At 41.4% G+C, this 72,089-nt stretch overlaps 4 protein-coding genes and 1 pseudogene across 7 annotated transcripts in view; 4 read left to right on the top strand and 1 right to left on the bottom strand.

Annotated features, from left to right (window-relative positions):
• The window catches only part of LOC145551191 (E3 ubiquitin-protein ligase TRIM21-like), a 39,461-nt gene extending 29,740 nt beyond the window's left edge, over positions 1–9,721 (top strand). The window contains exons 1-3 of one of the 3 annotated variants that reach the window (XM_081605573.1): positions 4,497–4,605; positions 7,030–8,208; positions 8,282–8,513. In XM_081605573.1, the coding sequence (XP_081461699.1) occupies positions 7,039–8,208; positions 8,282–8,398 (1,287 nt within the window). In that variant the 5' untranslated portion in view covers positions 4,497–4,605; positions 7,030–7,038 and the 3' untranslated portion in view covers positions 8,399–8,513. Of the gene's footprint in view, positions 1–4,496; positions 4,606–7,029 lie in introns of those variants that run through there. The other 2 variants (XM_081605571.1, XM_081605572.1) reach the window with 2 other exon arrangements.
• LOC103462994 (para-nitrobenzyl esterase) overlaps positions 1–29,875 on the bottom strand; it is a 35,329-nt gene extending 5,454 nt beyond the window's left edge. Inside the window, exons 1-7 of the mRNA XM_008406086.2 lie at positions 29,759–29,875; positions 27,342–27,615; positions 25,670–26,090; positions 24,299–24,406; positions 22,887–23,083; positions 473–672; positions 352–410 (exon numbers count right to left, since the gene is read on the bottom strand). Coding sequence (XP_008404308.1) covers positions 352–410; positions 473–672; positions 22,887–23,083; positions 24,299–24,406; positions 25,670–26,090; positions 27,342–27,608 — 1,252 coding nt within the window. The 5' untranslated portion in view covers positions 27,609–27,615; positions 29,759–29,875. The remainder of the gene's footprint in view (positions 1–351; positions 411–472; positions 673–22,886; positions 23,084–24,298; positions 24,407–25,669; positions 26,091–27,341; positions 27,616–29,758) is intronic.
• LOC145551190 (E3 ubiquitin-protein ligase TRIM21-like) lies at positions 14,693–18,183 on the top strand (annotated as a pseudogene). The gene is made up of 2 exons (XR_014087035.1): positions 14,693–14,868; positions 16,144–18,183. The product of XR_014087035.1 is annotated as an E3 ubiquitin-protein ligase TRIM21-like (transcript).
• LOC145551013 (E3 ubiquitin-protein ligase TRIM21-like) lies at positions 18,508–20,962 on the top strand. The gene has a single exon (XM_081604864.1). The coding sequence runs from the start codon at positions 20,027–20,029 to the stop codon at positions 20,960–20,962; it is 936 nt and encodes a 311-aa protein (XP_081460990.1). The 5' UTR covers positions 18,508–20,026.
• Positions 29,876–47,708: 17,833 nt separating the features above from the next.
• Positions 47,709–58,392, top strand: LOC103463036 (E3 ubiquitin-protein ligase TRIM21-like). The gene is made up of 2 exons (XM_081605574.1): positions 47,709–47,821; positions 53,690–58,392. The coding sequence occupies exon 2, from the start codon at positions 53,699–53,701 to the stop codon at positions 55,322–55,324; it is 1,626 nt and encodes a 541-aa protein (XP_081461700.1). The 5' UTR covers positions 47,709–47,821; positions 53,690–53,698; the 3' UTR covers positions 55,325–58,392.
• Positions 58,393–72,089: the final 13,697 nt, after the last annotated feature.

Raw genomic sequence — 72,089 nt, 5'->3', positions numbered from 1 at the left:
TATGACAGGTTTATGACAGGTTTATGACAGGTTTATGACAGGTGTTATGACAGGTGTTATGACAGGTGTTATGACAGGTGTTATGACAGGTGTTATGACAGGTGTTATGACCCCTTCAAATAGTGTTACCATTTTATCTTATTTCAAGTGTACTGATATATTTATATACTAGACCAAAATATTTTGTAATATTTGTGTTTCTGCAGTAAATCTTATGTATCACACACCTGAAGCTACACCTGCAGTAACATTAGAAACGTTTTAATCTGCAGCTTCATTCAGAGCTCAGAGATACTTCCTGTGCAGAAACAGGAAGTCACCCGTCAGCAGGCGGGAACTTTCTGACGTTACCTGTTACAAACCAGCGGTAGTCCCCCCAGGTCCACTCAGAGATGTTCACAGCTGGAGGGCTGTGGAGGAAAACACTGGAGTCAGATACCAGAACCAGAACCAGAACCAGGGAAGTTCCCACCTGAAGTCTGCCTCCTGCTCCGTCGTCCCGACGACAAACGGCACGTCACTGAAGTTTAGCTTTTTCTCCCAAACCTCAAAAGGAGGAGATTCCAGGACGAATCCGTCCACCACGGCGACCGGCCCGATGAAGCGCCCCCTGGTGGGCAGGTCGGTCAGATCACTTCCGGCCCAGGATGGGTAATCGTCCCATGGGATGGCCTGAGGAGAAGAACCAGAGGATGGGAAGAAAACATCTCTCTGCACTCCAGGCATGTCTTGGTTAAAGAAATGTTATTATTATTATTATTATTATTATTATTATTATTATTATTATTACGGAGAGTTCTTAAATTTTTCTCAATAGCATTTTTATTGCATTTAATTTTTTAAGAATTTTTTTTTCCTGATTTTTGTAATCTGGAACGTAGTTTGAAAAACTATTTTACAATTAGTTTTTATTGATTTTAATACAATTTAAATGCAATAAATAGAATTGTATTTTTATTATTGTTATAACATTTTTAATATTTATTCAAATAAATTTAATGTCTTAAATTTATAGTTAAATCAATTTAAAATAAAATTTTTAATATAATTTATTAAACTTTTTCAATATTATTTTTCTTCTTTATTAAGATGTTTTAATTCAGCTTAGAGCTACTTTTAATACCATTTTTAAATAAAACTTTAATATTTTTTCCAATAAGTTTTTATTTTATTTTTAGTAAAAAATAATTTAAAAAAACTTTAAACACTTTAATACTATTTTTGTCTATTTATAAAATGTTATATTTTTCTTATTAAATTGTTTTTTAATCCTATTTTTTAGAGGTTGGGTGGCTAAATCAATTTCTTTAATACCATTTTTAAAATACACTTTGTTTTTTATTCATTATTTTAATATAATCTTTTAGTTACTGCTGCCAATCTCTGAATAACATGGTGTGCCTCATTTTAATGTGTGTAATAAATTATTTAAAAACCAATTAAATATACCTGGGAGATTCAGAATGTCAATAAAAATAATTTAACTGCAATGAATTAAATAAAAATTAACACATGAAACCTGTCAGTGTTTCATTAAATGTTTACAGTGACATTTTAAAAGCCCGGTAAGAGGAGGACGCAGCAGAACTCCCCGTAATGAAACAAAATGATGAGATGAACTCTGGGGTCGTCCTGAGGTCGCAGTGAAACGCGGTGAGCCGAAGCTCTCCGGTAACGTCGGCGTCTCCTCGGCACTTTTTCCATTTAGGAAACTTAATGGAGTTTCAGAGTGGAGGAAAATGTGTGTTTAAGCGCGGCTGTAAATTTCACTTTCCATTTATTAAGCGACACTCGGGTCCACGGCGACCCGGATCTGACATTTATAATCCATAAAGATGAAAAAGTGGTTTTTACAGTTTTGCAAATGTCTTCAGTGAAAAGTAAAAAAGGAGCCTGAATATTAGAAAGGAAATTAAAGAGAATTATTATTACAGTATTTTAATTAGCAGCATATCTTCTCTGACACCAAATAAATCGTTTCCTCAGAGTTTCTTTACTCTGCTGGTCACAAACCTTTAAACCAGCGGTTCTCAACGTGGGCGGTACCGCCCCCCAGGGGGCGTTCAGAGGACGGTAGGGGGCGCTGGCGGACATTTTTACAAAAGGGGGGCGCTGGGATGCCTTTGGGGGGCGTTTGGTCGAAGGTAAACTTTACACCTTAAATGCACAACAATGCCAGTTTAGACTTTGAGCAACTTGGTAAAACTGTATTGTGTAACATTAAATCATGCCTGGCTGCAGCTGTATCGATGGCAGCTCTTCTTCTATTCAGTGTTTGTAGCTTCATGGCGCAGCTCCGCTTCGCATCAGTTCAGTTACACCGGCTGATGACGCTGCTGTGATTCACTTTGTCTGGTATTTATGTAGCTACATATGTTTTGGCAGTTCTGTGATCATGTCAAAGCAGCAATTTATATAAAAAAGTGATTTATTTCCGTTTGAAAGCTCCCCGCTTCCATGGAAGGACAACAGAAAATCGCTCTTATAAACATGTAATTGCTAAAATCACGATACCCTCACTTTGTATCCCTCTGAAAAATGAACCCATTTAAATAAAGAAATCCCTCCATGGGTGATACCACGATAGAGAGCGTTCATTTTATAGCGTTAACACGGTGCTGTAAGTGGTCCGACATGAAACGGGGGTGATAGAACAACACAGCACTTTTAAATTTCAATAATCAGAATACCGAAATTGTTTCCGTTGTTTTCAAAGGTTTATGTCAGTCTGCCTTTTCCCCATTGATATGTTTCCCGACCGCCCTGCACCTAGGAGCTTTAAAAAAAAAAAAAAAACCGCCGAGCACATTGCGCAACACCCTGAAACAGGAGAAGCGGGCAAAACGGAGCGACGAACTAGATGTGAATTATGGCATAAAAACAGAGAATCCGACGCTGAACAGTGAAAAATCAACACATGATGTGAAACACATGACGATTAGGCGGCGCAGCAGGTGATGAGTGAAGATTACTGAGCGTCAATAAACGATAAAATAAATGTAGCAACAGGAAAGAAACTAAAGTGAACATAGCAATAAACCGAGAGAGGATAATACTAATCAAATAAACTAAATGGAAATGAATGAAGGACAAAATGCAAGAATAAACTAAGAAACTAAAGTAAATACGGAGGAATAAACTTGTATGGCAAGACCATTCGAGCAATAATTAATACAGAGACTGTATGGCAAGAATAAACAGACACTATTTCCAGATAAAAGGTAAAATAATATTGTTGAAGTGCCATGGGAGGGGCACAACTACACATTTTTCAAGTGGATGCGAAAACATAAATCGGTGCCCCCCCATGAAGGAGCGTAGAAACATACGCCCCCCCACCCCCCGCATGCCCCCCCAGCCTCCCTACTCCAGTCGCCGATACGTTTAGGGCAAAACTCGCTACATTTACCCCGTTATGTGCGCGAGGTGAAGCAGCGTAAGGCGCTGAAGTGTACGGGAAAACATAATCGGTGCGCCGATTCAAAACATCTACAATAATGATAGTAACATTAATAATAAAATAATTGTCAGTGCAAAGTACCCTACAAAATTCTTTGGTGGGGGGCGGTGAGGGACCTGGATTAGGGCTAGGGGGGCGCTGGCCCGAAAAAGGTTGAGAAACACTGATTTAGAGCCTGGTAGCTTCACGGTTACAGATCAAGACAAAGGGCTGCTTGTTTCAGAAAACCTTTATATCTATAATATATTTACATATATATGATTACATCCGGGCTGCACAGTGGTGCAGTTGGTAGAGCTGTTGCCTTGCAGCAAGAAGGTTCTGGGTTCGATTCCCGGTCTTTCTGCATGGAGTCTCCATGTTCTCCCTGTGCATGGTGGGTTTTCTCCAGGTACTCCGGTTTCCTCCCACAGTCCAAAAACATGACTGTCAGGTTAATTGGCCTCTCCAAATTGTCCCTAGGTGTGAGTGTGTGTGTGCATGGTTGTGTGTCTCTGTGTTGCCCTGCGACAGACTGGTGACCTGTCCAGGTGACCCCGCCTCTCACCCGGAACGTCATCCTGACCCCACTGAGGGACAAGGTGTTAGAAAATGGATGGATGATTATATCCTGCCTGATCATATTAATGTTAAGGAATATTCACAACAGTTATCAGTAATGATTCACCATGGCAGATGTGGTTAAATGTTATATGATCAGAAGTTCTTAGTTCTCTGCTGTGTGCTGAACGAACTGCGAATACCTTAAAGTTTTCCTTTAAGTAAAAGGAAAATAATCGTTTTTAGATTTTTTTTTTGTCTAAAAAACAATTTTAGTGGGGGGCACGGGGGGGTCACTAAGTCCTAAATGTTATTGGTCAGTTTAGTTCTGTTTATTTGGCGGCTTGGTGCTTTTCTCCGCTCTTAGAACTACAGCAGATCTCAAACTCCTCTCATTCATTTTCAGCTTACAGAACAGCATAAATAGGCTCCACCTGTAAAGTGACTCACGTTAAAGGTGGAGCAACATGAGTCATGAGATTAAAACGTTGTTCTCCAGAAATTAAAGTGAAAGTTGTCCAAAGCCTGAGCTGCTGCGGAGAAAAACCTTCGTGTTTCCTTCAAACTAAGTTCATAATTTTCTTCTCTTCAACAGACCAATACTGGTGAGTTCAGCAGAAAACTGATTTACTGGGTTTCTACTAACAGAAAAAATAAAACTGAAGACTTTTCTTGTGGACTCAGATTATCTGAAGTGAAACAGATGATAATTCATAGTTTTTGTATCATTAGTTCTTCCTGGTAGATCTATTATTATAAATTATTCTGATATTCTCAGATCTATTATTATAAATTATTCTGATATTCTCATTCCTGAACAGTTTCTGTTTTAGTTTATTCTAGTTTAACTCTTTTTATTTTCTGTCAGTTTCTTTCACTCCTTCCTCATCAGGTTTTGTCAGTTCATGTCGAGTTTCATAGTTTATTCTTCAGCCCAGATTATTAGTTATTTTCCTTTGAATTATTCCTGCCATGTTCTTGTATCAGTGTATTAGTTTCCATTTTTATCCTAATTAGTTTCATTTGTGCCATTTATGTTTGCTGTTCATTTCAAGTGTTGCTGTTTTATTTACTGCTACGTTTCTCATTTACATCTATTTACTTTCTTAGATTGTCAGACTTGTTTCTACTGTTGGTTCTACTTCCTCAGTTCAGCTACTTTGTCCCAGTAATCAAACCCGTTTAACCAAACTGGGTTATTCCACCAACCAGTTTCACCAGTTATTCCAGTTCCCAGGTTTGTTTCCTTCTGTTCTGCTTTGCTCAGTTTAGGCCTGATTAAGTTTATGATTTATTTAGAAAATAAATCAACCTAATGCCAGCCTGTCTGTGATTGGCTCTCTGAGACCCACCATGACAGCAGCAGCCGTTCAGCTGTGGAAAACACCTCGATGGCCTTAGCCCCGCCTCCCAGACACAGCTCCTCTTCAGAGATGAAGAGTCCAAACTCCTGGTTCAGAGCAGAACAACCCTACGACTCCCCCACTCGGCTCCTTCAGACTAGCCAGCAGTAATTAGCAAACATCTGGTGGAACTGCTGAGCTCGTTATGCAAACTTCTTGTTTTTATATATATACAGTGGGGCAAAAAAGTATTTAGTCAGCCACCAATTGTGCAAGTTCTCCCACTTAAAAAGATGAGAGAGGCCTGTAATTTTCATCATAGATGTACCTCAACTATGAGATAAAAGTAGAAAAGAAAATCCAGAAAATCACATTTTCTGATTTTTAAAGAATTTATTGGCAATATATGGTGGAAAATAAGTATTTGGTCAGCTACAAACAAGCAAGATTTCAGGCTCTCACAGCCGTGTAACTTCTTCTGTAAGAGGCTCCTCTGTCCTCCACTTGTTACCTGTATTAATGGCACCTTTTTGAACTCGTTATCAGTATAAAACACACCTGTCCACAACCTCAAACAGTCACACTCTAAACTCCACCATGGCCAAAACTACAGAGCTGTCAAAGGACACCCGAAACAAAATTATAAACCTGCACTTAGCTGGGAATACTGAATCTGCAATAGGTAAACAGCTTGGTGTAAAGAAATCAACTGTGGGATCAATTATTAGAAAATGGAACACATACAAGACCACTGATAATCTCCCTCGATCTGGGGCTCCACGCAAGATCACACCCCGTGGGGTCAAAATGATCACAAGAACGGTGAGCAAAAATCCAGAACCACACGGGGGAACCTAGTGAATGACCTGCAGAGAGCTGGGACCAAAGTAACAAAGGCTACCATCAGTAACACACTACGCCGCCAGGGACTCAAACCTGCAGTGCCAGACGTGTCCCCCTGCTTAAGCCAGTACATGTCAAGACCCGTCTCAAGTTTGCTAGAGAGCATTTGGATGATCCAGAAGAGTATTGGGAGAATATCATATGGTCAGATGAAACCAAAGTAGAACATTTTGGTCAAAACTCTACTCGTCGTGTTTGGAGGAGAATGAATGCAGAGTTGCATCCAAAGAACACCATGCCTACTGTGAAGCATGGGGGTGGAAACATCATGCTTTAGGGCTGTTTTTCTGCTAAGGGACCAGGACGACTGATGCGTGTAAAGGAAAGAATGAATGGGGCCATGTATCGTCACATTTTGAGTGAAAACAACCGGACGATGATCCCAAACACACCACCCGGGTAATGAAGGAGTGGCTTCGTAAGAAGCATTTCAAGGTCCTGGAGTGGCCTAGCTAGTCTCCAGATGTCAACCCCATAGAAAATCTGTGGAGGGAGTTGAAAGTCCGTGTTGTCCAGCTACAGCCCCAGAACATCACAGCTGTAGAGAAGATCTGGTAAAGACTGGTACAGGACCAGAATGCGTCTTTTTTATTTTATTTTACAAGAGCAGGAGAGGCAGCAGGAAACAATAAACTCCTTCATGTTCACATTATGTCAGTTTTATGCACAAACCTCCAAATAAAGTGTTACTGTGCTATAAAATGGCCCTTCATGACTCTGAAACACTCAAACTGCCCCTTAATCAACTTGTTTTAACTGAAGTTTTCTCTGATCTGTCCTCAGAGTTCAGAAATGTCTTCTGGTAGAAACCTGCAGTCTAAAGATCAGATTCTCTGCTCCATCTGTCAGGATGTCTTCACTGATCCAGTCTCCACACCATGTGGACACAACTTCTGCAAATCCTGCATCACTCAGCACTGGGATGCAAATGTTCCCTGCAAGTGTCCTCTGTGCAACGAGCATTTCGCCTCCAGGCTTCAGCTGAGAGTCAATGCTTTGTTCTCTGAGATGGTTGATCAGTTCAGAGGTGAAGCTCAGCAGGAAGCCAGCAGCAGCTCAGAGCAACAAGCTGCCAAACCAGGAGAAGTTCCCTGTGACGTCTGCACTGGACCCAAACTGAAGGCCCTGAAGTCCTGCATGGTGTGTCTGGCCTCCTACTGCCAGACTCACCTGGGGCCTCACCTGACCGCTCCACGTCTGAAGAAACATCAGCTGATGGAGCCGGTGGAGAACCTGGAGGACAGGCTGTGTCTGCAGCACGACAGACCTCTGGAGCTGTTCTGTAGGACCGACCAGACATGCGTCTGCTTGGCTTGCTCCGTTTTAAATCACAAGAACCACAAGTTTGTTTCTCTGACAGAAGAATCTGAAGGAAAGAAGGCAGAGCTGAGGAAAACGGAGGCTGAAGTTCAGGAGATGATCCAGAAGAGACGACTGAAGATCCAGGAGATCAGAGAGTTGGTGAAGATCAGTAGAGATGCTGCAGACAGAGAGAAAGCTGGAGGTGTTCAGGTCTTCACGGCTCTGATGGAGTCTGCTGAGAGAGGCCTGAAGGAGCTCATCAAGGAGATCCAAGACAAACAGGAAGCTACAGAGAAACAGGCTGAAGGCTTCATCAGAGATCTGGAGCAGGAGATCTCTGGGCTGAAGAAGAGGAGCTCTGAGCTGAAGAAGAGGAGCTCTGAGGTGAAGCAGCTCTCACAGGATGAAGATCCCCTCCACCTCCTCCAAATCTTCTCCTCCCTGAAAGATGCTCCACCCACCAAGACCTGGACAGAGGTCAGAGTTCATCCACCAGCATATGAGGGGACTGTGGAGAGAGCTCTGGCTCAGCTGGAGGAGAACAGGGTGATGATCAAGAAGTTGATGGCGATGAAGAGGATCCAGCAGTTTGCTGTTGATGTGACTCTGGATCCTGATACGGCTCAACCTACACTCATCCTGTCTGAGGATGGGAAACAGGTGAGACATGGAGATGAGAAGAAGAAACTTCCAGACAATCCAGAGAGATTTAATCAGTGTGTTTGTGTTTTAGGAGAGCAGAGTTTCTCTTCAGGCAGATTTTACTTTGAGGTTCAGGTTAAAGGAAAGACTGACTGGGATTTCGGAGTGGCCACAGAATCCATCAACAGGAAGGGAAAAATCAAACTGAATCCTCAGAACGGTTTCTGGACTATTTGGTTAAGAAATGGAAATGATTATTCAGCTCTTGTTGGCCCTGCAATCCGTCTCCATCTCCATCCTCCTCAGAAGGTCGGGGTGTTTGTGGATTATGAGGAGGGTCTGGTCTCCTTCTATGATGTAGATGCTGCAGCTCTGATCTACTCCTTTACTGGCTGCTGCTTCAAGGAGAAACTCTACCCGTACTTCAGTCCCTGTTTTAATGCTGGAGGTAAAAACTCTGCTCCTCTGATCATCTGTCCTGTTAACCAGGCTGATCATTGATCTGATGAAGATGAATCTGAGTGACTCTGCAGGTGACGTCCAGCTGCTGGAGAGCAGAGCTTGGAAACGACCTCAGCAGGAAGTCGGTTATTTTCTGCTTCAGCTTCTGATTAGTTAGAAAGTCAAATCAAATTGTTTTTCCTCAGAGTTTATTTCACTTCTCTACTGATTGTTTCTTTTTTCTTGTTTTATTGATTATCAGTTTTAAACCTGAATTAAATGTTTCAACCCATTCATCAAATTAAAACTGATATCTAATAAGCTTGTTTCCCTCATTAGTTCTGCTTCATGGTGGTTTTATATGAACTTTAATCAGAAGTGGAAATGTAACGTGTGATTGGTTGAAGAATAAAATTGTAAAACTGTGGAATCGACTATTTTCCTTTTTATTTTTGAGGTTATATTAATCTTTAAACCTGTATGTGTAACAAGTTTAGAAAATGTGCTTTTATTTTTTATTTGTATAATGTTTGAAATTTTACCAAATCCTGATCAACACTGAAGAATCCTATTTATATATAGCCTATATTAAGAATTGTATTTATTTTGGTAAATACTACTACCTGTACTGTCACTTTAAGAGTGTTTTATGACATCATCACTGTACTACTCTCAGTTGGCGCTAGGCTGCCTGAGAAGAGGTAGGAAATTTTCTTTGCTCTTGGTTAAGTTCATGTATTTTGATATTTATAAAATAATTGAAAGCACATGCAGCTGTGAATGTTTATGTTTTAATACATACATTTCTTTTGACAAGTTTATAAAATATTTTTGTAAATATTAGAGCAGATATTAGTTAGTCACAGGATTTCTCCATGTGCTTATCTGCTGGGGGAATCCCGACTCCTGTGAATGGAAGAGCTGCATGTTAAAGGGCTTTCTTATTTCCATTTGTGCAGGTATGTATACTTGGTTCTTTTGTTCTACAATGTTTAAGCTGGTTGTATTAAGTACATAAAACATCTGGGTTATGCAATTATCTCAGAGTTTCCTTAATTTTTATTAATATTATTTGAATCATTGTGAATTTATTTCTGGGAACAATACTACGGTCTTTAAACCGTAGTATTGGTTTAATACTACGGTTAAACCAATACTACAGAGTTTTAAGTTTGATTCCCTTTTAGATTTCTGCTGTGTGACTCTAGATGTGACAGAGTTTGTGAAGCCCATGTGAGCTATGCCAACCGAAAACTGTGTGGCAGAGCCCTTAAAAAACAGAGGGAAAGATACATCACAGATCAATGTTTAATCATTATGTACAGTAGAGATGACGGATTTGACATAGAAGTGAAAGTGGGAAAACAGTGGAGTGAAGACGGTGAATTCAAACATGACATGATAATGACAAACTTTGACACACATACTTCAGTAACAAGTAAAGGTGATTTAAGACGAGTACTAGACACAAAGAAAGAGGGAACTGTTGAAATTATTAATGACAGAGTTAAAATACTTATTTCAACTGATGATGTTGGTGACTGCATGTTAGGAAGGGAACTAATACTCTCAAGGATAGTGTTCAAAAGCGATCATCATGAGATGTGCAGATGGTTCATGGATTTGGGAATAATGTATTAATAAAGGACCAAGAAGACACAAAATGTAACTTAAGAGTCACAAAAACGACTTGCAGTTGGACAATTGACGCAAGTGTTTTAGCTTTTCGAGTGGCTAAATCATACAAAATAAAAATTACCAATGGTGTAATAGAAGAGACTAGAGTAATTTGGAAGTTACCAAAAGTAGAGGCAGCGATAAGCTATTGTTTAACGCTCATTAGCTACACCAACAAACCAGAAACAACTGTCAAATTCATTACAACAGCTACACCAATTACAACTGTTAAGCCAATTACAACTGTTAAAACAATCTAACATGTTACCAGTGTAGCTCATACAACCATGAAACCTAATGAAGGGATTGAAGATGATGTGGAAATTCCACTAGTAGCACTCAAAGTCGTTACACCTGTATCTCTTATTACAACAGCAACAAAAGTTCAGTTTATTTTAACAACAAAAGCCTTGGCCACCCGAAGACCTTCGAAACCCAACCCAATTGGAAAATTAGTCACTAAACCAACAACCTTAAGTGATATGACGAAACCCTTAAAGGTTCTTAAAACACCAGGAGATTCAGACAAAAACACATTTACCAAAAACGAGCAAATTGTGACGCCTAAGACACTGAAATACACCATGGTAACAACAAAAGTTAATAAAGAAATCGAAACACATGAATTAATAGATAGTGAAGATTTTGATTTTATTCAAACTACACCGGCACAAAACCAGTTGGCTAATATGTCAATTTCAAATAAATATGGATGTTCTGAAAAAGAAGGTTGTGATAAATACCATGGCGGTCTAGATACATTCTACAATAAAAGACAGGACACTAAAGTAGCTCCAAGAGCTATGCATAAATTAAAGGACATTAAATGGACCTCTTTACGGCCAAGAGGAGATCCACTTTGGCAAAGAGCAATTCAGAACACCTGGTACACTTGGTCTTGGTATACTGCAAAGGAATTAACAAAACATGACTGCATAGTTTGTACTGTTGCTCCTGGAGCAACATCAATTGTTATTCCAGAAAAATACACCTCTACAGAATGTGCACTAAGACAACAACAAATATGCAAGAAAGGTAAATTTGTTCCGGAAACTGATGTAGTTTCATTCTTTAAACTACCAATGTGTGGTATGAACTGCAGATTATTATACGGTTCACATAATTCACACCATTATTTAGATAAATGGGCAGGTTATAAGTTTGAATCCGTTTGTGCAGAATTGAATATTACCACTACACAGTCTGGTCCTCAAGGGAAATTATGAAGTAGATTATGACGCTGAATATGAATGTTTTGCAAATGGTGGATTTGAAAATAATGGAGGAACACAAGTAGGTAATACAGCAGTTCAATGTAAGGTGGTGAGGTGATCAAACATATCCGGTAGCAGATAGTTACTGGATGTGTGGTGATGACGTTTTAATCAACACATTGCCCTTAAAATGGGTAGGCCTTTACACCCTTGTTCGAATGAAAGTACCAGTAACCCTAGTGTATGAAGGAGTTAAAGACTTAGTAGGAATGCACCATAATAAAACAAGGCTGTAGAAGCCTGGGGGATTACGGGTTGAATGAAGGAGTATATTTGAATGTTATAGGTCAACCAAGAGGAATTCCAGATGAATTCAAGGCGCAACATGAACTTCGCGCATGTTTTGAATCCATCTTGCCTTGCATCACAATTAACAAAAAATGTTGAATGGATTAACTATGTTTATTACAACCAACAGAGGATGATCAACTTTACCGTTGAAGGATTTATGGCCCTCGGAGAACAACTGCATAAAACAAGTAGAATGGCAAAACAAAACAGACAAGCATTAGATTGGATCTTAGCCAATATGGGAGGAGTTTGCCATATGTTTGCTAATGAGTGCTGCACTTGTATACCTATGAATACCTCGCCAAAAGCTACATTTAGAGCAGTAATGACTACGCTGAGGAAACTGAAATCGGAATTCAAAGAAAATGCAGGGAAGAACACCTGGTCATGGAAAAGTCTGGAGGAAATTTTAGGTGAATGGGGAGCCTTAGCAGCCAAAATAGGAATAACTCTGGTAGCAATACTAAAGCTGTATACAGATGGATGACCAAGGCCCAAGGCCGCTCGGACCAGTGAACCCATGACCAATTCCAAGGACAGCTGAGCTCATGGACATTTGATGCCTGAACAAAAGGTGCTTACGGGATGTTAAAGATCTAAAAGGTTCAAGGGACATGAAACCGAATTGGGTTGGAATAAAACGGACTCATGGGGATGACACCGTTGCATACACCATTACACATACTTATTACACAATTTAAATACAATACAACACGGGTGGCCCATACATAGTTAACACACTAGGAACATGTGTGAATGAGCATGAATGTGTGAGACATTATGAACGAGAATGTGAGTATGAATGACAATGTGAGTGTAAGAGTGCATGGATGAGCACAAGCATTAAGCGACCAATACTTTGATTATTATGATTAGTATTTCAATCAAACAATCACTCTGATATATGTGTGTTATGGATATTTCTTCATAAATTGTCATCAAGATTATGTATCAATGTTGAAGTAGTAGCCGTTATCATGAATATCTATGATTTGGGTCACTGTGGATCCATGATTGTATTACATTTGTGCCAGATTGTGGAATACTGGCGGCCGCCCATGATGAGAGGGGGCCATAAGGTAGTTTTTTCCCTGGAAATAACACAAATCAACAAAAAGGCCAACAGGGTTTTTCGATCTTATACAAATGGAAGAACAATCATGAAAACAATGTTTACCCCCCACTATTCATTTTATTTCACTTAAGTGACTTTTATATAAAGGTTTATATACAGAGTTATGTTCATAGGAAGCCATGTAAACTTAGTATAGCAATTAACAAAAACTACTGCTAAGGTTAATTAGGATTACACTTGAAAGCGGAATGGGGGGATTATGTAAGAGCGGAAATACTATTTAAGGAGTTGTTTTTGCGAAAGGATTTTGGCACCTCTCTTGGTCAACCTGACCTAACTCCTTTTCTTCCATTTGCGTGCAAAGTGCAAATGGAACCAAAAAATGACTTGGAAAGAATGCTGTTTGGACAGTTAAGATCAACAATCTGAGATAAATTGGTCTATTCGGCAATTCTGAGAAGGAGTAGATGTTGAGTTCATGAGGTCCCAAATATTTTAAAGGTCATCCAATACACACTCAGTATAAGGCGCGCTAGAATCTTTACACAAATCAAGAGTAGCAACGCCATTGGTTGAAACTTTCCAACTCACACCAGTGAAGATGAGAGTATATAAAAAAGGGTGATGTTAAGAATACGGGGAGATTTTTTGTTGAGATTTTGGAAGATTTTTGAGTATTGAACTGATGAAACTGTAATGAGGAATCCGTGGTATTGTAATAAATCTCCGGCTCGTCTATGGCCTGTGTTAAGAAAAATAAATTTAAATATGCTAGTTTTAAAACTTAACATGACTTGATTGAAAAAGCCGAATTACAGTTTTAAAGTTTATAACTTATTCTGGCCTATTGAACTTTATTTTACCTGCAGTTAAAGCAGATTGTTTGCCAAGATCTTTGATCTGCCCTTAGCAACCAGTGGAAGTTCCAGCTTTTCACACTGATTTGTGAAAGCCATGGAACAGCAGGAGTTCAGGAGAGTCTGCTTCCACCTTATTTAGATAATGGTGACAACTGGTGTTTGATCTTGTGAACAAATTGCAGGGAGTTTCTAACTTTAAAAAAGGGTCAGAGACAGGTCCGGGTTGGATGAGCAAAGATATGCCTTATTTATAAAACTTTCTACATAGAAGTAACAAATCAGATTTGCTGTTGCAATTCTCCAAAGACGTCTGTGCTTTTTGTTTGTCGTTTCCATCTTTTGTCTTTTTTCCTTTTCTCAGGTAAATTCATGTGTTGTTTGTGCTCTGAGGTTTCTGGTATTATGTGATGTGCTTTTCTGGTGATAGTATGCATCTGTCTTGAATAAATGATAATTATTGTGACACTGTCATCTCTGTGTGATTTCAGTCCTTGCACACAGCATTTTTCTGAACCCGGGTATAGAGAGGATATAACGAGTCAAAAGGTTTTTAAAGTTCTAGAATTTTTCCTCTCTTAATAACTGGCAGCAAGAACTACGTCTCCGTGCATTATTTCTATTACTTATATATTTAAGAGTATAGCCGCCTTTCAATTCCCCAATATCTTTGTGTGTCAAACATCTTGCACAAAGATGTTGGACACAGACATCTGTGCGAGTCTGTGGTGGGGGGGGGAAGGGGGGGGTCACGCCAAACCATAAATGTTATTGGTCAGTTTAGTTCTGTTTATTTGGCGGCTTGGTGCTTTTCTCCGCTCTTAGAACTACAGCAGAGCTCAAACTCCTCTCATTCATTTTCAGCTTACAGAACAGCATAAATATGCTCCACCTGTAAAGTGACTCACATTAAAGGTGGAGCAACATGAGTCATGAGGTTAAAACTCTGTTCTCCAGAAATTTAAATGAAAGTTGGCCAAAGCCTGAGCTGCTGCAGAGAAAAATCTTCGTGTTTCTTTCAAACTAAGTTCATAATTTTCTTCTCTTCAACAGACCAATACTGGTGAGTTCAGCAGAAAACTGATTTACTGGGTTTCTACTAACAGAAAAAATAAAACTGAAGACTTTTCTTGTGGACTCAGATTATCTGAAGTGAAACAGATGATAATTCATAGTTTTTGTATCATTAGTTCTTCCTGGTAGATCTATTATTATAAATTATTCTGATATTCTCATTCCTGAACAGTTTCTGTTTTAGTTTATTCTAGTTTAACTCTTTTTATTTTCTGTCAGTTTCTTTCACTCCTTCCTCATCAGGTTTTGTCAGTTCATGTCGAGTTTCATAGTTTATTCTTGAACCCTGATTATTAGTTATTTTCCTTTGGATTATTCCTGCCATGTTCTTATATCAGTGTTTTAGTTTCCATTTTCATTCTTATTAGTTTCATTTGTGCCGTTTATGTTTGCTGTTCATTTCAAGTGTTGCTGTGTTGATGTTTATTTAGTGCTACGTTTCTCATTTACATCTGTTTACTTTCTTAGATTGTCAGACTTGTTCCTACTGTTGTTCCACTTCCTCAGTTCAGCTACTTTGTCCCAGTAATCAAACCCATTTAACCAAACTGGGTTATTCCACCAACCAGTTTCACCAGTTATTCCAGTTCCCAGGTTTCTTTAGAAAATAAATCAACCTAATGCCAGCCTGTCTGTGATTGGCTCTCTGAGACCCACCATGACAGCAGCAGCCATTCAGCTGTGGAAAACACCTTGATGGCCTTAGCCCCGCCTCCCAGACGCAGCTCCTCTTCAGAGATGAAGAGTCCAAACTCCTGGTTCACAGAGCAGCACAACCCTATGACTCCCCCACTCGGCTCCTTCAGACTAGCCAGCAGTAATTAGCAAACACCTGGTGAAATTGCTGAGCTAGTTAAAAGTCATAATTGACTAATAACATTCTTATAACAACTTAAAGTAACAGTTATTGGATTGGGTAACACTATTTGAAGGGGTGAGGACAGACGTGACGCTGTCATAAACATGGAGTCTTTATGAATGTTGTCATTCTGTAAATAATGACATTTTTAAGGCAAAGTTACATTAAAACTTGCATTAAAAGTCCAATAAAGTGTCATCTTTAATTAAAAGTATCATTTAATGAATGTCACTTCATGAAGATGATCAAACATTCATGAAAACTCGTTCATGTTCATGTCAGTTTTATGCACAAACCTCCAAATAAAGTTACTGTGCTATAAAATGGCCCTACATGACTCTAAAACACTCAAACTGCCCCTTAATCAACTTGTTTTAACTGAAGTTTTCTCTGCTCTGTCCTCAGAGCTCAGAAATGTCTTCTGGCAGAAACCTGCAGTCTAAAGATCAGATTCTTTGCTCCATCTGTCTGGATGTGTTCACTGATCCAGTCTCCACACCATGTGGACACAACTTCTGCAAAACCTGCATCACTCAGCTCTGGGATACAAATGTTCCCTACAAGTGTCCTCTGTGCAACGAGCTTTTCGCCGCCAGGCCTCAGCTGAGAGTCAACACTTTATTAAAAGAGATGGTTGATTAGTTCAGAGGTGAAGCTCAGCAGGAAGCCAGCAGCAGCTCAGAGCAACAAGCTGCCAAACCAGGAGAAGTTCCCTGTGACGTCTGCACTGGACCCAAACTGAAGGCCCTGAAGTCCTGCATGGCGTGTCTGCTCTCCTACTGCCAGACTCACCTGGAGCCTCACCTGACCGCTCCACGTCTGAAGAAACATCAGCTGATGGAGCCGGTGGAGAACCCGGAGGGCAGGATGTGTCTGCAGCACGATAAACCTCTGGAGCTGTTCTGTAGGACCGACCAGACATGCATCTGCTCACTCTGTCCTGTTTTAGACCACAAGAACCACGAGTTTGTTCCTCTGAGAGAAGAATCTGAAGGAAAGAAGGCAGAGCTGAGGAAGACGGAGGCTGAAGTTCAGGAAATGATCCAGGAGAGACGACTGAAGATCCAGGAGATCAGAGAGTCGGTGAAGATCAGTAGAGATGCTGCAGACAGAGAGAAAGCTGGAGGTGTACAGGTCTTCACGGCTCTGAAGGAGTCTGCTGAGAGAGGCCTGAAGGAGCTCATCAAGGAGATCCAAGACAAACAGGAAGCTACAGAGAAACAGGCTGAAGGCTTCATCAGAGATCTGGAGCAGGAGATCTCTGGGCTGAAGAAGAGGAGCTCTGAGGTGAAGCAGCTCTCACAGGATGAAGATCCCCTCCACCTCCTCCAAAGCTTCTCCTCCCTGAAAGATGCTCCACCCACCAAGACCTGGACAGAGGTCAGAGTTCATCCACCATACTATGGGGGGACTGTGGAAAGAGCTGTGGCTGAGCTGCAGGAGGAGATGAAGTGGATTATGGCGAAGTTGATGGAGGCTGAGATGAAGAGGGTCCAGCAGTTTGCTGTTGATGTGACTCTGGATCCTGATACGGCTCATCCTAACCTCATCCTGTCTGATGATGGCAAACATGTGAAACATGGAGATGAGAAGAAGAATCTTCCAGACAATCCAGATAGATTTTCTTACTGTGCTAATGTTTTAGGACAGCAGAGTTTCTCTTCAGGCAGATTTTACTTTGAGGTTCAGGTTAAAGGAAAGACTGACTGGGATTTAGGAGTGGCCACAGAATCCATCAACAGGAAGGGAAAAATTGCATTGAGTCCTCGGAACGGTTACTGTACTATTTGGTTGAGAAATGGATTTGAGTATAAAGCTCTTGCTGGCCCTGCAATCCGCCTCCATTTCCCTTGTGGTCCTCAGAAGGTCGGGGTGTTTGTGGATTATGAGGAGGGTCTGGTCTCCTTTTATGATGTAGATGCTGCAGCTCTGATCTTCTCCTTTACTGGCTTCTGGTTCAAGGAGAAACTCTACCCTTTCTTCAGTCCTGGACTTTATGCTGGAGGTAAAAACTCTGCTCCTCTGATCATCTGTCCAGTTGATTGTTGCTCTGATGAAGATGATGAAGATGAATCTGAGTGATTCTGTAGGTGAAGTCCAGCTGCTGGAGAGGAGAGCTTGGACATGACCTGTTCATCAAATTAAAACTGATATCTAATAACATTTGAAGCTCGTTTCCCTCATTAGTTCTGCCTCATGGTGGTTTTATGTGAATTTTTAATCAGAAGTGGAAATGTAACATTTGATTGGTAAATAAAAATGTTAAATTGTAGAATCGACTGTTTTCCTTTTTATTTTTGAGGTTATATTAATTGTAAACCTACATGACCGGAATTGTATTGATGGTGACTCTTCTACTCTTCATTGTTTCTGTTCACTTCTTGGTGCAGCTTCGTGTTTCTGCCCCATCTATTCTGACATTAAGAGGAATGTGGTTGACAATGTAAATACCTATCGATTTAATCGGGACATCGATGATACTCCGATGTCCCGTCCTCCTGAAGGCAGCACAAGACGTTCATAGAAAAACTGATGAGAAGAGTTATGATTGAAAAGAAAGAAAATGATTTCTTTGTTTCAATTGGAAACTTCTCATCAGAGAGGTCAAAGGTCACATGTGGGGTACCCCAAGGTTCAATCCTAGGACCCCTTCTTTTCAATATTTATATGCTCCCACTGGCTCAGGTTATAACAGGAAATAAGATCAGCTACCATAACTACGCGGATGACGCACAGCTCTACATCACGATGTCACCAGGTGACCTTTGACCCATCCAATCACTGAACAGATGCGGAGAACAGATCAATGTGTGGATGTGGATTTTTGGCCAAGGTAAGGCGGGGTCCTGGGAACCAAACCCCGGGTACGGAACCTCTGTGAGCAGTCCCGGTTCTGGAGAACTGGGCCCGGACAAAAGGAAGCATAGGCAGGTGCTTCCAAATGGCTGCCTTTCCAGGGGCACCAGACATAGCCCCTGGAGACGTCCAGGGGCTCTGCCAAATGGCTGGGCCCCTGCCCGGGTCCTGGTGCCCCGATCCCGGGTACAGAAGCTCCATAACTCCCCCCTCCTGGGCCCCGGTTCTGGAGAACCAGATAGGGGGATTTTTGACAACTTGTTGCGGAGCTGTGGGTATCCAAATCCTGGGAAGGGTCCAGCCATAAGCCGGAACGGTCAGCCATTTGGGGGAACGGGACTTGTGCCATTTCAACAGGGGCTCCGCCAAATGGCCGAGCCCCTGCCTGGGTCCTGGTAACCAGATCCCGAGTTGTGGGGCTGCGTGGTCACCCCCCAACCCTCTGATTCTATAAACCCTGCCTTACCAGGGGCACCAGCCATAAGGAGACGTCCAGAGCTCCGCCAAATGGCCGGACTCCTGCTCTGGCCCGGTGCCCCGATCCCGGGCATGGGTTCCAACCATAAGCCGGAGCGGTTCGCAGTAACCTGGAACGGGACTTGTGCCATTTCCGACAAAGTCCCCAGCCATATAGATGTGCAGGGCTCCGCCAAATGGCCGGGCTTCTGCTGGGGTCCTGGTTCCCCGATCCCGAGTTATGGGGCTCCATGGTAGCCCCCCAACCCTCTGGTTCTATAAACCCTGCCTTACCAGGGGCACAAGACATAAGGAGACGTCCAGGGCTCTGCTAAATCGCATCCATAAGCCGGAATGGTCAACCATTTGGCGGAACGGGACTTGGGCCATTCAACAATGTCCCCAGACATAAGGAGACGTCCAAGAGTTCCGCCTAATGGCGAAGCTCCATAACTCCCCTCCGCCCCCGGTTCTCTAGAACCGGGACCGGTCCAGTGGAGGTCCAGGGACCAGTCCCCGTTCTGGAGAACCAGACAGGGGGATTTTTGACAACTTGTTGCGGGACCCTCCCCTGTCCAAATCCAGGGGAGGGTCCAGCCATTTGCTGGAACAGTCAGCCATTTGGCGGAATGGGACTTAGGCCATTCAACAAAGTCCCCAGATATAAGGAGACGTCCAGAGCTCCGCCAAATGGCCGGACTCCTGCCCGGGTCCGGTGCCCCGATCCCGGGCATGGGTTCCAGCCATAAGGCGGAGCGGTTCGCCATAACCTGGAACGGGACTTGTGCCATTTCCGACAAAGTCCCCAGCCATAAGGAGATGTCCCGGGCTCCGCCAAATGGCCGGGGGGTCCGTACCCTGTACCTCCGCAAGACCCCCTGGCTCTGGAGACCAAGCTGGCTTCGAGATGAAGTCATATTTTCTTTACCCTAGGCTTATGGGATAGGGTTAGAGTGTGGGTAGAGTGTGGGTTTTAATGTCTTCGTTGTTTTTAATGTTCTTATCTTTACTTTTCATCTGTTTATTACTCTTTCTCACTGTTTACGTTTTAATGATGTACAGCCCCCAGGAAAACGTCCCAGTTAAACGACGCTTAACTAAAGTCCTATGGGGCTTAGAGTCCCAGCTCTCACAGGATGAAGAACCCCTCCACCTCCTCCAAATCTTCTCCTCCCTGAAAGATGCTCCACCCACCAAGACCTGGACAGAGGTCAGAGTTCATCCACCAGCATATGAGGGGACTGTGGTGAGATCTGTGGCTCAGATTGAGCAGAACATCAGGGAGATGATGATGAAGAGGATGATGGAGGCTGAGATGAAGAGGGTCCAGCAGTTTGCTGTTGATGTGACTCTGGATCCTGATACGGCTCATCCTGACCTCATCCTGTCTGATGATGGAAAACAGGTGAAACATGGAGATGAGAGGAAAAATCTTCCAGACAATCCAGAGAGATTTGATCAGTGTCCATGTGTTTTAGGTCAGCAGAGTTTCTCTTCAGGCAGATTTTACTTTGAGGTTCAGGTTAAAGGAAAGACTAAATGGGATTTAGGAGTGGCCAGAGAATCCATCAACAGGAAGGGAAAAATTGCAGCAAGTCCTGAGAATGGTTTCTGGACTGTTGTGTTGAGAAAAAGATATGAGTATAAAGCTAGTGCTGACTTTCCAGTCCGTCTCCATCTCCATCCTCCTCAGAAGGTCGGGGTGTTTGTGGATTATGAGGAGGGTCTGGTCTCCTTTTATGATGTAGATGCTGCAGCTCTGATCTTCTCCTTTACTGGCTGCTGCTTCAAGGAGAAACTCTACCCATTCTTTGGTCCATGTTCTAATGATGGAGGTAAAAACTCTGCTCCTCTGATCATCTGTCCTGTTAACCAGGATGATTGTTGCTCTGATGAAGATGAATCTGAATAACTACGCGGATGATACACAGCTCTACATCACGATGTCACCAGGTGACCTTTGACCCCAGATCAATGTGTGGATGAGCCAAAACTTTCTCCAGCTGAACAGAAACAAAACTGAAGTTATTATCTTTGGACCTAAAGAGGAGCGAACCAGAATCAATGCACAGCTTCAGTTATTACAACTAAAAACCAGTGATCAGCCCGAAACCTGGGAGTAGTGATGACCTCTGACCTGAACCTTCAGAGCCACATTAAGACAGTCACAAAGTCGGCCTTCTATCACCTGAAGAACATCTCCAGGATTAGAGGGCTGATGACTAAGCGAGATCTAGAGAAACTCATCCTGCGTTTATCTTTAGCCGCATTGATGCAACAGCGTCTCACAGGTCTGACTAATAAACCAATCAAACAGCTGCAGCTGATCCAGAAGCTGCTGCTGCTGTTCTGACTAAAACCAGGAAGATAGAGACATAACACCAGGTTTAAAGTCCCTACACTGGCTCCCTGTAGCTCAGAGAATAGACTTTAAAATACTGATGTTAGTTTATAAATCACTGAACGGTTTAGCACCACAGTACATTAAAGATCTGTTATTACTGTATCAACCGTCTAGACCCCTCAGATCTTCTGGTTCTGGATCTGCTCTGCATTCCCAGAACCAGAACCAGACGAGGAGAAGCAGCATTCAGTTTCTATGCACCACAGATTTGGAAGAAACTTCCAGAAAACTGTATAACAGCTGAAACCCAGAGTTCCTTCAAATTTAGACTAAAAACTCACCTGGTTAGAGTTTATCTGAAATGTGATCAATTAATAATTTAATGACACTCTTCACTTAATGTAATGTTTTGATTGTTGATTCAATGTTGCATGACTTTGTGTTTTTATCATGTAAAGCACTTTGAAATGCCTTGATGCCGAAATGTGCTGTACAAATAAAAATTGATCGATTTATCGATCAATTGATTGAGTTGCAGATCCATGTTTTCGTGTTGTAGTTTTTCACCAGCAGTTCAAAGTTGAAATTTGTGTTGTTTTACATCGAAGACTTAGAAACTAGGATAGAAAATGTGACACCTCTCCAGGATGAACATTTAAGATGATAAAAAGTCTTTTTTTTTTAAACATGGTTACTGTCTTGCTTTTAAAAAATGTTGAAACTACACAACATGTCCTTATATAGTCTGTTCAGATCCTTTGGACTCTTTAGCTTGTGAAAACACAAAAAAAGTTCATAAACTGGAGACCCACCAGAATAGATGATAACTCAACATTTTGTCCTTTTTATTATGGAAACCAGATATTAGCCTTTATGCCTAACTTAGTAAACTTTGCTTCTCTACCCCTTCAACACCTCTCAGTCCTGAGCTGCATCACTATCACATGAAAAAAGTAAATACCACAAAAGTATTCCCAGCTGGGAGTATTTTTTCCATGGTAAAAAGCTTAGGCTGGATCCAAACGACCGCTCCTAGAACTACAGGAGGGATCAAACTTCACTCATTCATTTTTAGCTACAGAAAAAGCAGCAGGCCACCAAATAAACAAAAGTAAACTGACCAATAAGATTTATGCACTCACACATAAATACAACTCACACATACAAGATGTTTGACACAAAAAATATTTTTTCTCTACAGCTTTGTTAATAGTAAAGAGGATTAAATAATAAAAATCCACAAACTATTTTCTTTTCCTACTAAAAGTAAAACGTCATGATGCTCTCAGTGCATAAAGCTGCAGCTGCATCTGCACATAATCCTGAACTTTAACTCCAGAAAAAACTACTACTTTTATACATAAGGAAATAGATTTTAAACATTTTTCAAATTTATTATTTAAATTCTACATATAAACAAATATTACTGCACTGCAGGCGACCAGGTGTCACTATGACTCCTGCCTTACACCTGCAGATGATCATATCTTACCTGCAGCACCTGGCTCATGGTCAGACGTCGCAGGCAGGCCAGGTCTGTGCAGCCCGTCTTCTTTAGGAACACCAGGTTGTCCGATTCGGCTTTTTCCAGCGCCGCGTTCAGTACGTACGAGCCGCTCATATCCACGGCGGCGTGAAACAGACCTTTGGCCAGCGGTGACGTCATCAAGGTCCACACCGAAGTCCCGCCTCCATCAGTCAGAGGAAACACACAAGAGGCTGCAGTTCATCTTCATGAAATACATTTCCGCTCCACCTGCACTCTGAAAATTAGACTTTGAATAGATGATAATTCAACATTTTGTCCCTTTTATTATGGAAACCAGATATTAGCCTTTATGCCTAACTTAGTAAACTTTGCTTCTATACCCCTTCAACACCTCTCAGTCCTGAGCTGCATCACCATTACATGAAAAAAGTAAATACCACGATGATGTTTTAAAGACATTTTCCCAATATTTTTTCCGGCTGCTGCTTTAAGCTGTCAGTCATGATTCCACATCTCCTGTCATCTGAGGCCAGTTTAATTGTTTTTTCAGTTCGAAAAGAAATTTTTAAACTAAAAAAAAGTTATTTAAAAAAAAAAAACTAAAAAAACTTGCAAATATTTTTTTTGTTTTAAAAAAACTTTTTTGAGTAGAATTTATGGCCCTAATTTAGTCCCATAATTTCTTTTAACAAACCTAATGATCACAATCTAGCTCCATATATTTTTAAAACTTTATGCAATTTAACTGTGTAATTTTTCTAACTTTATGACCCCAATTTAGCTTCATATTATTTTTGATTAAAACTGTATGGGTTCAATTTAACTCTCTGATTTAAAAATGGCCCCAATGCAGCTCCATAATTCCTTTAAACAAACTTAATTGGTCCAATGTTTGCCCATGTTCTTCAAATAAACTACAGTCTGATTTAGTGCCACATATATATATTTTTAACAATCTTTATGGCCCAACTTGGCCCTATAATGTTTTTGAAGAAACATAATGGTTCCAATTTAACTCCATATTATCTTTATTTAAAACTTTATGGATGCAGTTTAGCACTCCAATTAAAATAGGTCCCCAATTGAGCTCCATATTTTTTTAAAACAAACTTCATGTCTCAAATTCACCTCCATCATTTTTCAATCAACTAAGTTTTTGGCCCCATTTTAGCTCCATAAAATACACACCAGCATGTCGGGGCTGTAAAGTTCATGACTGGAAATAAAGTGTGTTTTTGTGACAACTGAAATAAAAAAATCGAGTTATCTTTTTTCTTTACGTCTGTTCTGCTTCATCTCCTGAGTTTAGGGCCTTTGACTGAATAAATGGGTCAAAGGTCATGATTTAGGAGCCATGTTGTCCAACACCTTCAGGATCTCACAGCCTGACCCGGTGGCCCGTCCTGCTTCCATACCTGAGCTGTGCCCAAATATCGTGACTCGTCCAGGATCTCCTCCAAACCCACGGATGTTCCTCTGGACCCACTTCAGCGCCGCGATCTGGTCCAGGAAACCGTAGTTCCCTGTGGAGGATTGGAAAGGCATCGATTACTCTGAGGGACCCGATTTCTCTCCACTGGCCCATTTTCAGCGTCAGAAACGAAACCAGATCAGCGGATGAGCTAAATTCACCGCTGTGCAGCCGAGGGAGAGCAGAACTGGGCCGGGAATCAGGAGGAACCAGAATTAGAAACGAGCTGATGGAGGAGGAAAACAGCTCCCGTGGTTCGCCTCCTTCTCTTCCTCCTCCTCCTCATCATCATCATCGTTACAGCGTCATTTATCGGGTCACTTCACATCAAGGTCAGCGCTGTTCTGGGTTATGTAACAGAAGTTTCCCGGCAACATTAACCCGGAAACGAGCTCCATTTATCCACATCGCATTAACCTTCATTAGGTATTCAAATGTTAATGGAGGCGTGTTTCCAGGCTGCACAATGTAAACAACATAAATATTAAAAGAGGAAAGTGATAAAAAGGCCATTAGAAGCTCCTTAATACAGCAGAGTGCTGCAGTGGAAACCAGGCAGTGAACCGTTGCTTCCTCAACTTCACTGAGCTTGTAAAGAAAAAATCATTTATTTTTGTTCTGGTGCCTTTATTTGCCCAGAAATGATGCTGGGATTCCAGCTCTGACTGCACAGTGAACCAGGAAACATGATTTAGTTACGCCAAGCATCCCGATGCTTCTCCATCTCAATGGAGGAACAAAACATGAAACAAGACGTCATATTCAACTCCAAAGGCCAGGTTTCAGTCGCTGTCAGAGGTGGATTCACTATCGCTAATTATACCGCTAATTATTCGTTATCACTTAAACTGTTTGGAGCAACAGATCTTTAGAAATTTATCAGGTTGGCAAAGGAACAGGGAATAAAGTCTGGAAATGGAAACAATTGTTTATATATGAAAATCTGACCAAGCATTAGCTTCGGCTACATTTTTATGTTGGCGTAGCGTTTTAACGTTAGCGGAAGTAACCTTTAACCTTAGTGAATCCAACTTTTTAGCCGGTGGTACAGATTTTAGACCGATTCTGATTTCTCATTAAGTTTCTCAGAAAACTTTACAAACCTCTGGATCAAACTGCAGGATTTAGGAAGAAAAAACTAATAGCAATAAAAAACTATTTTCCTTCCCTTTCTTCTCTGTACTGTAAATACTTACAATACTAATTTATTTTAGGAGCACAGAGGTGAGAGAGAAGTCCCCGTTCTCAAAACAATCACCGTCGACATGTTAAACCATCAGCAGTTTTTACTGGAGTTGAGGATCGGCTGACCGACCTGACGTGTTTTTTGGAGAACCTTCTCTCAACACCTCCAGAGCCAGGAAGCCGAAAGCGTTGAGCCTGTAGTTGAAGCTGACGTAAACCAGCTGAGTTTCGGCGGCCAGCTTCTCCGTGGGCGAGTATCCGGGCTCGCCGCCGCTGAGCGTCTGCAGGGATCCTCCGTGGATCCAGACCATGACGGGCAGCGCGGCGTCCGGCCGCAGCGTGGGCGTCCACACATTGACGAACAGGCAGTCCTCCTGGCCGATCGTCTTCCCCGCGCTCGACATCGGCTGCTTCTGAGAGCAAACGCTGCGGAAGCGCGTGGCGTCCGTCACGCCCGGCTTACACGGCGGGTCGGACGGAGGAGCCCAGCGCCGCTCGCCGACCGGCGGAGCGGCGAAGGGAATGCCCTTAAAGGAGTAGGCGCCATTTTCCTGAAAAACACAAATGGAAATACCTAGAAATTTACCGCCGCTTTAATACCGTACTGCTGCTAACTTCATTTATGGAGCTCTTTAAATGACCCAGCAGACAGGAGAGGTTCTGAATTTTCATTTTTCATTTCCAGATTTCATGTCTTTGCTTCTCTGATCTGAGAAGACTCTGAGCAAAGGTTGATCTTCTGTTGATCTAAAGCTGCCAATAAAGACAGTTTGTTTATGTTTTTACTTTTCTGGCAAAAAACTAAAGATACAGGAAAAAAAGGACAAAAAATGAATTCCAAAGGTAATCACAATTTCTAGTCCTGAAAATTCTGAATTGTTTCAAAATTCTCAAAAATCAAAATTAGTCTGTGTAATTTTTTGTAAAATTATACTTTGAATAACCCTTTCATATTTCTTTTTATAAAAAAAAAGAAGCCATTCAGCTAAGCTAATCAATGACAGAGTATTTCTATCTACTGTACTCAGAAAAAAAAAGGAGTACATTTAACATTTCTGAAATTTTAAGATTAATCTCAGAAACTTTCTAGAAAAAAAACTTGGATATTTCAGAGTCGGAAAAGGCGAAAATGTTCAACTTAGACGAGAAACGTGTCATAATTCTGCCTCAGAAGAAGCCAGATGTGGTAAATCTGGACAACGGCTGAAGCAAGTTTCCTTCATTTCTGAAACAGACCTGGTTGTCTAATGGTTGCCATGGCGACACCAAATTAACCAACAAACGGCGTTAGAGACGTTGTCAACCTCCCAGGCGAAGGACGAGTTCAGACCAGGAGCTGCTTTCCAGAAGTCGTTTCTCACATCCATCTAACCTGAATGATGTTTGGTTGTCTTTCCCATTTTGAACAGCCTAATATTTATACAACATGGAAACAGGAAGTGACATCTGGTATTTCCTGTCAGTACATTCACTACAGATTCATTAAATTTCATTTATAAAATGGGAACAAATTAAAACAATCATTTTGAAGACATATTTTGTTGTATATTTAGAAGTGAATACTATCAGTATCACCTTTAGTATCTTCTGCTATTTTCAGCTCTAAAGTCTGAAAAAGGGAAATGAAACATAGACTGGAGATAAAAATAAGAAATTTAAATATTTGCCCTGAGAGCAGCAGCAAACATTTCCTGTTTTTATTCGTTTAGATCATATTTTCTTTCCGCAGATCTTCATGTTTATATTTTATTATAAATTACATTTTACTTCCTGACCTTTCAGCCTGCTGAGTCTGAACTCACGTGTTTTCCTCTGAACTCGCCGCAGTCCGTCGACACCTGGGCGCGTCCCGGCGGCAGCGTCTGCGCCACGTAGCCCAGGTAGGCGGCGAGCGCCAGCAGGGCGACCACGCCGACGCAGATCAGGAAGATGCAGCGTTTGGACAGAACCAGGAAGGGGCTGATGTAGTGCCGGCGCCGGACGTACTGCACCTCGTCCTCCTCATCCTCCTGCACCAGGTAGCGGTACTCGTTCCTCTGCGGGACCTCGAATGCATCGTCCTCATCCATCTTCGCTCTGGAGGAGAAAAGAACAAAAACAAGACGGCTGTGATTGAGGTTTCCATCAACAGAACCTGGAAAAGATTCAGGATTTATCAAGAGAGTTAGTTTTCCAAATAAGATAACAGTGAGTAATGACCAGAGAGCTGAACACAAAATAAGAGTAAAAAATGTACATAAAAACACAATAAAATACTAAAAATAAAACCTAACTATCAGTAAAGACAGTACAGAGGAGAACTAGGCCACCGAACAAAATAATAATGTCTCTGATGTTTTCTTCTCATAATTCTGACTTTAATCTTCTGAGATCAACAGTCAAAATCCTGTAAAAAACTAAAATCTAAATTCTGATATTAAAGTCAGGATTCTGGCCACCAACTTAAAGAAATTTAATTTAAATCATTAAACTGGATAGAGTGGCTACATTTAATCAGATTTTCAAATTCACTGATATTTATTGATGCTCTTATGCAACAAACAGTGGAAAATAACAGAAATAACACTTCTGATAATACTATCAGTTTTTATTTATTTACTACTAAAATTCATCATATGATATAATTGATAAACTATGTGATACATGCCCACCCCTAACACCATCATGCAGCACAAATACACCTCAGTATAAAACTAAATATTTATGACTTTATTCCTTTATGTTGTTTCTGTAGATCAGAACCAAAACGTCTACGATTCGTTTAAATACGTAGGAAAAACCAGTGATATGACCAGGACTGTCACAGGAACAAACGATAAACTGCCCAGGAAATAATTATGACAACATTTTTAGGTTTACAACCATTTTGAAGCAATAAAAGGAACAATAAACCATAATAATCACATCTGAACTAGAAGATATTTTAAATATCCAAAATAAAACCCAACCGCCCGGCCCTCGCCCAGGTGCAGCCCGGCCCTCGCCCGGGCGCAGCCCGGCCCTCGCCCAGGTGCAGCCCGGCTCTCGCCCAGGCGCAGCCCGGCCCTCGCCCAGGCGCAGCCCGGCACTCGCCCAGGTGCAGCCCGGCCCTCGCCCAGGTGCAGCCCGGCCCTCGCCCAGGCGCAGCCCGGCTCTCGCCCAGGCGCAGCCCGGCACTCGCCCAGGCGCAGCCCGGCCCTCGCCCAGGCGCAGCCCGGCCCTCGCCGATAAGCTGGTAGACAATGGAAGGACGGATGATTCATGGAGCAGAACTGAAATCCAGTTCTGGTTGGGCTAATGCTGAGTGAAAAAGCTGCCATGGTCCAGAGAAACCTGCTGATCCACGTCACCATTAAAATAAAGCCCAGAATACAGAAATGAGGACTGGTTTAAAACTTTTGCACAATATTGTGCCCTTACCCTGACAGGTTTTGGTCAATTTTGTTTCAAATTCTTGGATTTTTTTTTTTTTTTTTAATTAACCTTTAAATGCGTTAAGTCAGACTTTAACGCATATATTCAAAAATTTACCCTCCAAAAAACAGGGACGTGCAACCTGCAAAAACAAAAAGTATCAGTCATGTTGTTAGATATTTGTTCTTCTCATTAGATTGGAAACTGTTCTTTTTAAATATATATTAAAATATATTTTTAATATATATTAAAACCTAAAAGTATAAATAAAATTGTGTTTCTGTACAAATGGCAACAAATTTCCCACTGTTCATATAACATCAGACATCGTCTTTTTCCAAAATGTCATGTGACATTTGCGGCTCTAAACAAGTTTTATTTGGCTGAACTGTCAAAAGTTTGTTTTTTTTATTCTAAGTGTTGCAGATCTCTGGAAAAACCGTCCAGGAAAACAACACAATGCGTGGAAACAAGCAGCGGACACGCAGGGAGGAGAAAACATGTCGTGACACAATACAGCCAGTTCAACCAGTAAAACTCCGTGTTTGCGGAACAAAAGCTGCAAACGCGACTTCATTCTCACCCCAATGTGAATTTTTAAAGAAGTTGTTACATTCAGGGGACGAAAACTGACAGAGTAGAAAAGCTAAGCCGAGGAAAGCTTCTCGAAGAGCAGAAAACGGTCCAGTAAACATTTAGAAATAAACTCATTTATGGCGTTTAAACCGGTTTCCTGCCGCTGCCACAAGCTCACATTCACTGCAGGATTACACCCAAACACTCTGGATAAAACGAAAAACACGAAAAGAAAAGTTTAATGACTCACCATGTCCTGAAACTTCCCAAATCTTTAGAAAGTTTAGCTGTCAAAATCTTAAGTTGACGCAGTTTTGAACGGGCCAAGTGCGCATGCGCAGTAGTTTTCCCTAATGAGGACATTTAAAGGGACAGTACACCCAAAGAGGACTGTCAGAATGAGGGACAGCGATGAATAAATAAAACACACTTCGATTGAAAAGTGATAGAAAATAATAAAAAAAACATTATATTAAAGGCAATTTGAACATTCTAAGATTAAACTATTTAAAGGAACCGTTCAGGATTTTTGAAAGGAGGTTCTGTTGAAAGATTACAAGCAGTTAATATCTTACCTGCAGCAGAAAACACCTTTAACTTCCTCATTTGAACATAAATCAGTACTAGTTCCACCTGCACCAGTGATTTCAAGTCACAGTATTTCATTCCAAAGGTATTTTATTAATGCTTAAAACTTTGCCACGTTTAATTCCGTCACTTCTTTACAAAGATGGAAATTATTTAAATGTTAAAATGGAGACAGGAGGTAGAGAGTTACACATGAGCTTCCTATGTGAGCCATTAAATAGAAAAGCAACATGTAGATGTTTATTACCAAAGTATTAATAGACAGAAAGTAAAGCTGTTTAAAAATATATATATATTTTAGTCTGCTGCATAAATATTCGTTATGCAAATGGCGCTTATTAGTGACTGAATAACATTGTGAAAATATGAGTTTGAAAAATTAATCCCCATTATTTTCTCTCTTATAACTGTGAAGTTTTAATGATGTAACTTTGCAAACGATTCCCTGAATCAGGAAGTCTTAGATTTGGAGAAACCCTAGAGCTAAAGGCAATAGAATGGTCAAACATGCACTATTACAGATCTATTACAGATTCTATTACAGATCTATTACAGATCTATTACAGATCTATTACAGATCTATTACAGATTCTATTATAGATCTATTACAGATCTATTACAGATTCTATTACAGATCAATTACAGATCTATTACAGATCTATTACAGATCTATTACAGATTCTATTACAGATCTATTACAGATCTATTACAGATTCTATTACAGATCAATTACAGATCTATTACCGATTCTATTACAGATCTATTACAGATCTATTACAGATCTATTACAGATCTATTACAGATTCTATTACAGATCAATTACAGATCTATTACAGATCTATTACAGATTCTATTACAGATCTATTACAGATCTATTACAGATTCTATTACAGATCAATTACAGATCTATTACAGATCAATTACAGATCTATTACAGATTCTATTACAGATATATTACAGATTCTATTACAGATCTATTACAGATCTATTACAGATCTATTACAGATTCTATTACAGATCTATTACAGATTCTATTACAGATCAATTACAGATCTATTACAGATCTATTACAGATCTATTACAGATTCTATTACAGATCAATTACAGATCTATTACAGATTCTATTACAGATATATTACAGATTCTATTACAGATCTATTACAGATCAATTACAGATCTATTACCGATTCTATTACAGATCTATTACAGATCTATTACAGATCTATTACAGATCTATTACAGATTCTATTACAGATCAATTACAGATTCTATTACAGATCTATTACAGATCTATTACAGATTCTATTACAGATCAATTACAGATCTATTACAGATCAATTACAGATCTATTACAGATTCTATTACAGATATATTACAGATTCTATTACAGATCTATTACAGATCTATTACAGATCTATTACAGATTCTATTACAGATCTATTACAGATTCTATTACAGATCAATTACAGATCTATTACAGATCTATTACAGATCTATTACAGATCTATTAGAGATCTATTCCAGATTCTCTCTGACATGGTTTTGATTTGCAAAGCCTTTTGATTCATTTGTGAAGTTCACAGAAATGTCTCCCACCTGCAGAAGGATCTGCTTTGAGAGAAATCTCCATCACATCATCAGCTTTGTGTTTCCAGATCTTCAGCCTCGTATCGGTGCTCTGTCAGGTCGCAGCATCTCCACTGAGCCGGTGGACGGAGGCGGCATGTCACCGCAGAGGTAACACAAACCACATTATAGTAAAATCCATCCAGATCAATGGTGAGTCGTCCCGCTCAAATGCCCTCAGTGGCGCTTTGATTGCAGGAACTGATGCTGCTTTTTGCCTGCTCAGCTGCTCCAGGGTCGATGCACAGCGAACCAAACACACCTTCATCCTGGGGGTGGATGAGGGTGTAGACTAGAGGGGTTGTTAGTTAAAAACCAGGGGAGGGCAGAGGGGCCCGTGTCCTCCAGAGCTGCTGACCTGCAGCTTTTAGATGCATCCCTGCTTCTACACACCTGAAATGTCTGAGTTTCCTCAGCAGCAATAAATCCTTCAGCTCTGCAGAGGCCTGGCGATGAACACTGTAAAAACTATTACACTGATAAAACTAAAACATAAATAGAACAACATATTCCAGGCAGGGCTGCACAGTGGCACAGCTGGTAGAGCTGTTGCTTTGCAGCAAGAAGGTTCTGGGTTCAATTCCCGGTCTTTCTGCATGGAGTCTCCATGTTCTCCCTGTGCATGGTGGGTTTTCTCCAGGTACTCCGGTTTCCTCCCACAGTCCAAAAGCATGACTGTCAGGTTAATTGTGTGCATGGTTGTTTGTGTCTCTGTCTGTGTGTCTCTGTGTTGCCCTGCGACAGACTGGCGACCTGTCCAGGTGACCCCGCCTCTCACCCAGAACCCTACCTGGAGAGGCACCAGCAACCCTCCCGACCCCACTGAGGGACAAAGGTGTAAGAAAATGGATGGATTTTCCAGGCATTTTGGTGTATTAGGACCATTATAGATAGAAAAACATTTCTGAGCTCCAAAAGTTGAAATTTGGCTGGAAAAAACTCAAAATTCTTGAGAACAATATCAGAAAAAAAAAAACACAGAAAATGTTTGACTTTTAAAAATAAGAAATTTTCTTGTTTTCTAGAACTTTTGACAATTTCAAAATTTCAGTTTTTTTGGCCAATTTTTAATTTTTCAACCTCAAAAATTCCATTGTTTTTTCTAGAATATATCTCAGATTAATCTCAACATTTTTTATTTTTTTCTAGCAAATTTTCAACCTTTCAAATTTGTGTTTTCTAGAACATTTTTTGTCTGAAACTTGCTCTTCCTGTTTTTTCCTGCCATTGACCCAATAAGCCGCCAGGCATCCAGAAGCCACAGCTGGAATTCAGTGATTTCTTTCTGTTTCCTGCTCAGCTGGAGCCACTGGGGAGGAAATAAATCTCCAATCAAGCAGATTGATCTCTTCTTTGTTAACAGATGAACCTCATCCTGAACCTGCAGCTTCTGCAGCATTTTGTTGTTTTTATTCCTAATGAAAACGACTTGCTTTGGTTTTCCTCTCATTCTTCACTCAGAGTCTGTTGGAAACCTTCACATTGACCGGATTCGTGGGAAATAAATTACAAACCGTTACAATGTATGTCACACATAAACTGTAATGTATGTGTGACATACATTACAGTTTCCAATAGCATTACTTCAACATTGTCATTATTATGTAATTTGCTTCTTTTTTTTTTTACAAATCTTATTGTTTTCTCCGTTTTTTATTTTTTCTATTTTATTTTTTTCATATTCTGTATTTATTTAAAATGATTTTTTATTTACTATCATGTTTTATTCATTACTTTGTTCCATATTCTGTACTTATTTTTTATTTATTTAACATATATATTTTAAATTATATATTGATCTATTTCTCCTGAAATATTTCCTCTTTGCATTTTCTCTCCTCCTATTTTCTCCTTTGTCTCTTTATGTTTTATTATTATTATTATTATTATTATTATTATTATTATTATTATTATTATTATTATTATTATTATTATTATTATTATTATTATTATGTTTCTCATATTCTCTTTTGCTTTACCTTCCAGTTCTTTGGAAGACGTAAACTAGAAAACGGGGAAGGAATTTATAATCAGCCAATTTCCAGAAAGTTTGTATTCTTAATCTTTGGATGCAGTAGTTGGCACATTTATTCATTCATTTCTTTATTCATTGCCAATTTTGACATTATTGAGCCTCCATACAGCATAAGGGATGCACGAGGGGCGACAGATCTGAAAAGTGACAAATAAACCCAGAACAAGCTCAAGAACATGAATACAAAAAGGCTGTTTTGTTCAATAAAATAATAAAAAAATAACAATATTAATATTTTAAAATATCATAAAAATTATAAAATGAAACAGATAGAACAGAGATCAGTTCTTCTCCAGACAAAAAACAGATTCTTATTCTTATGCACTAAGTGATAAATCTCTTGATAAAATCCATTTTTAGGAATCATAGACGTTGTTTGGCTGTAAACTGTAGTGAGCCTTAAAAATCCGCCGCTGCTGAGACTCGAACAGAGTGACGCCTCTGAGGAACGTGAATCTGCGACAGGGAGGGTCTGTGTGGGGATTACAGGAGGAGCGCAGCTGCTTCCCTCTTTGTGTGCAGCAGCTGATTGCTAAAAGATACAAAACTGGAGAACTGCGTGTGTGTTGGCCCCGGGGAGCCCAGCAGCGGCAGAGCAGCGGGGGGGCGCAAACAACACCCAGCGTCTTCAAAGACATACTGACGGCTGGGGACGCTGCTGCGGCACGTAGAGCGATTTTAATCTTTGAATATGTTTACAATGTTTTCCTGTGTAAAAGCCCGTGGCAACAGTGTCCTCAGTCAAAATGTAAAACCCGGTTGTATTCCTCCGGTTCCAGGAAACGTCAAATAATCACAGCTTGGTGGATAATTACTGAAGCAGGATTGTTTTCTTGTCAAAGAATGCTTTTTGGGAGACAAGACAAAAAGATCAGAGTGAGCGCTCTTCCTTGATCAGAGAACCTCTGGCTGCAGGAGAAATGCTAACTGCTAATCCACTAATATGCTAATAGTTCATTCAGCACCTTTGCTAACGTTAAAAATTTCCTGGTAACTTCTAAAGCGTTAATCTACGTGGCTGTTTTGAAAACCTTTAGCTGAATAAAGTTCAACGTGTGTTGAAGTTTTGTTTACCAGCTGTTCAGTTATTCTGTTAGACGTTCGTGCTCTTATTTTGAAGTGGCTGAAGACGCAGCAGTTCCGTTTCCTCTTCTCGCATTCTCTCTCTTTCCTCTTCTTAGAAACTTTATTTCAAACAGGAAACATACAGGAACAAAATAAAACATAAATACAATATTTAATGATCTTATAGAATATGTAAATTATGTCAAAATAAAATTAGTTGAAATATTTCAACGACATTTAGCGCTTTAGCATTAGCATCTGATAAACCTTTAATGTTAGCAAAAACTAATGTTTATGATTAGTGCTTTAGGTTAGTATTACAAACTTTTTGATTACTGTGCATACCCACAGCATGATGCTGCCAGCACCATGTTTCATTCTGGGTATAATGTGTCCAAGGTTAGTTTCCTGTTTCCTTGCAGTAGTTAGTGGTAAATAACCACTGGGGTGTCAGTTTGTGTGTTGAAGTTTGTGGTTTTAATGTGACAAACTGAATAAATGAATCTGCAAAGTCCTGTAATTAAAAATGTTTTTGTAACCTGCTGGAGCTCTGCAGGTTGGGATAAATCTTTAAAAACTCTTACAGGTGTTTACCTGCACTAATCAGCTGCTACGCCAAATCATTTTCTTTCTCAGTGTCTGATCCAAATGAATGAAAAACAGTTTGACTGTTTCTCAGCATTTTGACTTCCTCTATTCAGCACTAAGTGCATCATGAGCTTAAAGTTGCTTTTAAGCAGCATCTTGGAAACTTGAGCTGCACAGTTAAAAGTAACCTGCGCAACTTGGGTGTCTTCATGGATGGAGCAATGTCCATGGAGCGGCACACAAATCAGCTTGTTAGAAACTGTTTTTTCCAAATTCGGAACATTTCTAAACTCCGTAAAATGGTGACTCACGGTGAACTTGAGATGATTGTTCATGCTTTTGTCTCATCGAGACTGGATTATTGTAACAGCCTGTTTACATGTCTTAATAAAAGGGAGTTAATGCGTCTGCAGGTAGTACAAAACTCTGCTGCACGATTGCTCACCTGCACCCACAGGAGGGAACATATCACGCCCATCCTCAAACGCCTGCACTGGTTGCCTGTGTCTTATAGGATGTACTACAAAATCTTGGTACTGACTTTCAGAGCCCTCCATGGACAGACGCCAGACTACATTAAGAACCTCCTACAGCCTTATGTTTCGATTAGGAGCCTCAGGTCGTCGAACCTGAACTTGTTGACGGTTCCTCGGACCTTTCTTAAGACTCGTGGAGACAGATCTTTTAAAGCTGTGGCGCCTCGCCTATGGAATGAGCTACCTTGCACCATTCGATCTCTACATTGTATAGACACTTTTAGGAAACAACTTAAGACCCACTTTTTTAAACTTGCTTTTTAATGTAATATTGTGTTTTAGTGTTGGTATGTTTGTTTTAATTTGTTTTAAATTGTTTTTATTTTTATAAATTGTGCAGCACTTTGTGACTCTGGTCTGTGAAAAGTGCTATAGAAATAAAGCTTACTTACTTACTTACTTACTTTTTAGAGCTAAGTGTTGATATCTCTGCCTTACAGAGTTTGAGTTGCAGACTTTCTTCAGATTAATATTTTCTACAACCTTCTCATCTGATTCTGTAAAAAATTGCAACATTTTAAAAAGCACTAATTTCCTAAATATGATAAATTTGAGATAAAGGCAGCAGCTCTGTTGCAGTGAGCTGTAAATGTTCACAGCTCTTTTTGGTGCATTATTTTTGAAAATATGGTTCCTACAGATAAGTTTTCCCTGTCTGATGCCTTTCTGTGTCCTTCGTGGAGCTTCTCTGACTTAATTACTGCAGATAAAGAAGACATAAGAGGTTCTGAAGTGGCTTGAGCCTGGAGAAGGAGACGGATTTATCTCTCATAAGGAAACAATAAAGGCCTATCTCTCAGCAGCAGCAGACTGCTTCTGGCAGATTTAGGCAATTACAGAGAAAGAGGAAGGCTGCCGCTGCTCGTCAGCTCTGAACCATAAATATGTGTTTCTGCACTCGGTGCTTCACACACGGAGGAGGAGAGAAGGGAGTCAAACACAGAGCAGACAGGAGTTCCCCAGAGAGCCTCCCTCGGTTTGTTTCTGGGTTTCCAGGCTCAACTGGAGTGGAAGGATGTAGTCCAGGTGAGCGCTGCGTCTTTTCAGCTCCGATAAACCGGCTGTGACCGAGACGCATCCGGAGAACGAGGAGACGGGCCGGAGCGATGGAGCAATGCTTCACTGCTGTTTTCTCTGCTGGTCCATTAGGCGTGTACGGGAAGCCAACTGGGACAAAACTTTGAACGTTTCTCCATACAGGGAGAGAGAGATTTTTACAGGAAGGGTTAAATTCACAGAGAGAGTTTGTTAAAGCGACTAAAGTTATTTAGGTTTATTTATGAGGTACAACAACTGGAGGCGTAACACATAACAGAGAATGTATTTGGTGTTTATTAACCATTACAAACCAAAGAAAATAATGGTGCATGGTGATGTCTTCTTACTTACAGTCCAGCTTCAGTATTTTGAAACCAAACAAGCTAACAGAAGTACAAAGTGAAAATGAGTTGCATGAAATACACAAATCTAGGAAAGAATACATGAAAACATGCATAAATGTTCAATTTTCAGCAGTTAAATAAAATTTTTATGCGTCACCCGAGTAGAAATAGTGAGACTGTAATGGAGAACCAAATACTGATCCCTGAGGTTCACCATAAAACAACTCAGCCATCAAGGAAGTGTTACAAACTGAAAAGTTTTATGGTGTTTAATGTAGGATTGTGAGAGGCTGAAACCGACAGATAAAAGGTTGAAGTAGTTTGTTTTAAAGGAAAAATTATATATTTCCCCCTAAATATAGGGGAAAACAACAGTAACAACAGTAAGCCTTCCTGTTACTAGAACAGTAAGCCTTCCTGTTCTAGTAACAGGAAGGCTTACTGTCAGGAAAAGCTGCTGTTATAAGAGATTTATGTCTATTAGATAATTAGATTTTGGGTGCATTCACACCAGCCTGGTTTTCTCCACTTTACATAAACATGACAGAAACTTTCCATAAGAAGCAAAGACAGAAATAAAAAATGCATCCAGACGGTTTGGATTATTTCTGAGTAATTTTCTCAGAGTTGACCCGTCTGGCTTTTGGGTCTTTGTCATGATGGATGTGACACAAACAAACATGAACATAAATTTAACAGAAACGTTGTCAACCAGTTTCTGCACCACAGAGTCAATAAACACGTTTTCACCGAGGATCTCTAAAGGTTTACATAATCTTAACATTTATCATCACACTGACTGCACACAAAATAGACCAGGATCTATTTGCAAAACTTATTGTGAGAGAATATAAAGAAAAATGTAGATGAGAAACTTTCCTAGTTCAAAAGGAAAAAAAAAAAAAAAAATATATATATATATATATATATATATATATATATATATATATATAATAAATAATAAATAATTCCCCTCTCACCCTCCGCGGGTGGTCTGTTTCATCCTCTGAGCTCGGGTCCTCCACCAGAGGCCTGAGAGCTTGAGGTTCTCCTCCAGTATCTTGGCTGTGCCTAGAACTGCACATTTCTGGACTGAGATGTCTGATGTTGTTCCTGGGATCTGTTTGAGCCGCTGCTCCAGTTTGGGGGTGACTGACTGCCCCGAGGGCCCCGATGACCACAGGCACCACGGTGGTCTTCACCTTCCAGGTCTTTTCCAGTTCCTCCCTGAGGCCCTGGTATTTCTCCAATTTCTCGTGCTCCTTTTTCCTGATGTTGTAGTCACTTGGTATTGCTACATCCACCACAATGGCTTTCCTCTGTTCTTTATCCACCACCACAATGTCCGGTTGGTTCGCCATTACCATCTTGTCTGTCTGGATCTGGAAGTCCCACAGGATCTTAGCTCGGTCATTCTCCACCACTTTTGGGGGTTTTTCCTCACTCTGATCTCGGGGCTTCCAGTCCATATTCTGCAGTCCATATGTCTTTCCATGAAAGCATACATGGAACGACATATATATATATATATATATATATATATATATATATATATATTTGTGTAATAATTGTTTTGTTTTTCTTAAAACTGCATGACTAATAATCATACCACTCTTCATAATGACAGCAAATATTTGTTTTCCTAATTTTACTGATAATGGACACATGATTAGAGCAATATAAGGAAACCAGCTAAATTATTGCATCGTCAGCAATCAGTACCTAAATAACAGAAACTGTTTATTTCCCACTGACAAGTAGCCCAGCAGTGACTAAAGTAAATGAAATTTCTTCAGTAAAAACAGATTAATTTAGCGAGCAGCGTATTTATAACCAGTGTGTGAAACACTGGGAGCTGCAGATGAATTTATTATGAGCTTGTTTTGCCTCATTTTCCCCAACACAGAGAGCAGTTTCTGCTCCAGTGACTGCAGGTTGCGATTAACTCCAACAGTCATCACACTCAGCCAGTTATCATCATCATTATTACCATTTGAAAAGCAGCATGGCGGCTCCGTTTCTTCCTCTCCTGCTTCTTCTCCTCTAATCTTCCGCAGAACTTCCAGTTTCCCACTGGATGGAAGAAATTTAAACTTCAGCAGATAAAATCTAGAAATGCTGCAAATCATGATTTTTAGTCAGTCGTGTTTTTATCTGATCGTCTTCTAGTTTGCTTCAGCGAATTACACAGGCGGATAAAGGACAGATTTGTGAGGCGGATGAAGTAATGGGAGTGGTGGGCAGCTGTTTCTGTGTTCCAGGCTGGAATGGAGAGCAGCAGAGCTTCATAATTATGAGCTGCGTATCGCAGGAAAACAACGTGGTGCATAAATAAACACCAGCATGACGCACCAGAATGCAAATGGGAGGTGATGGCAGCAGGCTCCGGCTCTTTCTGCACGAATTCATCTGAACCATTGACTAAAACACCCAGGAGAACATTTCTCAGAATATGTAGCTTAGCTCCAAATGAGGCCGGCTGTTTTATCCGGGGTCAGAGGTCAGTGGCCTCTCATTTGCTGATGTTTTACTCTGATTGTTCAGTTTGTTCCCACCCAGGGGACGATGATTCAGATCCGCTTCGATAGCCGACACTTTAGAGTCATTTTCTATATTCTAGTCAAAGGTTGCTGAAGGAAATGTGCTGCATGATGGAGGTTCTGGGTTTGGATCCTGGATTGGACTGTTCCTGCATTTAGTTTGAAGGCTCTCCCAAAGTAGGCACATTGATGTCTACATCCTGTCATAAGGTGTGGTTGGTGGTGGTGAGAGAGAGAACGCAGGAGACCCAGGATGTAGATGAAGTGATGAATTTAATGATAATGTCGAGGTACAGCACAACGGGGAGCACAAGGAACACAGGAAACAGACTGGTACACACGACGAGGATCCCACGAAGAACACAGACAACAGGTGAGACTAAATACACACAGGAGTAATCAAGGGAACGAGACACACCTTGGAAACCATCAACGGGGAAGACGCAGAGACAGGACTCACAGAGAAAAAACTCAAAAATAAACACACAGGAACACGGATCATGACACATCCTGAAAAAGACTTAGACATTTTTGGGCCTTAATTCATCTGAAATTAAGGCCCAAAAATGTCTTAAATTATACAACAAGTTTGCCTTAAATACATGAATCACGTCTTAAATCTTGTGACAAAATTGTTCATTTCCACATATTCTTGTATATTTTATTTCTCTCTGAACTTTTCTGACAGGCAAAAATTTGAGTTGCAAGCCGACATCTTCACTGCGTTCTGACGGTTGAGGCTGCTGGTAACCAGCTGCTAACGTACCCTCACTAGCTAGCTAGCTTTCCTGGATCTGTTCTGGCTGATGGGACAAACGACATCGACAGGCCAAAGGCATCGTCTCTCAGAGTGAATCCCAACAACAGCAACCAAAGCTGAACACTTTTCAGCTTTCTTGTCTCGCATCTCAAATCTGTGTGTATGAACTCAAAATTTCATACGCACAAATTTTGCCTGTCACCTGACTGAAGGAGCGCAAAGCGACTGTTGTCACATTGTTCAGCTTCCATAGGAAGAACAGATCAGTTCTGTCTGTTTTAAGCCATTTTAGGGCGTCTGTCACTTTAAATCCCAATAAGCTGCTGCTGGCCACGCCCCCCTGCTCTACGTTTACACTCACACATGAAAATGGCTGCAGACAGATGCAAAATTGTGCAATTATACATCTTTGAAAAGCAGAAGTTGAGCCTCCTGCACAAACAACAAGAATGAAGCTGGTGGTTTCTGGATGGTAAGTCAACAACTAAAACACTTGTCTGCAGCTGGGTGTTGTTTTAAACACTTTGACTGGTTTTTAGAAGCAGAGACCCAAATGGAAATACAAACACATGCAAAATGTGAATTTAGCATCATTTAAGCCTGGAGAGAGTCACACAAAACACACAACCGCTGCCAAGGGCCACAAACATACCAAGAGATTCACTATGCTGGACTATAATCCTCATAAAGCAGGTTTTGGTTCTGACCAGATGGTCTCCGTTGCTCCTCCAGGACGGTCGTTTCCAACTGGTAAAGACAAAAAGACAGCTCTGATCAGAGCTGAAAACTTTGCAGTTCATTTTACTTCTGATTGAGTTTATGCCATTTGAGAAGATAATTCAATTTGTACAGAGATATGCAGATGGCTCATTTTCTGCAGCAGAGTTTGTTTCCTCTAATTAACTACTAATTCTAGAAACGCCACGTTTTCCATAAAACAGACTGAGTCTCGTTGTGTAGTAAATCTGTTTTTATCCCATTTTGTTGCAGGTTTCCAGCTTCAGACTGGAGTCTGCTGGTGGTTTCCTGCTGACAGATGTGTGTGTGTCTGAAGCCGGCGCCCTGTGGGAGGCTAAAGGACGATCCTCCTGCTGCTGCTTCGCTCTGCTTCCATATGCTTCCTGCTAACAGACTTCATATCTCTTAACAAGATGAGCTAATGCCTTCTGTCCTCATGGATTTTCTCTCCCCGTCTGCCAGTGGATTTGGGGTGAAGCTGTGGTCTGTCGCTGCGCCGCTGATCGGCAGGGTCCTTAATTGCAACCACCTCTTTGTGAATAATTGATGCTCGTCTGGCTAAGTGGTGTGATGAAATATTAAAAAGTCAGGGGTTCGCCACCCAAGACTGATTTAAAAGAGGATTCCAGGAAACGGAGGCAGAAGCAGAAGCTCTGGTCACAGATTAATGTCCACCTGGAGCAAAGGTCAATCCTTCATGTCATGACTGGACCAAAGTATGAAAACCTCTTCACAGTTTTCTTCTGTGGCGACAAATTAAAAATTGAAGTAACTTTTGGATTGCTGCAGCCTTTGAAACGAGATGAAACGTCAGCGACGGCGTGTAAAAAGACAGAAATTCACCTTCTGACAGTCTGCCTTTGTTCCAGAAATCATGAAAAAATTACAACGCATCAAAGATCAGTTTCAGAAAAGTGAACCGAACGTCACCGGATCCTGGATCCACTTCTGTCTAGAACAGCTTCACGTTGCAGGAATAATCCCAGCAGGTTCAGATGTTTGTGTTCAGCCACTGCAGAGTCCAGTTACTTCAACCTGCAGATGAAACCAGTGGAGTGCAGCGTGAAGTCAAACTGCAGGCACTTCCTGTCTGTTGTCCTCCTTTCCTTCACTTCCTGTCTGTTGTCCTCCTTTCCTTCACTTCCTGTCTGTTTTCCTCCTTTCCTTCACTTCCTGTCTCCTTTCCTCCTTTCCTTCACTTCCTGTCTGTTTTCCTCCTTTCCTTCACTTCCTGTCTCCTTTCCTCCTTTCCTTCACTTCCTGTCTGTTTTCCTCCTTTCCTTCACTTCCTGTCTGTTTTCCTCCTCTTCTTCACTTCCTGTCTGTTTTCCTCCTTTCCTTCACTTCCTGTCTGTTTTCCTCCTTTCCTTCACTTCCTGTCTCCTTTCCTCCTTTCCTTCACTTCCTGTCTCCTTTCCTCCTTTCCTTCACTTCCTGTCTCCTTTCCTCCTTTCCTTCACTTCCTGTCTGTTTTCCTCCTTTCCTTCACTTCCTGTCTGTTTTCCTCCTTTCCTTCACTTCCTGTCTGTTTTCCTCCTTTCCTTCACTTCCTGTCTCCTTTCCTCCTTTCCTTCACTTCCTGTCTGTTTTCCTCCTTTCCTTCACTTCCTGTCTGTTTTCCTCCTCTCCTTCACTTCCTGTCTGTTTTCCTCCTTTCCTTCACTTCCTGTCTGTTTTCCTCCTTTCCTTCTCTTCCTGTCTGTTTTCCTCCTTTCCTTCTCTTCCTGCCTGTTTTCCTCCTTTCCTTCACTTCCTGTCTGTTTTCCTCCTTTCCTTCACTTCCTGTCTCCTTTCCTCCCTCCTTTCCTTCACTTCCTGTCTGTTTTCCTCCTTTCCTTCACTTCCTGTCTGTTTTCCTCCTTTCCTTCACTTCCTGTCTGTTTTCCTCCTTTCCTTCACTTCCTGTCTGTTTTCCTCCTTTCCTTCACTTCCTGTCTGTTTTCCTCCTTTCCTTCACTTCCTGTCTGTTTTCCTCCTTTCCTTCACTTCCTGTCTGTTTTCCACCAGGCTTGTTTTTAGGTGTCAGCTTCTTACTGCTTTGCACATTTTAGAAATGTCTCACCAGCAAAGCGACTTGTGCAGTCAGGTGTGATCAAGCAGCCTTTGGTTTTCAAACCAGACGGAACAGAGAGGAAAGCAAACTTCAGACCCAGAGATTTGTTATTTATTTATTTCCTTTATTTAACCAGGTAAAAATTATCTCTAGATCTCATTTTCAAGAGGGACCCGGGCAGAAGTCTGCAATACACAGCAACCTGGTCACAAGATCAGCAAACGGCTGATTATCACCAGAAAAATGAAAGTTCTGGACTTTATTTTAGAGAAAATGAGGATCATGTGTGTAAATAATCTGTTAGGGGAGTGATGGTGGGAAGGAGATTGTTCTTAGCTCTCCTTGGTGCCATGGCAACAGCGACGCCATGTTTCCTCGCCAAGTTTCTGGGAGATTTTAGGATCCAGGTGAACCGGGGAGCAGAGAGGAGCAGAGTTACCACAAACATTACTGAAGTAAGAGCAGCTCTGCTTTAATCTCCTGACTACCAGTACTTCATTTTGGTCCTCTGTAGAGGACATTTCTAAACCTGAATATCTTCCACCCCCTGCATTCTGCTCATTTAATTCCTCTTGGTATCTGGAGAGGACATTTAGTGCTTTTCAATGATGCCATGTGTGAAGGGGTGGGACTTTTGTGCGTACCTTTTTCTAATTCATAAAAATGGCATTTATCAGTAATAACACATTTTATGGGAAGAGACAAAGTAAGAGCATAAAACTTTTTATTACCTTACAAAAACTGTGGGAATTAAAAAAAATGGTGATTGGACAATATTTTTTTTTCCTGGTAGTCAGGAGGTTAATATATTTTACTCTAGTAAAAGTAAAAAGTATCCATCCAAGAAATTACTCAAGAGTAAAAAATATTTGGTAAAAAGTCTACTCAAAAATAACTGATCAAATGATCAGTCATTCAATTAAAAATACATAATCAGATGGACCAAAATATAAAGTTTAGAGGCAATGTTGGTATTTTAAGGACCAAAATGACAATAACTCCTATAATTAGCAAAAAATAACTAAATCAGACCAAACAAAATGTTTCCAAATCAGTTTCTGTCAATAGAAAACTTATGAAACTTTAACAGAAACTGCAGGTGTTTGTCTGTGTCTGGTGGATTTTTGGTTAAAACATGTTTGTTTTTCGTTCAGTGGGAAGAAAATCCAGAAATTTTATTAAAGTAAGAGCAGAAATACTTCACAATAAAATCAGTAAAGTAAAAGTACAAAAGTATTTGGTACAACTGTTCGAGTACCGAGTAAGTGATCAAATTATCATTAATATTTAACAATTACATCTTCAGATGGACCAAAATATGAAGTTCAGTGGAAATTTTGGTATTTTAAGGATGAAAATTTAAGTAATAAAAAAATAACAAAATCAGGCAAAAGTATTTTGTTCCAAATCAGTTTCTTTAAATCATAAATTAAGAAAAATTAACAAAAACTGCAGGTGTTTTTCTGTCTGGTGGATTTAACAAGCTTTTCATTCAATATCCAGACATTTTACGAAAGTGTAGAAATACTTCAAAATAAAATGACTCAAGTAAAGTAAAAGGTGCAACGTATTAAAAATACTCCTAAAAGTAATTTTTTTTTCCAAAAAGTTACTCCAGTAACTGCAACTAGTTACTCCCAGTTCTGCCTTTCTAACTGGTCTGAATGCGGATCGTTACATTCAGCTTGTTGTGACTTTTTTACACTTATATGTTGTTCAGTATGATAAGTGACTGATTTCCAATTAGATGTTAAGCATAGATTACATGATTATTATTAATTGAATTGAACATGATTGTATATAATTACAAGGATGAAGTGAAATATATTTAAGTGCAAGACATGATTTATTTGAATAGAAGAAGTCTTTTATTTTGAAGAATGCTTAAGTATCTAGTTCTGTTTTGTCACTATCTTGCTTTGTTGATATTTTGGTTGTCTTGGTTACGAATAGCTGTTGCGGTTATCAGCTGTCGCCGTTTTCTCTCTTCAATAAAAAACTGAACAGAAAGGTTCAGTCAAAGAGATACGAGCCTCCGTTTTGTTTGAAGAAGCTTCACTCCGTAACACAACTCATGATCCGAGCCCAGGGACTGGAGCGCGTTTTTCCCGCATCCTGTATTTTACGCAGACTTTACAGGCCGGTTCTGGTGCGGCAGGTGGTCCCGGTTTTACTTCATGTTTCTGGCCGCCTGCAGAAACGGGCTGAAATCGGAGCGGCTGCAGGGATGCGCTCCTAATTGACAGTTTCTCCTGTGAGCAGCAGAGAGCCGCATCCTCTCAGAGGTTTAGCCGCAATAAACCCCGGAGGGGAGGCTTTAGTATGCTGCCGGTACCGGCCGAGGCCGACCTGGAACTCGAACCGACGTCCCATTATGGAGATGCGGCTCTCATCAGTCCAGCAGCATCTGAAGTTTTATCAGCCGAGACTAAAGGAAAAGTCATATTAACACGTTATAACCGAAGAGACAAAAGGGGACACGCGTTCAAAGGAGAACCTTGGCTTTAAAGTTAAAACCGGGGCGTTTGATAAGTTTAACCTGTCTACACTGCAGAAAGTAATAATAGAGTAATAATAGAGAGAAAGAGCGGCTCTGCAGATGCACCTGAAACCCCCCTTACACAAAACCCCCATAAAAATCACATGTGATCACATTTTCCACATGTGCTCAAGTATTTTGTTCATGTGTTCAATGTTCCTTACATCTTGTGATCTCATAATTCTCACATTATTTTCACATATTCATATCATCAGATTGCCTCTCATACATCAATATTCTTAATTACTTGAATGTGTTATTATTTTTATACATTTAAGGTATATTTTCTGAATGTGCAACATATTTATTCACATTTCATAGTCTTTAAACATTATATGTGAACAATAGATTAAATCTGAGAAGTAAACTCTGACACCAATCTGTAACGTAATTCCATTTTTATTTTTTCTATCATTGAAATAATTTTTTATTTGTTCATCAGAAATTGGACAATGCATATTAAGCAACATGTCAGAAATAAAAATCAGTGTAAATATGACAGAGTTGGCACAAAACATAATTTTCATCAGTCGTAAAGCAGATAACAATACAAAGATGACCTATTTATGCAAAACAAACAAATAAAGTTAGAATAAAAACAGGATGGCCTAACAAAATATACAAACTTGACTAAACAAATTAAAAGTATACTAAAGTTTATTTATTAGTGTTTCACCAAAGTGCTTCATAATAATTACATTATAGATATTTAAATGACAGAATAAACACAATTAAGTTTGATGAAAAAAAATATAACATTTTCAGTGAAATATCAAGATAGTAGTACAGAACAAAATCCAAGACACACACACACGCACGCATGCACGCACGCACGCACGCACGCACGCACACACGCACACACACACACACACACACACACACACACACACACACACACACATAAATCCTCTCTCACCCTCTGTGGATGGTTTGTTTCATCCTCTGAGCTCAGGTCCTCCACCAGAGGCCTGGGAGCTGGAGGTTCTCCTCCAGCATCTGAGCCTAGAACTGCACATTCCTGGACTGAGATGTCTGATGTTGTTCCTGTTGTTTTAGCCACTGCTCCAGTTTGGGGGTGACTGGCCCCGAGGGCCCCGATGACCACAGGCTGGATGATTGATAAGCATTGATAAACACGACATGCTGGCTCAGACGTCGCCCGGCCAAACAAAGTCTGCGTCAGGTGCTGGGGAACCAGAGCAGCTTGATGACACATGGGCTACTGGAACAACAAGACGGAAATGGGCGAGACGTGAAAACAAGTAACCCTAGTCAGAGAGGCTACATGCAAATAATGTGGGAGGAATGGTTAGCTCGACATCTCCAGTCAACACTAACTGGTTCCAACATCCACAAACGGCAACTGCTATCACAACTTGAGATTGACGAGGTTCAACACAGGTGCTACGGCAAGGGGGAGGAGCAGGACGCCAGGTCAGAGGGGAGTTAACTACAACTACCCTCCCAGAGACTGGGTATGTAGCCACAGTGATGAACGAACCATCAAAGCTGAACAAGAGAGAGAGTCATGGCCCGAATGAGCACCAGGCAACCGCCAATTACAACGGCTGAGTGAAGTACCATCAGAAAGTCTCATTGAAGATGTGAATGCAGCATTGAGAACTATCCCTACCTTCACCATTCATTTCAGCTACATAAAGGTGCCAAGCATAAACAGGCTCCACCTTTAACGTGACTCACGTTAAAGGTGGAGCAAAACGGAGTAATAAGAATAAATGTGACTCTCCAGAATTGAAAGTAAAAGTTGGTCAAAGCCTGAGCTGCTGTGGAGAAAAACCTTCCTGTTTTCTCCTGAAGACAAACTGAGTTCATGCTTTTATTCTCATCAACAGACTGATACTGGTGAGTTCAGCAGAAAACGGATTTACTGGGTTTCTAACAGAAAACAGAAAACTGAAGAATTTTCTTGTGGATCATCTGGAGGGAAGCAGATGATAGTTCATAGCTGAATTATGTTTTTTTTTAGTAGGTCTGTTTTTCTGGTGTTTTCATTCCTTTATAGTTTGTATTTAGTTTATATTATTTTAACTCTTTTCCTTTTCTGTCAGTTTTTTTACTCCTTCCTCCTCAGGATTGTTTGATGCCGTTTCATGATTAGTTTTATTTTTTACCCTGATAATTAGTTTTTTCCCTTTGTATTATTATTATTACCATGTTCTTTCCCCTTGTGTATTGAATCCCAGCTGTGTTCCCAGCTCCTTGTCGGGTTCTGGTCTTTGCTGTCTTACTTTTGTTTTCTACCAGAGTTTGAGTTTTGGTTTCAATGCTCACCTGTGCTGCCTGCACTTTGTACTTACTTCAACCATAAATTGTGACAATACCTTTTAGTTTTGTAAGTGTTGCTGTGATGTTTTACTTAGTGTTATGTTTCTTCTCTACATGTATTTATTTTCTTAGATTATTGTCAGGCCTGTTTCTTGGTTCCAGTTGATCAGTTCAGCTACTTTGTGCCTGTAATCAAACCCACGTAACCCAACTGAGTAACGCCACCAACCTGATTTACCAGTTATTCAAGTTCCTACTTTTGTTTTGTTCTTCGCTGGATTCTCTGTTCTGTTCTTCTCAGTTCAGGCCAGATTAAGTTAAGAAAATAAATCAGCCTAAAGCAGCCGGTCTGTCATTGGGCCATTTTCTATAAGCATAGAGACTGGTACAGGACCAGCATGCACTGGGTTTGGGGTTAGGGTAGGCTTCTGCATGTTGGTGTTCCCGCTAAAGCCTTTTTTTCCTTGACGACAATCTTACAACGTAACATATTTATCAACAGGTTTTTTAATCAGGTTTTCCCTGACTGGGAGTGAGAATGCAGCTTGTTGGATGTGACAGGTAGCCAATCAGATAGCACGGTGATGTAAGCATGGAGGGGAATCCCAAACATCTGACACGGCGCAACTGCAAGTCCGGTGGATTTCGGAGATGATATGCGGAAATGTTTATTATTCTATGTAAGTGTGACCGGTGGATTTCTGCGTTGTGTGTGTTGTGTGGTGATCAAACAAACCACAAGACATCAAGTCTGGATTTGGAGGCGGTCTCCGTTTATTTAATCTCTCCCCAGTGGAACGAATAACAAAAGGGCCGCTAACGTCCCTTTCAATCGGGAGATATTAGCATTAGCACCTAGCATGTGCTCCAGTTCTCCAACCCGATCTATACAAAATAATAGTTGGCATGCATCAAATGATATGAAGGTGTAATAGCAACTCAAATGAAAATATCCAAACACGTATCATTAATACAGAAGGAAAAATAAACACAAATGAAAGGATTACAATAGATTATAAAACTTGCCTCTCCCCAGTGGAACGAATAAGAAAAGGGGAAATTAATAACTTAATATTTATAATAGTCCTGGAGGACCCTGAACAAAAGAAGAAGAAAATAAGGCGGAGTTGGAGGACCAAACCCCTTAAAGTAGACACAGAGAAACACAGCAACAGTCAAGTAGAAGCAGACAAATACATAAAAGAACACATTTTGTGGAAATATAAAACTATTAATATAGACCCAGTTACATAAAGGTCATTATTATATATGTTTATTATATGTGGTTATGTTTATTCAGAAAAAACATAACTCATCGCCTCCTAATCATAGTGCAGCAAATAGAGCGGCTGCTCCCGTCGTCTTTTATCCACCGCCTTTTCTTTTTGTTACGTCTTTTATCTCTTAAAATGACTCCACAAACTATCACTATTGCTTCTACATTGTCATCCGTGTTGGTTATTCTAAATTCCCGCTATGTTGGGGGTTTTACTGGATTATCCTCTAGAATCGGGATGTTCGTGACTGGAATCGGTTCGTGTTGCTCCTGCCTTGGACACACGAACAGATCAAACCAGTTGGACTTTTATCAGCTCTGTGGTCACAGAGGTTTGGAGAATCGGCCGACATTCTTAAATCTTGCCGTCTAAACCAGACTTAAGACTCACAAGCTCTACTCATCTCCTCTCGACCACTGCCCAAACGCTCTGACTCTGGTCGCTATGGTAACGTTTATATATCCCTTCAAAATAAGATACAGATGCGCCACAAAAACGAACATTTTACTTTCGTGAAAATTTTAACTCACAATAATGACTAACGGAGCCCTGAGCTTGTTTCTCTGCAACAAGAGGGTCCCATCTGGGAGTGATGGGAGACAACGACACCTGAAGTGTTGCTTATATCCACAAACTGCTTGGTCTCTACGTGGTGAAGCAGCTTGAAGCTTCAATGTCTCATTAGCAGCCAGCAGTGGTGGAGAAAGTACTCAAAAGTACTTTTTCCAAGTAAAAGTAAAAGTACCATATTAACATTTTACTTAAGTGAAAGTACATACATACATACATACATACATACATACATACATACATACATACATACATACATACATACATACATACATACATACATACATACATACATACATACATACATACATATAGATCACAATTCCTTTTTTAATGTCAGGTTGTCAAAGACATTTTGAATAATGTCAACTTTGTATTAAAAGTGTCACGATTTATCGAATGACACTTTATGACAACAGTCATAAATATTTATGAAGACTTATTCATTTTCATGACAGGTGTTATGTCATGTTTATGACAGTCTTTTTCACAACCCGTCAAAGTGTTACCAACACTATTTGAAGGGGAGAATACTGACAAACGCTGTCATAATCATGAGTCTTCATGAATGTTTCATGACATTCTGTAAATAATAAAATTTTTAATGAAAGTTATATAAAAACTTGCATTAAACGTCCATTGGTGTCGTACTCCTCCTTGGGCTGCCACCTTATCGTTTGAGTCTCCCAATGATCAATCAATCAATCAAACTTTATTTATATAGTACATTTCAGCAGCAAAGCATTTCAAAGTGCTTTACATGATTAAAATAAAAATAAAAACAGAGAAAGAGATTTTGAAAAAGATTTTAAAAAATAGAAAGATTTTTTAAAACATCAATCCACGTGAGGATGTGGCCTTATGGGGTCTCCTCGAACAGAGTTTTAGCAGAGCAACATCATACAAGGATTCTCAAACCTCAGAGTTTTAGACACGGATTCTCAAACCTAAGACATTAAAACCCTAATTTAGCCATAAGCAACTCTAAACAGGTGGGTTTTAATTTGAGATTTAAAGGCACCCAGTGTTTCGGCTGTTTTACAGTTTTCTGGTAGTTTGTTCCAAATCTGTGGTGCATAGAAACTGAATGCTGCTTCTCCTCGTTTGGTTCTGGTTCTGGGGATGCAGAGCAGAACCAGAACCAGAAGATCTGAGGGGTCTAGACGGTTGGTACAGCAATAACAGATCTTTAATGTATTGTGGTGCTAAACCGTTCAGTGATTTATAAACTAACATCAGTATTTTAAAGTCTATTCTCTGAGCTACAGGGAGCCAGTGTAGGGACTTTAAACCTGGTGTTATGTCTCTATCTTCCTGGTTTTAGTCAGAACAGCAGCAGCAGCTTCTGGATCAGCTGCAGCTGTTTGATTGATTTATTAGTCAGACCTGTGAAGACGCTGTTGCAGGAATCAATGCGGCTAAAGATAAACGCAGGATGAGTTTCTCTAGATCGCGCTGAGACATCAGTCCTCTAATCCTGGAGATGTTCTTCAGGTGATAGAAGGCCGACTTTGTGACTGTCTTAATGTGGCTCTGAAGGTTCAGGTCAGAGGTCATCACTACTCCCAGGCTTCAGGCTGATCGCTGGTTTTTAGTTGTAATAACTGAAGCTGTGCATTGATTCTGGTTCGCTCCTCTTTAGGTCCAAAGATAATAACTTCGGTTTTGTGACCTTTGACCTTTCTGATGAGAAATTTCCGATTGAAACAAAGAAATCCCTGTTCTTTATGCAAGATTCAAACTAGTGGAGCACTGGACCAGAGAGTCCAACCCAAGTCTCCAGTCTGTTCAGTAAAATGTCGTGGTCGACAGTGTCGAAAGCTGCAATGATCCTAGGAGCTATGCTGTCTGGGGCTTTATGCCCCTGGTAGGGTCACCCAAGGCAGACAGGTCCTAGGTGAGGAACCAGACAAAGTGCAGCCCGAAAACCCCTTATGACGGAGACGAACTTTGGATCTGGTGTTCCCTCGCCCGGACGCGGGTCACTGGGACCCCACTCTGGAGACAGGCCTGGTAGTGGGGCACAACGGCAAGTGCTTGGTGGCCGGGCTTTTACCCATGGAGCCCGGTCGGGCTCAGCCTGAAGAGGAGACATGGGTCCCCCTTCCAATGGGCTCACCACCTGTCGGAGGGGCCAAAGGGGTCGGGTGCCTTGTGTTACGGGCGGCAGCTGAGGGAGGGAACCCAGGCGGTCTGATCCTCGGCTGCAGAAGCTCTTGGGACGTGAAACGTCACCTCATTGGTGGGAAAGGAACCGGAGCTAGTGTGCGAGGCTGAGAGATTCCGACTAGAAATAGTCGGCCTCACCTCGACGCATGGCTCTGGTTCTGGAACCAGTCTCCTTGAGAGGGGCTGGACGTACTTGAGAGGCGCCGGGCAGGAGTGGGCATACTTGTTGCCCCCCGTCTTGGCGCCTGTACGTTGGGGTTTACCCTGGTGAATGAGAGGGTAACCTCCGTCCACCTATGGGTGGGGGGCACGGGTTCTGACTGTTGTCTGTGCTTACAGGGCGAACAGCAGTTCAGATTACCCTCCCTTCTTAGAGTCCTTAAATGGGGTACCGGAGAGTGCCCCTCCTGGGGACTCCCTTGTTCTACTGGGGGACTTCAAAGCTCAAGTGGGCAATGACAGTGAAATGCGGAGGGGCGTAGTTGGGAGGAACAGCCCCCCCGATCTGAACCCAAGCGGTGTTCTGTTGTTGGACTTCTGTGCTCATCACGGATTGTCCATCACGAAAACCATGTTCAGGCATAAGGGTGTCCATATGTGCACTTGGCACCAGGACACCCTAGGCTGCAATTCGATGATCGATTTTGTCATCGTCTCATCGGATCTGCGGCCGTATGTCTTGGACACTCGGGTGAAGAGAGGTGCGGAGCTGTCCACTGACCACTACCTGGTGGTGAGTTGGCTCCGGTGGTGGTGGAGGAAGCCGATCAGACCTGGCAGGCCCAAACGTGTAGTGAGGGTCTGCTGGGAACGTCTGGCGGAGTCCCCTGTGAGACGGAGCTTCAACTCCCATCTCCGGCAGAACTTTGAAAACGTTCCGGGGGAGGTGGGGGACATTGAGTCTGAGTGGACCATGTTCCGTGCCTCAATTGCCGAGGCGGCCTATCAGAGCTGCGGCCGCAAGGTTGTCAGTGCCTGTTGCGGCGGCAACCCTCAAATCCGTTGGTGGATGCCTTCGGTGAGGGATGCTGTCACGCTGAAGAAGGAGTCCTATCGGGCCTTTTTGGCCTGTGGGACTCCAGACGCAGCTGATGAGTACCGGCGGGCTAAACGGCATGTGGCTCGGGTTGTCGCTGAGGCAAAAACTCGAGCGTGGGAGGAGTTTGGAGAGGCCATGGAGACAGACTTCCGTACAGCTTCAAGGGAATTCTGGTCCACCACTCGGCGTCTCAGGAGGGGAAAGCAGTGCAGCACAAACACTGTTTATAGTGTTTGTGCATACTCCTTCATGTTCATTATGTCAGTTTTACGCACAAACCTCCAAATAAAGTGTTACTGTGCTATAAAATGGCCCTTCATGACTCTAAAACACTCAAACTGCCCCTTAATCAACTTCTTTTAACTGAAGTTTTCTCTGCTCTGTCCTCAGAGTTCAGAAATGTCTTCTGGCAGAAACCTGCAGTCTAAAGATCAGTTTCTTTGCTCCATCTGTCTGGATGTGTTCACTGATCCTGTCACCACACCATGTGGACACAACTTCTGCAAAACCTGCATTACTCAAAACTGGGATACAAATTTTCCCTACAAGTGTCCTATGTGCAAAGACCATTTCGCCAACAGGCCTCAGCTGAGAGTCAACACTTTATTGAAAGAGATGGTTGATCAGTTCAGAGGTGAAGCTCAGCAGGAAGCCAGCAGCAGCTCAGAGCAACAAGCTGCCAAACCAGGAGAAGTTCCCTGTGACGTCTGCACTGGACCCAAACTGAAGGCCCTGAAGTCCTGCATGGTGTGTCTGGCCTCCTACTGCCAGACTCACCTGGAGCCTCACCTGACCGCTCCACGTCTGAAGAAACATCAGCTGATGGAGCCGGTGAAGAACCCGGAGGATAGGATGGGTCTGCAGCACGACAGACCTCTGGAGCTGTTCTGTAGGACCGACCAGACATTCGTCTGCTCACTCTGTCCTGTTTTAGACCACAAGAACCACGAGTTTGTTTCTCTGACAGAAGAATCTGAAGGAAAGAAGGCAGAGCTGAGGAAGACGGAGGCTCAAGTTCAGGAGATGATCCAGAAGAGACGACTGAAGATCCAGGAGATCAGAGAGTCGATGAAGATCAGTAGAGATTCTGCAGACAGAGAGAAAGCTGGAGGTGTTCAGGTCTTCACGGCTCTGAAGGAGTCTGCTGAGAGAGGCCTGAAGGAGCTCATCAAGGAGATCCAAGACAAACAGGAAGCTACAGAGAAACAGGCTGAAGGCTTCATCAGAGATCTGGAGCAGGAGATCTCTGGGCTGAAGAAGAGGAGCTCTGAGGTGAAGCAGCTCTCACGGGATGAAGATCCCCTCCACCTCCTCCAAAGCTTCTCCTCCCTGAAAGATGCTCCACCCACCAAGACCTGGACAAAGGTCAGAGTTCATCCACCAGCATATGAGGGGACTGTGGAGAGAGCTCTGACTCAGCTGGAGAAGAAGAACCAAGTGATGATCAAGAAGTTGATGGAGATGAAGAGGATCCAGCAGTTTGCTGTTGATGTGACTCTGGATCCTGATACAGCTCATGCTAGTCTCATCCTGTCTGATGATGGAAAACAGGTGAAACATGGAGATGAGCTAAAGAATCTTCCAGACAATCCAGAGAGATTTGATAAGTGTGTTAATATTTTAGGACAGCAGAGTTTCTCTTCAGGCAAATTTTACTTTGAGGTTCAGGTTAAAGGAAAGACTAAATGGGATTTAGGAGTGGCCAGAGAATCCATCAGCAGGAAGGGAGAGCTTACATTGAGTCCTGAGGATGGTTTCTGGAGTATTTGGTTAAGAAATGGAAATGAATATGAAGCTAGTGCTGACTTTCCAGTCCGTCTCCGTCTCCATCCTGGTCCTCAGAAGGTCGGGGTGTTTGTGGATTATGAGGAGGGTCTGGTCTCCTTTTATGATGTAGATGCTGCAGCTCTGATCTACTCCTTTACTGGCTGCTGCTTCAAGGAGAAACTCTACCCTTTCTTCTGTCCATGTAATAATGATGCAGGTACAAATTCTGCACCTCTGATAATCTGTCCTGTTTATTAGGCTGATCGTTGATCTGATGAAGATGATTTTAAGATGAATCTTCATCATCTCCTGCTGGTGGAGATGAGAGGTTGGGAACATCCTCAGGAGGGTGTCACTTATTTTCTGCTTCAGTTTCTTCACATTTTCAGCTTCTGATTAGTTATGAAGTCAAGTCAGATTGTTTTAAGCTCAGAGTTTATTTAATTGTTCTACTGATTGTTTCATCTTGTTTCCTTTTCCTTATTGTATTGATGATCAGTTTTAAATCTGCATACAATGTTTTAACCTGTTCATCAAATGAAAACAGATTTTTAATAATAACATTTAAAGCATTTTAAATTCTGCTTCATGGTGGTTTTATGTGAACTTTTAAATCAGGAGTGCAAATGTAACACGAAATGATTGATGAATAGAAATATTATATTGTGAAATTTACTTTTTTCTATTCATTTCTGAGGTCATATTAATCTTTAAACCTGCATGACTGGAACTTGGTGCAGCTCTGTGTTTCTGCCGCAGCTTCACCACAGTATCAATTGACTCAAGTTTATTTGTATCCCATATTTCATTATAATTTACATCATAAAAACAAAAATGCAAAGTTATTCAACCCACAAGACAATTATTGGAATCTTATATTTTGCCATGGTCATTCATCAAAATGTTTCTTAGTGTTTAAATTTGCAGTTACTTCAGCTGTTGGTCTTGCTGTGATTCACTTGTCAGGTCATAAGTGGCTGATTTTATAATATTTAGACCCGAGCAGCTAAGTGCTGCGAAGGCCTATTGTTTTCATGCTGTTTTTTTTTTCTTTCACCGTTTTTACGTGCCTTTTTAGAGGCTTTATCATATTCAAAAACTCACCAATCTTGGCAGACGCATACAGCCTGTGTAAAATTTACGTATTTTAACATATTCGCAGAAATCACAAAAGAAACGGCTCAACGGCGCCACCTAGCAACTTTCAAAATTCCCTCTGCTATGATCTTAGTTCATCGTAGAGACATGAAATTTGGTTCACTTGTAGAGTTCCCCAAGACGCACAGAAAATATAATTAATGTCATAGTGCAAGTCAAACAGGAAGTCGGCCATTTTGGATTGAAGTTCCGATTTTTACCCCATTTTGGCCATTTACGGCCGTTTACACCCTTCGCATTTGATCGAACTTCTCCTAGGGATTTCAATCGATCATCTTCAACCTGGATCTGTTGGTTCATAAGGCATGGCCGATTAAAAGTTATCAAAGGTTTGCGTTTTTGCGACTGCTAACGGGGGATTTCCTGGGGTCAAAGTTCACCTATTTGCCAGGAAACACAAAACTGTCATAACTCCTACACAAAAACTCACAGAGGCACCAAACTTTCAGTGATTGATCATCATCGGGTCCCCTACAATACCCATTGGTGAAATTATGACATCACTTAGGCCACGCCCCCTGAGAACAGGAAGTGTCATGTTTTACTATGAACGGTCGCTTTCTGACCCCTTTGACCTAATCAACATGAAACTGTGTCGACAGACAGAAAACATGTTGGTGTGTTACGGATTCCAACCCCGTTTGTTTTCGATGGAGTAGGTGGGCGTGGCGAAGTGACCTTTAACGCCATGTCCATACATTTGGCTCTAGATTCCACAATTTTGAACCAAGCACCCAACTCACCGGGATGGATCCTTATCCACTTGTGAACAGGAATCCATAAATATCTTTCATGGGTGTGGCCTAATTTCTCTACAGCGCCCCCTACAATAGTTTAAATGATCAGCCCCAAGACATGCTTTAACTAGAATTATGAAACTTGGTACTCATATGTACTGTGTCAGGACCTACCAAAATGTCTCTTGGAGCAATGGTCCAAACCCAACAGGAAGTCGGCCATTTTGGAGCAAAGCCGCAATTTGCTTTTTTTTTTATAAATGTCCCATCTGATCGAACTCCTCCTACAGCTTTTGACATACAGTCTTCAAACTCAGTCAGCACGCTCCTGAGAAGTTGAAGGTAAAACGTTATCACAGGATTTTTCATACATCAAAGCATGTGGGCGTGGCTAAATGTCAAACTTTGACTATTTGCCATAAAACATCAACGTGTGATAACTTCCACATACAATGTCACAGCTGCATAAGACTTCCTATGTCTCACTACTGACCAGCCCTAATCACATTTAGGTGGTCAATTGATAACATCACCTTAGTCCCGCCCACTTCCGACAGGAAGTCACCTGTTTTTTCTGCTGTACTTTTACTCTATGATTCATATGGATTTAATCCTGTGCCAGCTGACCTAACATGACAAGATGATGAATAATACCATGATAAATGGTATTATTGATTAAAAGGTCATTCTCCTTTTGTTAATTTTGTGGCCGAATAGAAGATATAAACTCAAAATATTAAATAGGCCCTTTGATTTTTGTAAATTTGTCCTTTTAGGATAGTTTTAGTTACTTTTCATTGATTTTGTTGACGGCCTATATTAATCTGGGTTTGGTTAATTTCTTTGGAGTTGCGCAACAAAACAAAAGAAAAACAATTGTTTATTGAAACAATACTGAAGTCGATTTCAAGTACACAATACTGAAGTGTACTTGAAAGTGCACTTTAATTTGACCTGTAATTTATTCAGATCTGTAACATTAATGTCATCTTTGACTTGAAATTCATTTGAAAGATTCCTGAGAAATTCTCTATGGAATATAGCTATATATTTTTTTTAATTATTGAATGTTTAGTTATTTTGGATAACAGTTTAACCCCGTTTAAATGTGAATGCTCATTTGTTTTTATTTTTATTTATGACCTTGTTTAGGTCAGGGTTTTTTTTCCACCCCCTGTTTCAACACAGGATGGTGAGCTTTATTGAACCAAACTACTTTACTGATTCTGGACGTATTTGAATTGGATGATGGACTAAAACAGTCGGATCATTGATTGATGGACCATTAATCACCCTGGATTCACAAATGGACTTAAAATAGAAAAAAAAACTCTTGGGTGTCATCAGGGTTTGTTGTTTTGTTTTTTTCTTGTTGTGTCTATTGGTTATACTCGCAGAAAATCACTATTATTATAAATATTATTGTTATTACTTTCTGTCTGATGGTGTTTTATTCACACACACAGGCTCCACAGCCGAACCTTTCTGACTGCCTGTTATGTTTGGCCGTAATCAGGCGCCTATAGTCTTAATTAGCGTTACACATGCAAAACATTGTTAGTCGATGTTTCCCTCAGAGAAATTAACTTATATGAAGACGGGACAGAAATTCTTCCACAGGGAATAAAACTATAGAGATTCATCATTTTCCAGAGTTAACATCGGTGCTTTCTTTCAGTGGTTTGGTCTGCAGTGGTTTCACCAGCACTTATAAATGTTATCCATCAACATACGGGGACTGTTTCTCATTGTAACTGGTGTTACATCGATATGCTTCCTGACTGCTCTGCTTCTACACGCATCACAAATCTCAAAAACAGAAAAACCTGAACGGAGCAAAAAACCAGGTGTGAATCAGGCCATGAAAACAAAGAATTCACTATAATGGACTTAATTCTTTTATTACATTTTATAGATCTGAGCTCCAACATGTCTGCCGTCCTGCATGCGGTCTGCTGGGTTTGAGGCCGTGTGGGCCGGTGTGGCCAGCCTGCAGACGGCTCATTAAGGCCGCGGCGCAGAGCCGCTGGCCGCGCTGAAAACAAACACACACACACACACACACACACACACACACACTTGACGCACGGCTCTGCCAGTTCACAGAGGAGAAAACTGACACTGGGCCAGAGAAACTGGAGGCTGTCAGAAGAAATAAAAATCCTCCATCTCTGCCTCGCAGACAGATTGCTGCTTCACTCCTGAAAGAGCCGAGAGGAGGAAGAGGAGGACGCAAACTTCACTCTGTGGGACTTTCAGGAAACTGACAACACCGTCCCAGAGCGAGCGTGGGAAAGACGGAGAGGTGACAGAAGTGTCAAGAGCTCATGAAATAATTAGCTGCTCCTGTTACCTCCATGTCGGAGCAGGTAGAGAAGCTGTCAGTCAGCGCGGCTGCAGAGGGAAACTCGGCGTGATAATGATCCTGCAGCCGGACCGGACCGAACCGGGCCAGGAGCGACGGGCCGGGTGTCAGGATGGATCACAGAGAGGAAACCTCTGATCCTGTGAGGTCAGACAGATACAGCGCAAATGGTACTTTATGTGACGGAGCAACACAAACAGCTGCAGGACTGAAAAGAGAAGATGATCTCTGTGATCTGAAAAGTGTGGCGTGAATGTATGCATTTATTGACCCTGTGCAGCTACATCACTGATCACGCTGCAGCGCCATGACGGATGTCAGAGTATCGAACAGAGTGAAGTTTCACAAGTTGTTTTTGCCAGAGCAGCCAGAGCTTCTACTGTAAGACCAGCTAATTTATCTGTGGAAGCAAATTAATAAACTGCTAGCTTAGAAACCGACTCATTCCTTCTCCCTCCTGGTCTATTTGTTGATTTGATCAAATCTGATTTGAATTCATGTCATTCTTTATATTACTGTGTCATAAACAAAGTTTCCTCTAAAACTGGAGCAAACTTCAAAGCATACAAATGTAATTGTTTGTAGCATCCATGCAGCATTAGCATCAAAGAAAAGCTCATTTTTACCAGAATGCCCAGCTACCGTGGCTGATGAAGTCCAAAAAGCCTCATGATTCAGAGTCTGGTCTGAATTCACACCAGAAGCAAACTGCAGATTGAGACGGTCTAACTATCAGGCCTCGGCCCGGTTGTTGGTTCTGCTCCGCGGTTCGTTGGACTGGATTCTCACTTCCACTGAAAACCAACTCTGAGTTCAGGTGAGGCTTTCAAACCTAAAAACAGGGCTAGCTGGTAAGCATGGCGGTGGAAGGATCAGAAAGCAGCTCGCCTTGCAGAAATTAGATCCTGGTGACAGGAAACGAGTGCTGGAGCTTCTTGACCAGATCAACATCCTCATTACTTCAGACCAAATCCTGCAGCTGAACCCAGACGGAGCTTTCAGTCTCTTTCTGGAGTTAGAGCTTTTCTTTAACTATCCCATCTGATGCATCATTTACCCTTTAATTACATTCTCCCACCTAACTCTCACCACGTTGTTTTCCCCTCTGGTAAACTATACAACTACATTTCAGCCTTTCAGTGAGTTTCACTCATATTTCCATGTCTGTTTAGCCTTTTCAGAAAGCGCGGTGGAAGCTGAAATGGAAGCCCGCTAATGGTTTCCCTCAGAGGCATAAATCTGTGGCGTGTTTTGTAGCGGCAGCGGCACAACACACATCGCCTCGCTGTAAACACCGACACACCTTCAGCTCATTTACATTTTTCTCCTGCAGTGTTTCTACCTCTGCATTCATGAGCTCACATCACACTCTCTTTATGTGTTTATTTAATAAAGATATGCCTGTTCAATCATGAAAACACGGCTCCGCTGCGGTTTGTAAGCCCGTAATTTACATGGTAATTTTGATGGGAGTTGTTCTGGGCTGATATGTGGCGGCTGGGAGGCTGAGCGGACACATTCACCACTGAAATGGAATATTTCTTTAACATAATGAGGATATTTATCCGGGGCTTTGACTCTGTGCTTGTTGCTGCTGGTTACTGCGCTCCGGCCGGGCTATTCGCTGTCAACAGAGCCGGTTCCAGAGTGTCAGGGTGAAAACAAAGTACAGCTTCGTTCAGGGTGCATTCCCACCTGCTCCGTTTAGTCCACTTTAACTGAACTCTACTTTGTTTACCTAGAAACTTCGGTTCTTTCGGGGACGTCTGGATGTGTAATCAACCAAAAAGTGAACTCTAGTCCGACTGCAAACCTCGGTCTCAGTTTGGCTGAAGTGAACTCTGGTGCAGTTCCAAAGCAGATGTGAACACCAAGCAAACTGCAGGCCGCTCCAAGAGCAGGAAGAGGTCTACAGAGCAAGGCATTCTGGGTAAATGAAACCAAAACAAACATTCATTTCTCCTGACAGCACTAGCAGGAGAAATGACTCCTGGTCACCTGAGTGAAGCTGCCCCCCCCCCATCCTCCCCCACCTTCTTCAAATCAAACAAAATTGGTGTCAAACGTTTGTACTGGTTTGTGCAGCAAAATATTTTGTTTGTGCCGCTATCATTTTAAAGATATAAAGAAATGTTTCTAGAGGTCATCCAAGGTCAACCAGCCCCCCCCCCCCACCTTCTTCAAACCAGACAAAATGGGTGTCAATCAACTCGGCTACATTTGTGCTGGTTTCTTTATATCTTTAAAATGTTAGCGGCAAAAACACAAAATGTTGCTGCTCAAACCAGTACAAACGTGGCACAAACGTTTGACACCAATTTTGTTTGATTTCATAAAAGTGGGGGGGCTGGTTGACCTTTTGACCTTTACACTTTCATTAATATCTTCAAAGCCAAAGCAGCACAAACGAACATTTTTGCTGCACAAACTAGCACAAACGTAGCCGAGTTGATTGACACCCATTTTGTCTGATTTGAAGATGGTTGACCTTGGATGACCTCTAGAAATATTTCTTTATATCTTTAAAATGATAGCGGCACAAACAAAAAATTTTGCTGCACAAACCAGCACAAATGTAGCACAAACGTTTGACACCAATTTTGTCTGATTTGAAGACGGTGGGTGGGAGGGGCAGCTTCACTCAGGTTTCCTGGTCCTAAAGTTACAACATGTTGTTCATCTCCAGCTGCTGTTTCTCTTTCTCTCTGCTCCGAGGCAAACCAACCTGTTCCCCTCCTGGCCTGTGGGGGCGCTGCACCAACAACACTGAGTGTCTGAAGACACTGAGCCCAACTTCCTTCTTCACCAAATCTAAACAAAACTGGAGTGGAATCAAATTTCATCTTTGCTTTGATGCCACCAGTCAAAAGGAAATCATTGTTCCAGAGTTCCTGAGGTTCATCCAGAACGCTGCTGCCATCTTCTTTTTACAGACAGGAGGCTTTTTTTTTTACACCAACCCTTCTTTCATCTTTTTCTAACTGCTCTGCCATGAAGTTTAATCTTCAGTCTTTGTTTTTACAATAAAATATTACAGAGTGAAGCCTTGAAAATGACAGACTGCGTAGCTTTTACTTTTTCATCACTGAATCCAGTTTGAGAACCAAATTGGCTTAAAGATTCCAGAGCTAAAAAGTTAGAAAAAAATCTTAAGTTTCTGAGCTACAACGTTCCAGCTAATTTAAAATCCTGTTAGCAGAACCGCTGTCTCACTGCTGCGTCTGTGTCCCTGTGGCTGCAGCAGCGAGGCCGAGTGATTTAAAACCCAGCAATGTTTCTGTGGAACATCTGCAATTAAAGCAGCATGTGTTCATAAAAACAAATCGACCGTCGGCCTTCATCCTCCAATTACGTGGCTTTATTGAAATGCTCCTCTTGAGGCCGAACGGGGGGCGACAGCTTTATGAGCCGCAACCTGGAACTGACAGCACAAGGTTCTGCAGCACGGCTCACGCCGATTGATTCATTTCACATGACGGAAATTAATGACATGTTTGTTTTACCGTATTTCTGGAGTTAGAAAAAGGAACAGATAAAGCAAACAGATCAGGCTGTCAAACATCCACCGGTACATGTCATTACAGGCCACCCAGTAGGCTTACCTGGACCGGTTAGGACAGAGCTGTGGCCTACTCAAAACATGCTCTTTATATTTTATTTATGCAAAGTTATTCCTAGATAAGGAGATATTAGTCTGGGCAGTTCTGGCTATTTTGAGCTTTTTGTCTCACAATTCTGGCTTTAATCTTCTGAGGAAAAAAAATTTAAATTCTGACATTGAATTCAGAAATCTGAGAAAAAAGTCAGAATATTTTTATTTTTTGCTTACAGTGGCCGAAATCTAAAAAAAAAAAGCCAAACTATACATTTATTGGAGTGTCTGTATGTATTTATCCAAACATGTTTTTCATGTTCCAGGCACAGTGGTGCAGTTGGTAGAGCTGTTACCTTGCAGCAAGAAGGTTCTGGGTTCGATTCCCGGTCTTTCTGCATGGAGTCTCCATGTTCTCCCTGTGCATGGTGGGTTTTCTCCAGGTACTCCGGTTTCCTCCCACAGTCCAAAAACATGACTGTCTGGTTAACTGGTCTCTCCAAATTGCCCGTAGGTGTGAGTGTGTGTGTGCATGGTTGTGTGTGTGTGTCTCTGTGTTGCCCTACGACAGACTGGCGACCTGTCCAGGTGACCCCGCCTCTCGCCCGAAACGTTGGCTGGAGATGGGCACCAGCACCTCCTGACCCCACTGAGGGACAAGGGTGCAAGAAAATGGATGGATGTCTTTCATGTCAAACATCCATTCTTCCCAGTTTTTTTAATAAGGATTTGTCAAGTGGAAACAAAAGTAAACTGATTCTTCTCTCTTGGCAGTATGAGTTAAATCTGTTTTAACCTCATTACGTTATAACCCAGGTGACATCTCACCTTTCCCAGATTAACTTCCAGGTTTAGCTTGTGAGCTGCACGGCCCACCCACAGCCAAACGCCCAGCAGAGTTCATATTTCCACTCTGCCAGCAGAGTTTTAGGTCATAAGAAAGCAATCCAGACCTCAGTCTATCTCAGCGAGACACGAATTCGTCCTCCAGGTACTTTGATATGAGCCGGCCGGATGCTGATGCTGCTGCCTGGGCGACAGTGATGGAATGAGAGGAGACAGGGAGAAGATTAGTTTGTCCGGCGCTGCCAGAGTGATGGATGCAAAGGAAACCTGGAAGAACTCGCAGACAAACACGCAACCTTTGGCGCGATGCGTCTGGATGTAACTGTAATAAAACACAGAGACATGATGCAATCCAGATGAAGCCATAAATGACATCACAGCGTCAGAGAAAGTTTGACTGAATGTCAACACTTTTATCCTCTTCATGCCACTTTGTCTGGTTTTAAATTCATTTCTGTTAAAGTCTGCAGACCAGCATCTCCCCCCAGTCTGCACTGGGATCCAGTTTGCAGCAGGATGTTTGATGCAGCATCAGCATCAAACAGAGGTGAGGACTTTCTCTATGGAAGACCATTTCCAGCATGACAAAATAAAAGCCCAACAATAAGTCATAATTAAAAGTTTGAAAGCAATAATCACGACTCATAAAGTCATAATTATGAAATTCAAAGTCAAAATCATGAGATTCTCTAAGGAGGCTTTGACTTTGAATCTCATAATTATGACTTAAAAAGTCTAAATTATGACTGTATTTCAATTATAACTGAAGGTTATGATTTCAGAAGTCGAAATTATGACTTCTTACCTCATAATTACAACTTTAAAAGTTTAGGATGGTGACTGAATTTTATAATTATGACCATAAATCTCATAATTATGACTGAAAGTCAAAATTATGACTGTGGCTCATAACTATGAGTTTGAAAGTCACAATTGTGACTTTTATTCTCTTTTTAAGTTGAACATTTATGTTTTCTTTCATGGCACACATGGGCTTCCGTAGGCACGCTGAGGCTGGAGGACAGAACCACACCCTCGTCGCTCAGTAATGATGCAGATGAAAACATGGAGGAGCAGATATAGCAGCTCTCCTAATGATATTTCCAAATGGGTTTCACACACACACACACACACACACCCCCACACACACACACACACACACACACACACACACACACCCTCTCTGTTCAGGCTGAGTGTGATTGTACTTTAATAATCCGTCATTTGGGCTAATGTGCCAGCGTTCCTCCATTATCGTCTCTGGCGTGTTTGTTGTTCAGCATCATCATGTATAATTAAAGTCAACACTTGTCAAAATGCTAATTTGCTGCATCCACGGTGGCGTTGATGGTGTAAAACACAAACTGGCTCTTTCTCTGAGCGAGGCGGGGATTTCTCATGTCGTCAGGACAGGAAGTTTCCTGCAGAGGCAAAAACAAACTGGAAACATTTTTCATGAGAACATGCAAAGGTTTGGATACCAACTTTTGTGCAGCACAACTTTCTTCATATTTTATGTAACACAATCAAAATGTTTTTCAGACTTTATGAAGCTTTCAGTTTTTTCATTTGGACTTTTTTACTTAGTCAAGAATCTGACTATTAGTAGAGGACTGTTTCTAATTATTTAGAGTGGCTCAGTGAAGCATTTTTTTCAAGTTTGTCCCATCACAGCTGTTCTGTAATCAGAATTGTGATGCAGATTTTAGCTTCACCACCAGGGGGCGCGGTTGTTTTGTGAGCATTGTTTTGTTTTAGATGTAAAACCATAGAAGTCATGTTTTAAAACAGTATATGGTGTATAATAGGGTTTAATTTTTTTTTTTGTCCTGTGGTTCACACTCCTTACCAGTAGGGGCAGTAAGGCTTCCTTCAGTTATTTGCCAATATGACGAAGAAGTAGTAGTCGTCATGTTTGGAGGCAGTTTATGTGAGACTGTGCATCAATAAGACTGGTGAGTAAAAGTGTATTTTATGTTTCACAATGATTTGTTTATTTTATTAATCTGGACATTTTATGTTTGCTCATTTTGCCCAAAAGACGCTACGGCTAAGCTAAGTTAAGCTAAGCTAAGCTTGCTTCTAAACTGGTGGTTTTTATCAAACTTACTTGCTTTCCTTTTCTTCAACAATTTAAATGCAAGACTGGAGAGCAGTGAGATTAATGTTTTATTTTATGTATTACCAAATATAGCTTAGGCTGTAAGTAAAGGCCTTTGGGCCTAGTAGTAAGGCTTAAGGTACTGGTATGTAATGTGATGCTAATGTGATAACTGGTGTTCACATTGGATTATAATTTGATTTGTTTATTTGGTATTTTTGAACTGCACGCACACTTTTGCCTAAACCCTAATTAAAAACCAGACTCTCATCAACTGGTCTTGTCATTTCTCTGCGATCGCCGGATTTAACCGAAACCCCGTCTCACAAATCTGCACCACAACACCCCCAAACTTCTGTGTAGTTTCTTGATATTTCAGGTGACGGAGCAACACAAAGTAGGAGTCATTTGGCAGTAAAATGGTTTTCCATTTTTTTTAACCAAATCTGAAAAATGTCGATGGAGTGATGGATGGATGGATGGATGGAGAGGTTTGTTCTTTCATTGACAGAAGATGGTGAATAATATTTCTTCTGCCTCCTCAGAGCTTGTAGCTTCATGGCTTTGTAACAGATTTACATGATTCAGAGCGCTGGGCTGCATTAACACGGAAATAAATAAATGGAGTAAACACCTCAGAGTGAGTCACCCGCCTCCAGGCGGCCCAGTAACGAGATGTGTCATCCATCTAACTTTCAGCAGACATGGCCTTTTTAAAAATGTAAAACGCTGTTTTTTGATTCGAGCATCTCCCTCCGGCCAATCAGCAACCTGACGTAAAGATCAGAACAAGAACGGATGCGGTGCTGTCGCGTGTTTGCATAAAAAGTTTGACCTTTAATGGAAATGCATGATGATGGAGCGTTATGACGCGATGTTTATCTGAAGCTAAGTAAGACAGAGGTTGGATGTTGCCTCAGGAACAAAACTTTTCTGCTTCAATCTGGAGAGGCTTCTAATTTTACTCATTCAGAGTTATAGATGTCCCTGAGATGCAGCGACACTGGAGAAACAAAGAGGCATTAAATGCTTTAAAAGTTCAGTAACTTAGTAGGTTTGTGAACACAAGGAGGTCCGGTGATGATAAGCAGATAAATCAGCCAGAAACCGTTTGGTTTTTCAGGATCATGATGAGTTCTTCAGATGCACATTACTCTAGATTTAGTTTCAAGAGGAAAATGAAGAATTTAAATCCAACTTCAGGTGTAGAAGAACCTTCTGCTGAGGAAGCATCCCTCTCTTTGTTCACCCGTCGCTCTTCAAGAAGACTCCTGCGGCCGCCACTGTTCCTCTTTCTGCTGGTCCGCCTCTTACCAGAAGCCTGGATCCAAAGTTATACACAGCTTAATGTTTTGTGCATGTAACTGCATTTCCGACTGAAGGAAAAAGTCTTAAATTTGGTTTTATTCAGACTTCTGGAGGAGTTGAAGAGCAGCCGATATCTGCGCCGGCCTGATGTCTGTTCTAGACCAGAGCTAAGAGGTCAGGAAAAGCTAACGTGTGCTAACTGCTGCTAACAGCTGCCTTGGTTTCCAGGATCAGAGCAGAATATTCTGACTGCAGCTGGGTCTCACCACTTTGCAAGGCTGCCTCGTTCATCAAATTTACTCCAAAATTCTCACGAATGACTGAAACATGAGGTTGTGTCTGGGCAGAGATAAAACAGCTTTGGATAACCAGTTAAAGTCCTGCTTCATTGTGCATTTTGGGGGGTTCTGCACCGTTTATGCATCAGCCAGTAGGTATTTATAGACAGTAACTGACACTGAACTGTTTCTTGTTAATCGAGTTTTGCTTTGACTTTGTAATTTATTTTAAAAACTTCTAAAGACCTTTATTTGATAGTTAATTGACAGGAAAGTGGGTAGTGACAGACGGGGAAGACATGTGGCAAAGGTAGCCAGGCTGGGAATCGAACCTGCAACAGCCGCATCAAGGGGTGTGTTCACACTGCAACCTGAAGTGACCCAATTCCGATTTTTGGGCAATTCCGATTTTTTTGCCGGGGCCACTCACACTGCTAGTAAATGCAACCTGTATGTGTTCTGCAGTGTAAACGGGCAAACGACCTGAAAGTGTCCCGCATGCGCAGTAGAGGGCGCCATAGCGTCAGCGTTCTCAGCGTTCTGCCAACCGCCATAAGAAGAAGAAGAAGAAGAGCTCAGTGTTTGCGGAAGTAAACATGGATGCTAACGGTGTAGCTTAGCTTACATATTTGAAGTTGTTATCCGGCCGGAGCACCAAATTTACAACTTAATCTTTATATAATCCGTCATGGTTGTTGTTTTTCTTCCCACTTGCTCGTATCAGGAGCAGAATAGTGAGATTTGTTGAAAATCAGTGACTCAGAATAATGCGACCTGGACGTTATGGTCGCATTTGAATCAGATACGTATCGGATATGGATCACATTCTAAAAGAATCCGACCTGTGCTGTTCACACTGCCATGAAAAGATCAGATACAGGTCACATTACGTCAAAAAAACCGGCATTGGGTCACTTCAGGCTGCAGTGTGAACGCAGCCAAGCAAGTAAGGCCTCCATATGTGGGTTGTGCTTAACCCCTGCGCCACCACAGCACCCCCTGACTTTGTAATTTTTATCTAAATCACTAGTTTTGTTAATAATTGCCTTAAGCAATTAGTTATAGGTCAACTCACAGCCAAATCAGACCTTTGCTGCACTACAGAGGCCATGTTTAAATGATTAACTGCAAAGTGGAAAGTGTATTTGGTCTGGACCCTGAACGCCACAGTGGTGCTGATCTTCCAGCAGAAAGTTGCAGGATTTTCAGAGTTGTGGTCTGTGACGCAGTTAAATCACGGACATGTTGTGAGATCATCGTGTTAATATTCTCCTGGTAAATAAACCAGGTGAACAACAGCATCTTGGTGTCATGGAAACGGGAAAAACCTCTTTGGAGAGGACCAAGTGTGAGATAACAGATGTACTATTACCAGGAACCCTTTAAAGGAAATCTGAGCATCAGTGTCCAGGATGTTATTAGAAAAAACCCAAATACAAAAAAATGTAATCTAGAAAGTTGTGTTTGAGGCCTGCAGCAGTGTTTAGTGACTTGTTAAAATAAATGTAACCTCTCTACCAGCTGCCATCGCGTTCATCCAGTCGGTATCTGCCGTGTATTTCTGCTGCTGGTTCCAAGTCTGGTTAAACTGGGAACACTGACTGGTTCACCTCCACAAAATGAAACATTTGGTTCCTCAGAAGTTTGATTTCTTTACTGGATCTGTAATCGTGGTTATTTTCAGCTGAGGTCGGGGAAGGAAGGCTCAGGTGGTTTGGACGTGTTTGGACTTCCTTCAGCCTCTCCAGCTGAAGCACGGACACAACATTCAGTCCAAATATTTCCTTTTGCCGTTGTACTTTAGAGCCGATCTCATTTCCCTCGGCGGCTCGGAGGCCATAATGACGCTGCTGGTGCTTTGTGTACCTGCGAGGACTGGGACCACTTAAACTAAATGACAAACAGATGCCAGTTAATGAGCAGAGGGTGACCGAGCTGCAGCTTCCCGATACGACGTGGTGCTGCAAATACCTGGAAAAATAAAAACCTGAACCGCCACTGGCTAATGACCTGAACAGGTGAAACTGGAGAGCTACAGGCCTCATCCTGCTGATCCAAGGACGGATGGATGCGCTGCAGCGCAAGATAATTAGCATGTTTATGCTTTTTGCAGAAAACAAATTATATATTTGGTTAAGTTGATTGAATGTTACGGTTAGGTTGAATCATCTCATGGTTTGTTTTTTATGTTAGCTTCAAATTGTACTTTTTGTCTTATTGCACTTCTCCATATTTAAGATCTTAAATTATTCAAACATTACCTCAAGTCCACAAAGACACACAACGAGATTGCTAGCTCTAATTATGTTAATAAATAAAAGCCACACTGATAAGGTTTCAGAAAATCTAATTACACCCAGAAATTGTATTTTTACACAAAGTATTAAACTCCTGTAGCTTAAGATGCTCAGCAGACAATCAAACTCTTCACTTGAGGAAATTAAACCAACTTTTCAGCAGAAAGTTGCCAAGACTTGTTAAATGTTGCCATGACGACACACTTCAATTAAAATCAACCTTCTACACATAATTTAGGGTCCAACAGCTGCACCTGGTTCCAAACTGCATGGCTGTTTCTCTCCTGAGAGGAAAGACCCTTTGCAACTACGTCGCTTAATTCACCTGTGACGTAGTGACAGGTGAATTTCTAGGCGCCATGATGGACGTCGGAAGTGAGGGAGGAGTGCTGAACAGACAGACTGACACCGTTTCCCAAAGTTGTTTTTTCCAGTTTATTCATGGCCTCGACTTGTTTGAATCAAACTAATGTGTCTGTAACTCTCCTGGTTGGGGCTCACCGTCAGCGGGATTTACAAAGTTGGAAACAGCTAGCTTAGAAACCGACCCGAACCTCCGAACCTCCTGGCGTGTTGATCAAATTACCGACTTTACCTGAATTCATGCCACATGATTTCTTATCACCGTCATAAACAGCGTTTCCCCTTAAACCGCATTAAAAACGTACAAAAGACGAGATACCAACCAGTTCTTGTCCATACATGCTAGGCTACATGACGGTGCGGCACTGTCTCCATGGTTACTAATGGTTCAGGAGGCGTCCCTTCTCCTTAATGTAATATTTGATAGGTAGTGATGGGTCCAGCAACACCGACGCGCCGGCGCATGCATCAAGCCCACAGACCAACACCCGTGTCGGTGCGCGTATTGGTTTCAGCAAGTCACGTGACCAATACAGGAACTGTTTCGAAATGACACTGGATGCCAAACTGTGTTTATAAGGAAGCGAATCTGTCAAAAGCATTTGCCAAACAGATTCTTGATCTTTTACATTGTCATCTACGAAGCAGCTTCAAAGGAAATGTTTCCGCAGTGTGGGACCATTTTGATCTTATATTGGAAAATAAATTTGTTTTCATTTTTGTCGTTTCATCCGGTTCTTGTCAGTTTCTGCTTAATCTATCTATTCGAAACGAAACTGAAACTGTTGATTTTCACATTAAATACACCTTTCTCAACAGGTGAGGGCGCACTTTTTCCGTCTATAATCAGACATTTAAGCGACTTGAAACCATTCCTCCCTCCCTGGCACCTCATCCGGCCCGGTTCGGGGGGCAGCCGCCCCCCCAGCCCCCCCCTATAGCTCCGCCCCTGGACACAGTATCAATACAGTATTGCTATGAGTCGAAACGCCTCATGACGCCTCATTTACCCATCACTATTGATAGGTTTCTAATCATTCTTACTTATAAAGTATATGAACGTTAATCTTCTTACCTTGTAAAAAGCGTTCGCTGCCACTGCCAGTCATTGTGATTTACAGAAAATGTCCGCCGCCACCGGATCTGTCCTCTGTGAAAGTTATGAAATAAAATGAACGTTTGGTTTGTATCCTTGTCTGTTTATACCGCGCAGCGACCAAAGAGCATTTTTAAATGAAATCAACTAAATAGAAGCGATATTAGGTTACAGATGTGTGTTTTAGACTAGCTTTAAAAGACCGCATTGGTTGTTTTGACGTCCGTCATGGCTTAGTGGGCGGGGAGTGTGACGTCACAAGCAAACGCCAAATAGAAAGCACGTCACTTCCTGTTTCCTCACTTCCTCTGCCAGGCTGAGCGTCCCATAGAGTCCGGTTTGAAACACTTGAACTTTCAAACTTTTCTACACAGAATCGGCGGTGAGTTCCTTCTGCTCATTAATTAGTAAAACCTTTTATTAATACAACTAATTTACAAAGTAGTTTCACAAACTGTCCTGTTGCTGCCAGTTATAAAGCTAAATCTGTTAGCTTAGCTCTACACCAGGGGCCCAGAACACAAGTTTAGAAAACTAAGGTTTGTCCTGTTAAATTATTTCGTTTTATTCAATGAGATATAAACAAATAATTGCAGCAGCACGTTTATTGTTGCAGGTTTTTCTTTGAAAACAAGATTAAAGCTGAAGGTGACCAAACATTGGTTTGAGTAGTTTTAAGTTGGATTGTTTTTGACCTCTCTTAAGGTCAGATTTATTTACTTTTTTGGATGATTTCATTCTGATATTAATTCAATATTCTTTAGTTATTGTAGGCAGTGATGGCTGTGGGTAGAAAGATTTCCTGTAGCAGTCAGTATTGCAGTGAATTTGAAGAAGCTTCTGACTGAAGACTCTGTTTTTTTGACAGTCTAGTGAAGATGG

Source organism: Poecilia reticulata, chromosome 3 (genome assembly GCF_904066995.2).
Source record: "Poecilia reticulata chromosome 3, P_reticulata-male-v2, whole genome shotgun sequence".
Classification (NCBI taxonomy): domain Eukaryota; kingdom Metazoa; phylum Chordata; class Actinopteri; order Cyprinodontiformes; family Poeciliidae; genus Poecilia; species Poecilia reticulata.
The sequence above is the reverse complement of the archived record's forward strand: the minus strand, read 5'-3'. Positions and strand labels throughout refer to the sequence as shown.

Coding starts and splice junctions, on each gene's coding strand:
- LOC145551013 (XM_081604864.1), top strand. CDS start 20,027: ATGTCTTCGTTGTTTTTAATGTTCTTATCTTTACTTTTCATCTGTTTA.
- LOC103463036 (XM_081605574.1), top strand. CDS start 53,699: ATGTCTTCTGGCAGAAACCTGCAGTCTAAAGATCAGTTTCTTTGCTCC.